This window comes from Chelon labrosus (genome assembly GCF_963514085.1).
Source record: "Chelon labrosus genome assembly, chromosome: 10".
NCBI classification, from domain to species: Eukaryota; Metazoa; Chordata; class Actinopteri; order Mugiliformes; family Mugilidae; genus Chelon; species Chelon labrosus.
Window position 1 is genome coordinate 19,603,713 of NC_140360.1, and position 72,089 is coordinate 19,675,801.

At 39.6% G+C, this 72,089-nt stretch overlaps 5 protein-coding genes across 7 annotated transcripts; 3 read left to right on the forward strand and 2 right to left on the reverse strand.

The window, feature by feature from the left end:
- Window positions 1–261: 261 nt before the first annotated feature.
- Window positions 262–3,167, forward strand: lmod3 (leiomodin 3 (fetal); the record flags this gene model as incomplete). Its single annotated transcript, XM_084552766.1, has 2 exons — window positions 262–549; window positions 652–3,167. 2 exons carry the CDS (start codon window positions 262–264, stop codon window positions 2,278–2,280), a joined length of 1,917 nt encoding a protein of 638 aa, XP_084408892.1. The 3' UTR covers window positions 2,281–3,167.
- Window positions 3,168–3,534: 367 nt separating this feature from the next.
- On the reverse strand, window positions 3,535–7,721 carry LOC311494252 (PRA1 family protein 3-like). The gene is made up of 3 exons (XM_084553199.1): window positions 7,504–7,721; window positions 6,671–6,888; window positions 3,535–4,910 (listed from the first exon to the last, which is right to left on the reverse strand). Exons 1-3 carry the CDS (start codon window positions 7,683–7,685, stop codon window positions 4,735–4,737), a joined length of 576 nt encoding a protein of 191 aa, XP_084409325.1. The 5' UTR covers window positions 7,686–7,721; the 3' UTR covers window positions 3,535–4,734.
- A 639-nt stretch (window positions 7,722–8,360) lies between these two features.
- LOC311493898 (NEDD8-activating enzyme E1 catalytic subunit-like) lies at window positions 8,361–13,734 on the forward strand. Of its 3 annotated transcripts, none has more exons than XM_084552716.1 (18): window positions 8,361–8,442; window positions 8,545–8,583; window positions 9,559–9,682; window positions 9,839–9,919; window positions 10,034–10,116; window positions 10,219–10,299; window positions 10,391–10,434; window positions 10,536–10,600; window positions 11,143–11,298; window positions 11,759–11,861; window positions 11,963–12,073; window positions 12,234–12,287; window positions 12,534–12,570; window positions 12,659–12,740; window positions 12,831–12,931; window positions 13,023–13,086; window positions 13,171–13,225; window positions 13,324–13,734. In XM_084552716.1, the coding sequence occupies exons 1-18, from the start codon at window positions 8,423–8,425 to the stop codon at window positions 13,410–13,412; spliced, it is 1,389 nt and encodes a 462-aa protein (XP_084408842.1). In that variant the 5' UTR covers window positions 8,361–8,422; the 3' UTR covers window positions 13,413–13,734. The 3 variants fall into 3 exon arrangements, with proteins under 3 accessions (XP_084408842.1, XP_084408843.1, XP_084408844.1); XM_084552718.1 differs by having other exon boundaries at window positions 8,401–8,442; window positions 8,545–8,607; XM_084552717.1 differs by lacking the exon at window positions 8,545–8,583 and having other exon boundaries at window positions 8,398–8,442.
- Window positions 13,735–15,340: 1,606 nt separating this feature from the next.
- LOC311493838 (chemokine-like protein TAFA-4) lies at window positions 15,341–19,399 on the forward strand. The gene is made up of 5 exons (XM_084552625.1): window positions 15,341–15,433; window positions 16,193–16,312; window positions 17,095–17,250; window positions 17,502–17,626; window positions 18,539–19,399. Exons 1-5 carry the CDS (start codon window positions 15,388–15,390, stop codon window positions 18,548–18,550), a joined length of 459 nt encoding a protein of 152 aa, XP_084408751.1. The 5' UTR covers window positions 15,341–15,387; the 3' UTR covers window positions 18,551–19,399.
- A 9,882-nt stretch (window positions 19,400–29,281) lies between these two features.
- On the reverse strand, window positions 29,282–50,051 carry LOC311493899 (chemokine-like protein TAFA-1; the record flags this gene model as incomplete). The annotated part of the gene is made up of 4 exons (XM_084552719.1): window positions 29,282–29,449; window positions 29,640–29,764; window positions 30,894–31,034; window positions 49,910–50,051. 4 exons carry the CDS (start codon window positions 50,049–50,051, stop codon window positions 29,417–29,419), a joined length of 441 nt encoding a protein of 146 aa, XP_084408845.1. The 3' UTR covers window positions 29,282–29,416.
- Window positions 50,052–72,089: the final 22,038 nt, after the last annotated feature.

Sequence of the window (72,089 nt, forward strand, 5' to 3'; positions counted from 1 at the left end):
CATCCGAAAGGATCCTGACGGCCAGGCCAGCTGGGAGAAGGGGCTGAAAAAAGAATGTTAGCATGTCTTTCGTCTGCTTGTACCGTAAATATCTTCCATGCAATTCACAGGGTTTAATTTTAGACCCACATGAGGCAGGAGCAAAGCGTTTCTATCTGAAGTCAAAGTCAGAGGCTTCCCAGTTTGCTCGGTCCCGAGTCACAGACCGGACAGTTATTATCCTTTCTCCTAATATCAGCAGAAGTGAGAAGTTGTGGCAATATGTCTGACACCAGAGACCTTGAGGATCTCAATGAAGAGGATATTGACGAGGATGAAATCCTTGCAATGCTTTCACCTGAGGAGCTTAAGGAGCTCCAGAGTGAGATGGATGTCATAATTGCCCCAGATGAGACTGTCCCGGTCGGACAGAGACAGAAGGACCAGACAGAGAAACCTCCGACAGGGACATTTGACCACAGATCCTTGGTCGATTACCTCTATTGGGAGAAAGAGTCTAAACGTATGCTTGACGAAGAAAGAGTACCGGCTACTCTGCTGCCCAGTGAGGTAAGAGCTCAAACCTTCAAAGGTTAATATTTGGATAATATTAAAATATCTGCAGTAATATATTTAGAATAATTTTAATTCCCCGATTTGTTGTTTATTCAGAAAACGTTGAGGGAGGAAGCTGAAAAGAAAGAAGAAGAAGAAGAAGAAAACACGGAAGATGTGAAGTATGAGGTGTATGAAGTGATAGAGGAGGTGATCGAGGAAGAAGCTGTAGACTGTGCAAATGGAGTGGAAATAATTGAGGAGATTATCGAGGAAATAGTCGAAGAAGTTGATGAAAGGGATGAAAAGGACGAAGGGATTGGTGTGAAAAATGAGAGAGAAGAGAAGCTACCTGTGGAAGAAAAACCTGAAAATACAGATAAACATGAAGAGCCTCCACACGATGTAGAAGAAGTACCAGATCAAAAAGCAGCTGATATTCAGCCGTTGTCAGACACGAAGGAGAAGACTGAGAACTTCGCACCCAAACACAACACTGAAGATAAAGAGGAAAATACAAATGCAGACAGTTTGCTTCCTCCTGAAGAGCCAGGGACAAAAGAAACCAATGATATACTCCCACAAAGAGAGGAGAAAAAAATCAACAAACTAAAAATTCCCAAGCTGGCGCTGAACAACATAAAAATTACATCAAGACCTTCAGGAAATGAGACAAACTTGGAGTCGACACTTGACAAGGTCCGTAACAACAACCCCTCTGTCACCGAGGTAAACCTAAACAATATAGAAAACATTCCCAAGGAGATGTTGCTGGACTACGTCAATGCCTTGAAGAAGAACAAGCATGTGAAAACATTCAGCATAGCCAACACCGGTGTCGATGAAAACATCGCTTTCAACCTGGCCAACATGTTACGAGAGAATCGCAGCATCACGACCTTGAACATCGAGTCCAACTTCATCACTGGAAAGGGAATTGTCGCCATCATTCGATGCCTCCAGTTCAATGAGACTCTCACAGAGCTGCGTTTTCACAACCAGAGGCACATGCTGGGTCACCATGCTGAAATGGAGATCTCTCGCCTGCTCAAGGCCAACAATACCCTCCTGAAAATGGGCTACCACTTTGAGCAGGCAGGGCCCAGGATGGTGGTGACCAACATTTTAACCAGAAATCTCGACCGCCAGAGGCAGCTGAGGAAGGAGGAGCAGAAGCAGCAGCAACTAAAGGAGCAGAAGGAGCTCTTGCAGATGTATGAGAACAGTCTAAATCTGCCTCCTGGTTTACTTGAGATGCTTGGATACATACCCCCACTAGAACTCCTACAGGAGCATGGACTTGTCCCACCATCATCTGAGCTGAGCACTGTACCTCAAACGCACCACAAGACAGAGCAGCCACAAGCGCCAGAGCAACAGAAGCAACTCAAACACAACACCATTCCCAAACAACCCAGTGATGAATCAACAAATCCATTGAGGGACGTTCAGCTGAAGAGGACTCCTAAGAAACGTGATCCATTTCTGGACCTGGACCCGAGGGATGACAGGAGACCAGAAAGGGCAAGCTTCCAGCTGAGGGAGGCTCCCAAAGCGAAGGATGTAGGCAGAGGAGAAATGGCAGATGAACGAGCCAACCTGACTGATGTGATAAAGACTCTGAAACCCGTCCCCCGCAGACGATTGCCTCCTAAAGTTGATCTCACACCTCGTGATCAGCTCCTCAGTGAGATCAAAAAGAGCAACGTGGCCTATCTCAAATCTGTGAGTACACAAGAATTATAGGATCAGTCAAGCTAGGTTGCAGTGTTTAGGGGATTAATCAAGTCAAACATGTTGTTGTGGATGCGTCAGATATTAATCTTAACTGCCTGAAAACTATTGAAGGATGATCTAACCTGATTTACTGTTCCAGAAATCTAAGTGGACTTTTTGTTCTTTTCCTTTGTTTGCTTGCAGGTGCCGCTCCCTAAAGTCCTGGAATCAAGCGAAACGAGTCTCTTCTGAGACTTCAACTGTTTCTTCACCATACTGTATGTTTGCTTTACACATACTTTGCATTAGTCACTCCACGTGAACATTAGCAATGGGTGAACTATATTATTATATAAGAAAAACAATGCTTTGTGCCACTCCTGTGTTTTGTCCCTACATGATTCGGTCTTTAGAAAGTCCTAAAAACAGTACAGTGTTTTTAATACATCTACTGTTATGGTGAGGAAGCACCATATATTTAAACAACTATTAAACTGCTACTTAAATTCATTTGCTATCTCTAAATGCACAGCATGGTAAAAATGCATTGTTTTGTTTATTCACAAAGGATTATTTCATGTGTGTCCAACTGTACCACAATTTCTCTAATTTTGTGCTTAACATGATTAGTAGAGTAAGTCTCTTGGGTTAAATGTTAGGTTGGTAAATTTGCACAAAGCTGTTTAACACATTTTACTATAAACAACCTTGACTCTGTGCCTAGGGATTGTTTCTTTATTAAAATGTGAGATCACTCAATTAGAATGGCATTAGTGAAAATACAGTTGTATCTTGAGGGAATCATTTCAGTTACTTCCTGTAGTTTTTTTTTTTTTTTACTTATTCCAACAGTTTTTTCACCTTTAGACGAGTGCCAGTTAGTGATAAATAAAAAAGACTCTCACCCAATGACAGCTGTGATAGGCTCCAGCCCCCCCATGATCCTCCAGAGGACAAGCGGTTACAGAAAATTAATGAATGAAAACACTTAAAAACATATATAAATACCTGTATTATTTATAAGAAGGGAGACAAGACAAATTCTTGAATATCTAATGCTGGTTGGTAGGATTATATTTCTTCCAAATGAATCAAGTCGGTGTTGCATTCTTCATCAGCTCACCATTACGTATCATTAATACTACTACAATTAACTAAAATACCTAAATTTACTTTGTTGAAGAGAAGGTTTAATACAACAGGGACAACTATGTTCTTATTACAAACGCATCTACACATGCAGGCCTACTGGTTAAAAAAATAAATTTCAAAAAGACTGCAAAATAAATAGATTTATTTTTATTTTAATATAGGATAGCCATGTTCTCTTCAATCGCATTTCAAGAATGAAAAAGTCACATAAAAACATAATATATAATATAGCATCCATAAAACAAAAAAAATCTCTCTCTTCAGTTGTCATATGCAAAATTAGCATGCGCAAACCTCAATCAATGTGCATGGGTGGAAAGCAACAGACAACTATGAATACATATTGGGAGTATAAAATGAACACTTGACAATACAGATGACACTTAGTTTTACAAGGAGGGGTGATTTAATGGAACAGTAATGGGTGTCTGTATCATTATTTACTAATGAAGAGAGAACTGCCTTAAATTTAATCACCACTTTTGCCTCAATACCAAAATTAAGCACTTTGTATCCTGCAGCCATTTTACACATTTCTGCATGCTATAATATGAGGATGACACAACACAAATAACAACACGTATCGTGACATTATATTTAAACAATAAAGCTGCACTTGCCAGTCTAATTTTTCATTATTGCATAGCTGTAATCAGAGGGGGATACACTCAGGCCAGCCTGTTCGGTCAGGAAGTGTATGCACAAATCTTTTAACAATAGAAATATCCACACTCCAGTATTATTACTCAAGCCATATAATCATGTCTACAGTAGAAGCAAACTGGTCTCAGATCAGTATTCATACAGCTCCTGTAGTGACAAGACTGGAGTTATTGCAGTTCATTAAGCAGTTCACAGAGTGTTGGGTATCTAACATAAACATGCTTGTTTTGAGGTAGCAAACTGAAAGGTTTCTTCATTTATTATTATTATTTTTTTAAATCAAATGCATCTGTTATCTACCGATATCGGATATTCTGTTCAGATATTTCACTTTATTTTTAGTGAATTAAATACAGTTACCATGTAGAACAAAGTGCACTGTTAACAGGGGAAATGGCTTACTTTTGGACATAGGAATGCTCAGACCTTTGGTAACCTTTAGCGCACATTACCTTCCCAACTTCCAGTCTACAAAATGATGTGCAATAATGGTTTCATCCATCTATACGAGATCAAACCCAAACATACAATAACATAAAGCAAAAATGGGAATGCAGTAACTTTACACGTATAAGAGGACTATGAGTGACAAATGGAAAGAAGCTACAAAAATGTAACAATCCCTACTGTATGACACTGGCTCCTCTTGGCACACTCTTGACTGGAGCCTTACTTTTTCAGTTTACTTTCAATAAAATCCTGAATCTTGTTCATTTTCTCCTCCTGTTGATCCAGGAGATCCATGATGACACCCATGGGGGTCTTCTTCAGCCCCACACCTTCAATGTTGTTCTCCAGCCTGTTCTTCATGTTGCGCAGTCTCAGGGAGGCATGGATCAGGATTACTGCAGGAAAATGTACAAATGTATTTATAGTTTTTCAACTGCAGATATAAATATAGTTTGATGTCTCAAGTGTAAAGGTTTTGATTGGAAATAAAACAAAACAAAATGTGATACAGCTGTAACTCAGGCTTTAAAAGCATGTGTAAGGATAGGGCAGATACTGGATGCATGACATCAGCCAGTAAATGTGGTTCTGTTCAAATCAACAACCCATAGCAACCCGTCAACACAGGCAGCAGTGGGCAGGCCTCCTGGGATGTGATCAAACTGCCTCGTCTATCTGCCACAGTGTTAGAGCTGCTACATTTGTTCTAACGATCCACCCACCAATTATCTAAACCACTGTGCTGACAGACCAACTCTAAATGTGTTCAGAGAGCTGCAGCGAACGCTAAAAATCCACAATATAGCTGATAATATCAGCAATAATTTAACTGATGACTTTATTTTACAATTTTAATAAATCCATGTCAGTAACATTGTGCTTGAGCTGTTCAAATCCTACAGTGAGTCAGGAGGAAAGACTGTTTGGAAAAACCTAGCTCACCCACAGAAAAACCTCCATTATGCATCCCTGTGTGACTCACAGGGCCTCTCAGCAGATTTGAGAGTATAACGTTAGCCATTAGCCAAATGTTGGCAACAGACTATTAGGAACAGTTTGTACACCGTAGCAGCTGTGACGCTCCAAAGTGTAATAAAAAGTTAGCAAATAATTTCCTTTGAAATGTCAACACCAGCCTAGGATAAGATGCTGAAAGAAAGAAAAGAATATCCGTGTGATTTCTCTTTACTAAAACTATTTGTACATCTCAACTAAGATTATCATATAATACACCTACTCGCCAGTTAATCAGGTACACAAGAGAAAAAATGCATTCTAATATATCACTCCTCAACTAAATCCCCTTTCATGACTGTTATAATGTTCAGATTATGTTGAAACAGAAGCGTAACAACTGTGGTAACTGAACTGAGAAAATAGTTTGTGGTGCTGTTAAACTAGATTAAACCAGAAAGAGTTTCTGTTATTTAGGCTAACCCACTGACTAATATGGGTTTGTCAAAATGATAGAAACATGTGTCAGTACAACACAATACATCTCAACAGGACTACAAACCACACCCTCCAAAATGAAAACAGAACTCTCTCAGTTATATTCAACAAATGCTGATTACCGTAACCTTCACAAGGATAGGATTTAGTGCAGGACTGTTATGTCACGATGTGTTCGTTTTCATTAGTGTACCTAAGAAAACGGACAGGTATTACAATTTTTATTGAGTAACTCTGAACAACTTTGTAATCTGAGTTGGGAAACAGCTCTTTAAAAAAAGAGAGTTGTTACAGTTATAATGATGTATCATTCAAAATGACACAACTCAATTATGTTCATGTTACATTATCTGATGTGCTGTTCTGCATATAGTCACAGAAATGACATGGGCCTGCTATGTAAGAGAGGATGATGGAAATATTACACTATTTTGTACGGTGACCTTGCGTGTCCTGAAAAGCGCCTACAAATAAAACCTATTATTATTATTATTACTAAAACCCTTCAATATTTTAAACATACGATTTTAATACCTCTAAATGATGCTGTGCCATGCTGCAGCTAAATGAAAACACTAAATGTTTTGTGAACGCCTTATAAACTGTGATGAGGAATTATCCAGCATGGAAAGAAACGAACTCTTTTTCTATTCCATTGACGAAAGCAAACATGGAAAGCTCGTGTCACATACTGCATACTTACACAGTAATGGGAAAGTGATTCCAAAGATGAAAACCAAGACACCGCCACACAGCGACAGCACAAAATAACTTGTGACCATGACGCCGATGACGAACAGTGTGGGATTCTTCCTCTTGAAGTTCTTGATGAAGGCCTTATTCTCTCCGGCCCACACTGAACCCATGAAGACCAGACTCACCACGCCTCCTCCCAGAAACATGCCAAGTGGATTCAGGAACCTGAATATGGGAAACAGGAAAAGGTTGTGCATGTATTACTTCTTTTGCTAATTACAAAAAAAAACAAAAAAAAAACAGCACAACCTGCTGGTGGTGGTATAACCATCATGGCCAGTCTAGAGTGAAAGGGCAGAAGCCTGCAGCAAGGCCTACGCTTATAATTTCCACTACATCATCCTCTATTCAAAGACTATCAAATCTATTGGCATGCACATTCGTATGCAGCAATCTTCAGTGATATTAGGCACTTCTAGGACAAATATAGCATCACTGGTTTTCATAAACACTCCCCATGTTTAATACTTCGTTTAATTACTTAATTATTCCAAGTAATCTGTGGTGGATTCTTGGAAACTATGAAGCACTTGCACACAATTTAAGCTAGCTGTGAATCTTAGTGGTAGAGCTTCTGAACACATAAATGTTTGATAAGAAAATGCTGGTAGGTCAAACAGGGTTTATTTGACTTTATGGAAGAGAATATAAAAGGTTTACAGTGTTTAAACATCGGCGCAACAATGCCAGGATATATAAAAATAGCCTGTGTGGTCATGATGGGTGTGGGTACAAAGGTATGCAGGCTAATGAAACACACTGATGCTAGCCAGGACTTACCCTACGATGAGAAACACCACCACCACCACGGCGAAATAATTCGTCTGGTAGTACAGCAAATTACTGATGACCCTGTTGTTCCACTTTGCCAAATCTCCGAACTCCGGTTTTGCAAATCGGTCCGTCCCAGGGAAGAAATCGTCCCACGGTCTGAGAGGCGCAAGCTCCATCTTGGCTGCCATGTCTTCAGAGTGTAGTCAAACGACGGACAAACGAAAACATACCAGCACGCGCTGCGTAATATTTTGACAGGTCAGCTGACGCGGAGGAGGGCTTTGGGACGAGAACTCGACTTCTCGCGAGAAATCGAACGAGAGTCATCCAGTGGGAGTTTGGACGGAGAGGTTTCGTCTTGCGTTTCGAATGCGCCACCGCAGCGCATTATTTATTTCGTCTATTTATATGAGTAATTAACTACAGTGTTTGGCATAAAAATACAACATATAAAAGGAACAAAAGCCTCATGACAGTTACCGTAACATGATTAAAAGAAGGTAAAAAAAAATCTACTTCAAGATAAAATGAGAAAATCTCAAATAATAGAATAAGTAAAATTAAATTAAGAAAACTGAGGAGAGAGAACTGAACTCAGAAATTAATATAGTGCATTCCATTATTATTAATACATATAACAACATATTAGCAAATATAAATGTTATACAGTTTGTAACAGCTGCTATATATAATATCCTATGCTGCTTAACTGTAATATTTTGAATACTATTGAATAATAATGTTTCAATTACTGTTTGATTTGTATTACTTTCATAATACCTCCCACAGGATGCTACAATGTCACGAAGATAACGTTGTAGCATCTGCTTATTTGTGAAGCAGGAGAACCAGAGACTTGCTCTCAGCGCAGCTTTGACACTCGTCAACACAGCAGTCAGAATCGAGGACATGGGACCGTGAAAGTATGGCGGATGCCGAGGAGCCGTAAGTCGCAATGGACGGAAAACATCATTTTATCGTAGTTAAACCTCCGCCTTTCGTCGTTAACCCGACCTGATTAAACCCCTCTTTACTTTCTCCTTCCAGGGAGAAGAAAAGAAGGAGAATAGAGGACCTGACTGAGAAGTTAGTGACGAATGCTAAATAAAGGTCTCTGACTGGCAGCAGGTTTGCGTTGCACAGAGAGCAGCGACTGCTGGCCCAGGAGACATAAAAAAATAAATACACATTTTTAGCAAAGGCTGGCTTTAATTACTGATTTAGCGGTTTGCATAGGTTATCCAGTTATACAGTGAAAGCAGACAGACCAGCTGCATTGTACCAGTCAAATCTGGACTGACTAATAAATCCATGTTAAAACTGCGCGTCAGTTTCATACTAAACACTGTATTAATTTCCCCATGTAGTGTTCAAACGGAAAAAAAGGTGACAAATAAAATATTATATTAGTTTGCCTGCAGAACAATTTGAGATGTGCAGTTGAATGCCTGATTGGGAAAATGATTTCTCTTAAAACATAACTGTAAATTGCATGGATTTCTTGTATTATAGCTACAAAAACGGTTCCATATAGACGAGTGTATATACAATATATAAATTACGTACTACATAGTACAATTATGCATGCTTATGAAGATCACAGCCGTCTTGGCCGTGTTATAAGTCTCTTTCTGATAAACTAACTGGACTGCTGTCACTTCTGTTTGCAGTACAAGTATTATATATTATATTTTTAGTATGTCACTTAAAAATTATCTTGTAAACATTACCCCACACCACTAATAAGACTACACAGCAAACACAAGTGCTGTGACTTTATGGCGAACACTGAATGGTACTGGAAGTTTCATATATCAGTGCCTAATAACAGTTTAATCAGCTATTTAATATGCCCTCTAGCCTTTATAGTAGATTGAGAGCAATTATTTTCTCATCGAGCTCCTTACCCTTTATGTACTGCTTGATCCCATTGACTCCCATTTATTTTAAATGCATGTGTAATGAGGGATAAGTTAGGGCGATTAGAGGGTTTAGAAGGAAACACGTACTAATCAGAGTTATAGTACAAGTTCAGTGTATATTGGTGGGTTGTGTGTCCAGAATGGCTGTAGATGGTGGACACAGTGTTGGGAGTTGCGACTGGGAAGGACGGTGGAATCATGTGAGGAAGTTTCTGGAGAGACCCGGCCCATTCACCCATCCTGACTTTGAGCCAAGCACTGAGGTGACGCAAGAATACTTTTATGAAACAATGCACATGGAAAATATTTAAAAATAATCAGTGTGATTTGATCAGCTGTAGCTTTAAGATTTCTAAAGTTATATTATTCTTATCTGAAAGGCAGCTCTTTGAACATTGTGATGTTTTCTTTCATATCAGTCTTTACAGTTCTTGTTGGAGACGTGCAAGATTCTGGTCATTGGTGCAGGAGGACTTGGATGTGAGCTCCTTAAAAATCTGGTATGGAATAGATTTAATCTGTGTTGTATTAATGTGCTTGAAGTGTAAACTGAACAAACACAAACTGTCTCTATGGGTTTAGACACGTTCTCATACAATATTGTGTCATTTTAGGCATTGTCTGGGTTTCGCCTTATTCATGTCGTTGACATGGATACTATTGATGTTTCCAACCTCAACAGGCAGTTTCTTTTCAGGTAGGTTTCACTACTATTTTAAATCCCCCCCACCAACCCACCCCACCACCTACCCCCACCCCCTATTCTTGCATATGTTATATGATTTATGCATTCTTTTAGGCCCAAAGATGTTGGACGACCAAAAGCAGAAGTGGCTGCTGACTTTATCAACAGTCGCATACCAGGATGTAAAGTCATCCCGTATCCTTTTCTTCAACAGTTCTCCTCAAAAATATTTAGTTTGTATAAAGTAATTTTACTGCTTCTTCAATTCCTTATCAATAACCTGCAGTCACTTTAAAAAGATCCAAGACTTTGATGAGTCTTTCTACAGACGTAAGTGTGTTTTTCCTACAAGTCCTGAGCTTCTCAGCAGAACATACCAAATACAACACACAGGTCATATTAATTTTAAAATGCTCATCTTCTCCTTGCAGAGTTCCACATCATTGTCTGCGGACTGGACTCCATCATTGCCAGACGCTGGATGAATGGGATGCTGGTAGGAAGAAGAAATTGCCTCATTTTTTTTAGTGCTGTAGTTAGTACATTTAATGTCCCATTTAAGTATATAAATAGACGTATCTTATTGCAATATACAGTGGTGCTTAACAATATTTGCACACATGTCTGCATAAAAATGACTCAAAACATCAGGGGATTTTCACACGCCCTGACAGTAGACAGAGAACTCAGTCGAACAAATGATAGTTAATCTCAAGTTCAAACTGGAGTCCGTCTGTTCAGTTGTGTTTCTAATCAGCGTGATGAGACTCGGATGTCATTCAGTATTGTTTAAAAAAAAAAATCAGGGATCCTTACAACACATATTTGTAGAGATTTTTAATGACATGGACAAAGGAGCTTTCTGAGATCAGAAAAAGAGTTGTTGTTGCTCATCGGACTGGAAAGGTTGGTTATCTCTAATAATGTTTGATGTTAAAAATGTTTTTGCTGATGTTTTGAGTCATTTTTATTTAGAAATGTGCAAACACTTTTAAGCAGCATCGTATCTTGCACTCTAATTGATTTTGTCTTCTCTAGATATCACTCCTGAGCTATGAAGACGGAGTCCTGGATCCCAGCTCGATCATCCCTCTCATTGACGGAGGGACAGAGGGCTTCAAAGGAAATGCTCGCGTCATTCTGCCTGGCATGACTGCATGTATTGACTGCACACTGGAGTTGTACCCGCCACAGGTAACACACCTTTCACCAGTAATGTATTATCAAGGTGAGCATGAAGATTTGTAAATATGAATGTAATTTTTTTCAATTATTAGTGTATCTTGTGTACACAGAGAAAACAGCTGTTGTGTGCAGGTGATGAATTTCCACTTTTCCATCTGCAGCAGCAACAGCTGTTTATCTGTACACAAAAAGTATATAATATAGAACACTGTGATGGCTACCAGTCTGAAAAGAAAAAGAAAAGAGTGTCAGAAAATTAAAGAAAAAGGTGTCGCATAGAGACAGACAGTCAGGTGAAGTGAAAATCAGTACAGCAGGGACTATTTTGTATCAGAGATCTTGCCAAAGCAACAACTGAAGTATAATAGTTATTATGGTTTACATTTTTAATCAATAGCTTGAAGCAGTTATTGTCTACTGATACTGATGTTGCATCCATAATTAGGTTGCTCAAATTTACGATCCACAGATTAATTTCCCCATGTGCACCATTGCGTCAATGCCGAGGCTACCAGAACACTGCATTGAATATGCCAGAATCTTACAGTGGCCCAAAGATAAGCCATTTGGAGGTACCTTAACATATTCCCAACTTTGTTGTAAGTGAAGCACATCAAATTGTGTCACATTCCTGTGTTAGAATCAAAACTAATAACCTTTTCTTTTCAACCAGAGACGAGCTTAGATGGTGACAATCCGGAGCACATCCAGTGGGTGTTTGAAAGATCCCAAGAAAGAGCTACAGAGTTTAACATAACAGGAGTGACATACAGACTCACGCAAGGTGATCTCGTGAATTACAAGAAAATAATTTATGCAGCGCTAATGTGGTACATCGGTTTGTCTTTTTTTGTTGATCATTTCCATAGTCGACAGCTGTCTCATTCACACGTTGTTAAGGGACTGTGTAGGAATTAAACTCACAAGTGATACTTGTGTCATAGGAGTTGTGAAGAGGATCATTCCTGCTGTGGCGTCAACTAATGCTGTTATTGCTGGTAGGTAACCCAGTTTTTTGAGGCAGTAATTATTGCTTGTTGAACTAAATAAATAGGTGTCACATTTTTGAGGTGAACTATAATAAGAAACTGAAACATTTGCTTAACGTCCCATGCTGGTCATGTTAAGCTAGTAGTTCTTGCAAGGCACATACATATTTTGAATTCTGTAAGGTCCTGTGAGCTCAGTTATGCTTTATTGTATAAATCACGCAATTCACTATATTTTACATTTGTTCTCCACAGCTGCCTGTGCAACAGAAGTTTTTAAAATTGCTACAAGGTTGGTGGACCCACATTCTGGACGCCTCATTCCTGTTATCTGTTACTTTGTCAGATTAGTATTACATATTTCCTTTTATTTTTTCCAGTGCATATATCCCCTTAAACAATTACCTGGTCTTTAATGATGTGGATGGGCTCTATACCTACACCTTTGAAGCTGAGCGAAAGGTTTGTTTTGCTCTCTCTGGACACGGTACCCATTTTGTCAGCAGCGTAATGTACATAATCACTGAAACCTGATGTATCCTTAATTGACAGGAAAATTGTTCAGCATGCAGCCAGGTGCCTCAGGATCTCCAGTTCCCCCCTTCTGCCAAATTACAGGATGTTTTAGAGTACCTGACAGAGAACGCCTCTCTGTGAGTACTCAGAACAGATGAAAGTGACTTGAAGTGACACATAAAAATAACAATGATCACGTCAAGGTTGAATATCCTTTTTTCTCTCCAGACAAATGAAATCTCCAGCTATCACCACAACTCTGGAAGGAAAGAATAAGACCCTTTATTTGCAGGTAATATAAGAGTGATGCACACTGTTTTGTGACCTGTATTTTATTATGATGTACAATTAAATTATGATTACAATTTGATTCCAGTCTGTTAAATCCATTGAGGAACGAACCAGGCCGAACCTCTGCAAAACCTTAAAAGGTAAAAAGGAACTGTTATTCAGACATTACCAATGTGCTCAAAGTGACTTGTGTGTTAAGAACACGTCTAACACGGTTTGCTTTTCTCCCTTGATTCAGAGCTGGGCTTGTCAGATGGACAGGAACTAGCTGTAGCCGACGTCACTACGCCACAGACAGTTCTCTTCAAGCTCAATTTCACAGCTTGAACCTCCGTTACAACAAAACAGCACTGACGCATCTGAATGCGAACTAGATGTTTCATCACAAGGTTACTGTGATGTTGCAGTAGCACATTTGATATGAAAATGTAAATAAGATGAGTAAGTTGTCTCACACGTGGGATAGTTTGGTTGTTGTATGAACTTGGAATCATTTAATAACACTGTTTTTTCTATTAGTAATGTTGTTGGCTTCTTTGTGTATGTCTTGTGTTTACCTAAATTGTCGCTATTCACCTGTCAGTCACGGAAGAATCATGATGTGTTATTATACCCCAATAAAGTTTTATTATTATTAGGAAGTCTCTTACTCCTGATTTAGTTTTCTGTTGTAATCTTAATTCATTTATAAGCAACGGGCAGATTCATAGTTTATTTCATGAATTTTTAGGTGTTTCAATAGCAACTGGATTACACTAAAAACATATAAGATGTGAACAAAAGCCAGTGTAACACGAACTAGCCAAAGAAGTTTCAATGTAACAGTTTTAACTTATTAATATACAAATTTATGCAGCAAGATATACACTCCACCAGATTAGATCATACACTCAATATGAAGCTCCTGTGGTGTTAATATGAAGTTTCAACTGTTGTTCATGAGTCATGCTACTCAAAGGGAAAAGCTTTTTCCTCAGTGTAGCTATTTAGCTCATTTTCATTATAATATTTTCCATACCAGCATGTTTGCATACTACATCAAGTATCATGCAAATGTGTTAGTTTGGTGGGATATGGAGCTGCAGCAATTTCTGGGAAGCCAGTGGTTTTTTACTTAGTTTTTAAGTTATTTTGTTTACTCTGTATTGACAACAGCCTATGTAAAACAGGCTTAGATTTGCCCATGCTCACTGCAAATACTATTCAGTATAATGCTAAAACCCTAATGCTAAATCTAAATGTGTCTAAATCTCCATATATCAGAATGTCAGTGCTAGCTAAGAGCTAGTAGCTAGCTATTTAGCTACCACCACTATCAATGTAGTAGCCTTGTACAAAACCACTAAATGTTGTTCAACACCTTTCTTGTTTCTGTATGAGTTAAATTAATTATATAATAGTGTTAGTTTTAGATGTGCTTTGCAACTTGTTACTGCTTGACAAATCAAAGGCTAGCCGTTTATGTACGTTTCTAGTCTTTATGCTAAGCTAAGCTAAATGGCTAAATAGCTCATCTGGTTCTAACGAATAGCCAAAATCTTGCTCGAAAAATATTACTGTGCAATTAAAAGTGCTTTTTTTTAATATCTAGCTTTGTATAGTAATTTTCTGAAAATAATTTATTCTCAGTTTTACAGCCTCAATTGAAATACAGCATAGGCCTATACAGCATGTTAACTGATCCTTTAAAAACAAGTGAAGCAGAGTGTTAAACGTGTGTTAAATCTCACATTACTGACTGTCAAGGGAAACGTTTTTAATGTTTTTTCTTTTACACAGAAAACTAAAAAAATAAAAGGTGGCAACAAAAAATAAATAAAAAATCTGACAGAACTTGGCCTTATTCAGATGCAGTTTATCCCTCCGGTCCACTGTGCGACAGGATGTCGATACCCACTTTAAGCTTCTTAAGGCTCTAATGAAAGTGGCCACATATTGTCCGGGAGACAGATGGTCTGTGTCTTGATTAAGTTTTAATTTTCCTGACGGGAAAAGCTGTCAGACTCGTCCCGCTGTGTTCACTGAGCAAACACATCTCTCACATCGCATCCTTCCTGAAAGGTACAGTATAACTCCAGGGAGAGGAGCTGATGTGTGAAAGTGCAGGTTTTCACTGCGCTGATGTGTTGATCTCCATCAGCCGCGGCGGTATTTGGTAACAGGCGGGCGGTCTCGCGTTTTCTGTTTTCTTTCACTGAAACCTTCAGAAAGTGGAGATAAAAGCTTTTTTTTTTTTTTTTTTCGTCAAACTTTTGTATCCTTGCTGAAAACGACATGGTGTGCATGAGGTTAACACAGAAGGATGCTTCAGCAGCGGATCATCATGTACACCAATAACCTGAGCACAAGTAAGTCATTGGATATTAAAAAAATAAATAAATGCAATCACTGTCAATATTTATTTTAATTACTTTTATGACATTGTCTATTACTTTAGATAATTCAGTACAATATTTAACATATAATGTTTATGCGACATACTGTTAACCAGCGTTTTTTTTTTTTTTTGCTCTGGGAAGTTGTTATGGTACTCTTAAAATGACAAACAAAAAACTTTAATATACTAAACAACTGAGACAGGAATCGGAGCACAGACTGATAAAGAAAACTGTAGTTGCAGCCTTAAACTTAATAAAAAGTTAGAGTTAAATGATGAATGAAAATGCCTCGAGCAGATTAATCAGTGACATTTCACTTCATGTCGTCCTTGCTCTGCATTATTTATTGCTGTAATCTGACTTAAAAGTCCATGTCCCAGTTCTTCTGTGACTCATCCTGAATACAGCTTGTTTTGGAGGGAAAGTTTAGCTTTGCACATGGAGAGATGTTCACAGCTGAAGGGATAGTATGACTCAAAAATGATTGCAAGGACCCTCCTCCCATTTGCCTCTGATCAGGCTCTCATTGGCATCTCTTTGATTCGGCCTGGCTTGGTGATGTGAGAGTCATAATTGTGTAAATTAATGCAGCAATCCTCTTAACCACATATCAGAATTAGGAGCGTTTAATGAAGCGTTTTATTTTACATCATGGTCACACAGTTGGAGGAAACCGTTGGCCTAATTTTCTTAAACTTTGCTGAATCTTCTTTTTTTTTTATGGTGCAGACAAGAGCAAGATGAACATACTGACACAACCAATTCACTGGGGCATCCTGCTTCTCTGTACAGTAAGCATCTGCATCCAGCTAGTGTCCAGTGGCAACCAAAGCTCCAGAGGACAGACAGGTGGGTGTCAGACCCAACCAGACCAGTTACACCCCCCAGAGGGACTCATTATGGCTCCTGGTCACTGGCCTGTTGGCCTGGTAGAGACCTCAGTTAAAGCAACAAGATCCCGAGATGTATTAGAAACAGATGTAAATATAGAGGAGTTTGTCAGATATTCTCAATCTGCAAAATATCAAAATAGTTCAGATTTTTTTTATTCCTGTGACTAATATATGAATATGAATTACATCATTAGATTGTTTAATCAGCAGCATGTAACTGTTTTACACTAAGACTCCTATGGATAAATTAATTCAGTGGTTCTCAACTCCAAGAGGAGTTGACAAATCTGGAGTTTTGTGACTTACATACTTACATAGTAATCTTTTAAATAGCTAGAATAAGCTAACAATAATTGAATTTTTGTTTACCTATTTCAGCCTCTCACAGATATACTGCATGAATGAAACCATATAAGATTTCTTGGTTTCTAATATGGGTTGTGAATTAACCCTGCCAGTGTTGTTGGTCATGCAGAAGTTTGGTTCTAGTATTGATGCTTTTCAGCCACTTGGTGGTGCTGTAGCTTTACAAAAATGAGATATTAGGCGTAAGTAGTTCAGAACTGCTTTGTTACTGTATGAAATTACTCTTTCTTTCGGTTTAGCATCTAATAAAATAAATGCAATTTGAGTGTAACCTTGTCGTCTTTGAGGGGTCATATCAGCCAAGCTGAATCTACTTTCATGTAAAGCTCAGTGCAAAAATGGTCATCTCTCCCTTCAACATTTCTTTCCCAGGTTCATCACAGGAGAGGACAGGGACTTGTGAAGTGGTTGCTGCTCATCGTTGCTGCAATAAGAACAAGATTGAAGAACGCTCTCAAACAGTCAAGTGCTCCTGCTTCCCAGGACAGGTGGCAGGGACAACAAGGGCTCTGCCCTCTTGTGTTGAAGGTAATATTACTGGGACCCTCTTCCAACCCTCCTAAACTGAAATATTCTGACATGATATGAATATATTATGTGCTGAAGTAGAGTCAGTTTCACCAGAGTCCACTGATACTGAGGCTTTTAAGGACTAAGGACTGTAGAGTGTGACATCTGATTGGAATGATTTTTTCCAAACAACCCTTTTTTTTAAGTCATTCGGTCTAAAAAGTGACCTTCTTTCGTGGTGTTTCTTTTTTTTTTTTGCTTCCCTCCAGCGTCCATTGTGCGTCAGAAGTGGTGGTGTAAAATGGAGCCATGTCTGGAGGGGGAGGAGTGCCGAGTTCTCCCTGACCTTACTGGCTGGTCGTGCATCTCTGGGAACAAAGTGAAGACTACGAAGGTGAGGAGAGGGCCTGCGTTAGTCTGACTCACAGTGGCACCGGCCTTACAAAAGACATAATGACTTCAGTTCAACACTTGGTATTTATAGATGCTCAAATGCAGTCATAAGTTAAATCGCCTTTTTTACTGTGTCGCTCCTTTGCAAACAGGGTCCGACAGGCTTGTGAATGCTCATCATAAAGCTTTATTTTAGTAAGCTCTCCTTTGATGCTGAAAGATTCTGCAATCACACATAATCACTGCTCCCATTGGACATATCAACCCTCTTGCTCTCACCAGGCACAGTGGGCTCAGAAAACCTAATTCTATAATCTGGTGAATGATGGGGCCAAGAGGACAAACATGAAATAAGCTGCAAACTAATACTGAACACTAAAACCCATGTAATTAAATCTGACGGCCAAAGGAAACCCCACGGCATTTTCAAGTACACTTTCTCAGAAGTCGCCTTTATGTTGAACTGTTCTGTATGTATGGTTCTTTTACAAAGAATCAGGGGCATGTAGGCACAGCCAGCGTGCAGCCAGTGATCACGGGCTACGCTGCATGTCTTGTAGCCATCAGATTACGCTCTTGAACAATGGAATTAAAGCAAGGTTAAGCCTTTTGTTCACACATGACGCATGCACAGTTTAAATTTAAAGTCATTTTTGGAGCGGGGTGCCTCTTTCATTTCACATAGAAGTAAACAAAAACAGGCTTGGTCGTGGATTTTGTCTGCTAAAATGTCGCAAGCAGATTTAATCAGCTGTGGCTTCTAACAGTAATGCTCAACCTCTATGAATTTCTTAGTTTAGTCATTTGCTACTCTGTTTGTAATGGATCCTTAATAGATTACTCAAGCGTGAGCAGTGAATTGAGATTTTACACATTTAGTTCAATTGTTCACGTTGTTCTTGTTGTTTTTTAGGTGGCGCGGTAACAGGACAGAAGCTCCGTCTAATCAGTGCACACCTACCCTGGCTTGCTGCAGTCAACTTAACTAATGATGGACTCTGAGGACGATGAATCAGATGGAGAAAGGAACAATATAGATCTAATTAGGTGTCTCTTGGCTGAGCTTTAAACTGCAAGAATTCATTATTTAATTTTCTCTTAGAACTATTTCGGTTTGTGTAAATCCCTTGCGGTAGACAATCTATTAGCAATTGACTTTAGATAAAATGATGCAGCCCCTTTTCCAATCCACACAGGCAGCTTCTGCACAAGCCCGTATCATTGTTTTTGTGCTTGATATGCTGGGCACATTGTGACGCTCTCCATCAGAGTTTGGATGGGCCTGCTGGCAGACACTTAAAAAGAGATTTTGCGGATTTTCAAGAGTCAAAATGTGAATCCAGTCGATGGCTTGTGACTCTTCCTCAAAGCAGGAGCCCGCAAATACTGAGAAATTTATGATTATGTAGCACTTGTAGATGAAGCTGTCCCTTAACTTCACTCTGAGTTTCGTAAAGAGGTCAGATCCCCTCGGACTAGTCCCTACAACGAAGAGGCACTCTCACAAACACGCCTTGCACACGCACATAGGCATACATACACAGAGGCTGCTTTTCAACTCCACTGGTTGGACAGGCCACCACCTGCAATGCTGCGATGGCATGCACACAAGCATGAAGCTGTGATGCAAAACAAGGACCGTTTGAAATGCAAATCATTGGGAGAAAGGGGAGAGAAAAAGAGGAGAGGAGCTTCTCCACTGCTTAGAGTCTTTACATGCTTTTTTTTTTTTGTTTGTCTCTCTAAACTGAGTGGTCCTGCGGTGGGGACTGCTTATAGTAATGATGAGAAACAATGGCGATTCTCTTCCCTTGAAGCAAATCTTAGCAACTAACTGAACATAATGTTTGCCTTTATTACCACTTCATCAGTTATCCTCTTTATATGAATAATATTCCTTCAGGACCCACACTGATTGCCTCACTTTTATCTCTCAAGTTCAGCCACACACTTTGCATTCTACCTTTGCAGAGAAGGGACATTTTTATAATGGCACAAATACAGCAGCTGCAAATCATTCCATCTGAGGCAGCTGCTTGTATGAATGCCACACGCTGTGATGGCTTAAAGGAGCTGAATCCTAAGCAGTTTGCTCAACACAATTATGCATTATTATTGTTCTGGTAGTGACAAGATTCTTCAGTGAGCTGTCATGCGGTTCAAGTATTTATACATGGATTTGCTTTGTAAACACTCGAGTTTTAATTGTTACAACAATCATGTGTTTTTATGATTCATATAATGACTCTTCTATAAAACCATAGGAAGGTGTGATGCAGCTGATAACAGTGTTACAAAACTGATGTGACACCAGCAGAATAACATTGGATGATGGTGCTTCCACGAGTATTACATTATGACATGTGTTTTTTTTTAAACATGTAATACATGCATATAAAGTGTAGGCACTATATTCCTCAGAATATAACACAATAAACTCTAGCTATAGCGCAAACTACTGTAAGGCAGGACATTTTACAGCTGTTGCAATGAATTATATTACACCGTAGAGGTGATCGTGGGATTGGGTGAACCGCTTCCAAGATGTTTGGCTGAGATGAAGTTCTCAACTTTTAACCCCAAATTCAGATTCTAAACTGGTTCCACCAGATCAGTTGTGAGGATTTGCAGCATTTTTTTTTCTTACGGAATAACATACCCAATATCTTTCGTGTTTGTGAGTGTCAGTCAAACTGCATATGCAATCTGAAGCCATCACTCCAGGCTTTAGAATGAAAATGATCATGGCAGTCGCAGTTTTTAATAATTTGTCACTCTTGATTTTGTTCAGTTTTGACAACTGAAGCTTCTCTTGAATTCAAGCGGAGCAGAACTGTGTTAATGAATCAACTCTGGGAATAAACCAAGACATATTTAGTCTATTCTTAACTTCTCATGATAATGCTGTCTTATTAAATATGCTTCGCTGTGACTGCTTTAGCTTCCCAATCTTGAACTGAAAGTGAAATTTACACACGGAGGAGTTAGCTATATAATGTCTCTTTGCAAGTAAAACTCTTGAGCTGGTTGAGCTTGCCTAGAAGTCTAACAGCATGTCTTCCTCCCTTGTACTTGCTCATTGAACCATTCCCAATCTTGTACTTTTGAGTTCATATTATACAGAAATGCAAAGCTTATGGAAGTTAAAGGTCCCAAGATGCCCTGACTGTTCTTAAAGCCCGAATAGACCTGGACAAGAAAGCTGTGGAAAGATCAGGAACTCATGAAACCACATTTTCTCACCTACTCTACAGAAGCAGCAAAAAAAGACGACTCCACTGGGAATTAACAGAATAAGATGAAGTGTGACTTCCATATTATTACCATCTTTACACTCTACTGTATTCACTTTTTGACAGACATGCTAAGACTTTTTTTTTTTTTTTTTTTTTACTCCTGTATACATACTAAAACAATTTTACATCCCACTGGGGTTTATTTCAGTGACGACAGCACACATCCCCGGATTTGTGCCTATAATGCTAAAAACATCTGCATTCATAGCTTTCTTTTCCTGCTTCACTTTCAAAGGAGCTGGTGTGACATTCATTAGCTGACTTTTAGATGTGTCACAGATAAACTCTGTGACTCATATGCACTCACACATGCTCTTAAAAGAATTTAAGAACCTTGTGCAGCGCTGCTTGATCACCTTTTTATCTGTAAAATAGCCTTAAAGTCAGGAAAAGGAGCTTTATCGCTGCACCTCTTCACGAATTAGGAAGAAGTCCTCTCAGCACCTGTCATAATACATTTAAAAACACATCATATCACACAAATATCACATCCAAAAATCAAAATCAAATCAGCCAAAATAAAGTAACAAATGTGGGCGTTAAAGGATCTAGACTCTTAGCTCAAACAGGCAATTATTCCGATGAAGAGATGATTAAATATCCACAAAACCAGACAGAAATAACCTCAGCTTTGAGACATTATTCCAAGGGAATAAAGAACATTTCAACGATTCTCTAAACTGGATTTCTCCAGACTCACAAATAACACATTTCTGGCAGCTTATTTGATATTATGTTCTGGCTGATATGTGGCGGCGGACCCTCCCTCTCTTGTGGCCGACTATTGGGGACACTAGTTCATGTTCACTAATAGAAAATAAACTGTCGTGGGGCACATGAAAAACATAATGGAAACGCAGTTCTTTTCCTCTTTAACAACTTTTCCCTCATCTAGAGGTGACACAATAAAACATGTAAACACAATTCTGCTTCTCTTTCAATATGTACTGTGTGCGTTACTGTGTGTGAAAGAATATTTTACGGCGGAGAATTATATAGGCGACTCGCTGCAATAGACTGGATGTAGTTCGGTCATGGCTCAGAGGTTTCATCTATTTGCTTTGTCATTATGCATACAAGCTAACTGGAATAGAGATTGCATTTTTTTTTTTTTGCTTAATTAAAAAGAAGAACAATTACACTTTAATGAACTAACGTTAATTTGACACAATTAATGTTATCAGCTGTGTGTGATGTGTTCATATATATTCAAGGCTCTTGGCCGCATGCTGCAGTAATGAAACAGACACTGTTATACATCCACAGTGGGAGAAGAGAATTACACTGCCAATACTGATGCACTGAGAATCACTCTATAGCTTGACGGTCATATAAATTTTAAAGGTTTCTCTCTCTCTCTCTGTTTCTCTCTCTTTTTTTGTTTTGTTTCTCAGACAAGGTGGAAAAAGTCTATAGGATTTTATGCTTTCTTCACTCAGGTAATCATAATGTTCCATTGCTTTCCAAACAGGTGACGTCTTTGTGATTAGGATTTATTAGAAATTTTTTGTTAATGACTTTTAGGAGTAATTAAAACATCTTAAGAGTGAAAGGAACATTTTGACATTTGGGCAATTGCATTTTATGACTTGACCGTTTCTGCTCCGACAGTTTCTGCATTAAGGAAATGTTTCTAGTCTTTAAGTTACACTATGCTTGTCTAAAACAGTGGGCGGTATATAAAGATGTACAAGCCTTCTGTGACGTCACCCATATTTTTTTCCATATACTTTACTTTAAGGCTAATTAAAAGATGTGGGTGGGTGCATAGGAAGACCATGCATAGGATGGACCCATCACGGCAACCAACCGTCACTCAGAGTAGCTTCGGCCTTGATGTCATTTAAATAATTGAATCGTATAAAAATCCATCCCTGATCCTCATGTTTCAAGAAATTGGTCCTAGAGACCAAATCTGTTTTATGTAAACATATTTGTGTCTGCTGTGACGTTGGACATTTTAAGATGGAGGTCTATGGAAAGCCTCAAGTGGTCTTATTTAGCAATTCAGCGTAAGCTTCATTTTCCAGCCCGGAGGTTGCCGCTTGTCTAAAATCCATCTTCTTATCTTACTCTCAGCAAGAGTTCTTCCAAAATGTCAAACTACACTTTCAAAGATTTGGAGTCAATTAGGGTAAGGAGGCGTCACTAAAACCGTCATTTTACTTTGTAAATGTGTGACCAAAACGCCTCATGCATCTGTGCAAAGCACTGCATGGCACATGACTATGTGTTCAAAAGTGCAACTTTCACGTCGGGGCAGCCTAATTTCCTAAACTATTTTTAATGTGTCTTGTATGGGCGATTGTGATTTACTGTCAGTTTCCATTAAAGTCAAGCGTAAGAGTGAAGTGGAGAAGAAAATAACCTACAGCAAGACACCTCAGTCAGGAAGAAGGATTGGACACGAGTCTGTTGCTGCTCATTTTGCGTCCTTCGCCTCGACAGATGACTCTCACATTATGTCACTGTCTGCCTTGAAACACACAAATAAAAAATCTTGAAACATTTTCAAGGCGAAAAGTGCAAAATGATCCCAACATAAAATATTTTTAAGAACAGACACTGTAAATAGGTGGGTCTTAACTCCTTTGTCAGTCCCTTCCACGAGCAGAACTAATTTTATTTAAACAGACGCTGGAAACCAAACTACCAGCTTAAATCCAACAAAAATAATGAGAACACACACCCATCTCACTCAGCCTTGAGGCACTTCCATGTCATGGTAAGTCTGTTCAGCGTCTCCACAAAGCCGAATCATTATACCGAACCTATTTTTGCATATACCTGTAGTTACTGTGTACTATACGCCGTGTTGTTCACAATAGCCTGACAAAAAGCAAGGGGAGCTCATCTTTAATTCAAGGCAGGCTTTCTCACACAGAGATAAATCCTCTTCCCACTTATAAGGAAGAAAAAAGCCTCCAAGTAGTCATCTCTCTATTCAGCAATTATTTAGCCTACCTGTATGCTCTGCAATTTCAGAGGTGGATTCAATTTTATATTTCCGTCAGGCATTTAGCTGATGCTTTTACCCAGAGTGACACCAAGTTCCTTGAACTGATCCTCTACGACAATGCCAGCACTTCAGCCTGTAACATATGGCCGACGCTCTCTTGTCACATTCACTTCCAAACAATTGCATCAGGTTCACAGCAGGTTACGTCCTATTCAAATTACCACACCTGGAAACTAAACATTTTGTTGTATTCTGTCTTCATCATGCAGCGTGATTTCATTAGAAAACCATTTTTAGCCCTCTGATTTGATTTACTCTCTCACATTTGCCAGCGTGACTGTTTGTAAAAAAAAAAATAAAAAAAAAAACATCCCAGCGAAAACACAAAACATCAACTGAGTGATTCTGCATTGGTTTGACACAAGTTGATATAAACAGGTGCAACAGATACTGTGCCGGTGTCATTGTAAATCTGTCTATGTTTGCTTTGTGTGATCAAGTTGTTATTCCTTTGTGAGGACCTAACGGCATGAAAGACCTGGTATTCTCTGCATGAATCATTTAGATGAAAGCCTGAGGAGGAGGGGGAAAGGAGCACGAGGCACCTGATGTCAACTTTAATTAGAATCCAGTTTGGTCCATGTTACCTTGACTTTAAAATCCCAGAGTCCTGCAGGGGAAGAGACAGTTCTCGGTTACAGGATGTGATTAGACTGGGTAATCTCTGCGATTGCTCAGTGCCACAGAAAGCAACCGCAAAGAGTAGTTAATAATTTTTACTTTGCTTCATGGTTTTTGCTCACTAAACATTAAATCTTGTAGCTTCTCTCTCTCTCTCTCTTTCTCTCTCTCTCTCTCTCTCTCACACACACACACACACATATACGTGCATTTGCAGCAGTCATGCAGTTTTGGTTGCACTGTTAATAAAGAGGCATCCCAAACGCTGATCTTCCCTCAAGCAGATAATTATTGGTGCGAGGGGATTTTGTCTAGGAGTTATTTCTCACTTAACACCTTATCGTCATATCCCGTCGCTCTAAGTTGCACCTTGATATTCATGAAAACAGACGAGCGACTTCTAAGTGCAGATAGTGGAGCATGACTAGACTGTCGGAGTGTTTTGAATGAAATGTGTCTTTAGAACAAACCCATGGGACTCTCAAATCCCAGGACGTCCCCTGGTGCGTCATAAAAAGAAGTCAGGGCACATCACCATCACTTGTGTCTTATTTCTCACTGTTCTGCAGCGTGATGTGAGACATCAGAGCCTGCAGCCCAGAGAGCCACTCTGAAGACAGACAGAAAAAGGAATGCTGCTTGCTACCATCTTGCACACATTATGCCCATTTAGCAATCCCATGTTGGACAGGAAACATGATTTCAAATGCTAGCTGAATGTGTGATTGCCTGGGGGAAATAAAGCAAGAGCTAAATAACATAAATTTAAACAGCCCTGTATTGCAATCGCTGCTGCCTCTGTTGAATGTTGTAATTTCACTACAATGGATGATGGACGTTGTGCTGTAATTTGGCATCTGTGTTCATGATTCATGATTCTCGGTGCAGATGGAGCAAACAAACAAACACGTGCAAGGGCAGAAAAACAGCAGGGAAATAATGAATATATTCATTTACATGTCTGTTGTTCATTATTGATCACTATTACAAGCACATCTGCATTTACAGTAAAATGTCCTCCTTCTACAAAGCTGAATATTGTTATCTGTGCACAGTAATGGCCTTAACTCGTGTTATGATTCCAGTTCACACAATCTATGGTAACAAAGTGAGGGCTAGTGTCACAAGGCTGTTTTACTTACAGCCATTTACCTATTAGCTTCTGTTATTTGTATTCTGACTATATTGTTGAATAGTGGGTTTCTTGAAGTCTTTTAAAAAAGCTAAAATACATTTGAGTTAAGATTTTTGGTTGGGTCACATACAGTGATGTGTCCTACAGTACACAAAATTTAGGGAGAAAATTCTAATTATTTTTTGACCTGCAGTAGCAGGTTGCATCTTTAAGAATATTTTATAGTCGGCCTGGGGCAAAACCAATATTTAAATCCAGCACTTCCATGGACTGCACTAGTCACTGCTCTGGCCCGCACCTGCAATTTTTGTGTATTTTTTTTAGTCCGGGGAAAACTTTTAAGCTTTCTTGATGTAAAGAAGGGACACTAGAATGAATGCCTTGAATCTATGCATTTATGCCCATGTTCAGACTGTATATGAAGATAAACACACACCAGGTCACCCGTAGTTTCCTTGAAGCTGGTGTGCAGTGGCTCCACCTGTTCCTCCATCTTAGCCTTGCCTGACTCCACCTAACCCCCGGCTAATCGAGAAATAGGCAAATAGGTGGAGCATAAGTTGAACAGAGGTGGGAAGGTGAGGCCAAGGCAGACAAGTTAACAACCCACCAGTCACTCAAAGTAGCTACTCTTCTGATTCCACGTAACTTTAAGCCTTTTAACGTGGACGTCTATGGGGATTGACTTACTTTTGGAATCAGCGTCAAGTTACCATTTAAAGAACTGTATTTTTTTGGCTCTTTATTTTTCAACCCCAGTGGTCCCCTTGCTTTCAGCCATTGCTGATTAATATATGAATGGCCAAAGTCATAAATGCGGACAGAGACCCAGGGGAGTTTTTGTTTAGTGCTGCAAAAATAAGTATGTTTTATCTTAGTCAAAATGGAAATGTGCTCACACTTTAGAAGAAATGCTAGATGCCAAGTAACACACCAGAGAAAGAAGCCTGCTTTATGCAGAAACTGCAAGAGGCTTCTGGAACAAGAGCTATTTTTGTTAATAAGAATAAAATAAATCTGTTCGAAATGTTTAGCAATTACACTTTATATCTTGTAATTGGGAGATTCTATTTCAATGAGTAAATAAAAATAAAACATACACATGGGCAGTGGAAAATCATGAAACAGGTGGATACACTTCCCAAAAAAACACTTGTATTTTTCCAGAAGATGGATGATGCTGCACCCTGCACCAGAAGCCACAAGTTAGAGTAATTCCTGAGGGGCTGAGGCTGTGAAAGCAACGGCCAGCATCCCACTGTGTGCTGCATCAAAATCTTGTAAATACAGGAGCAAGTCTTGTTACCCATTCATCTATGTGCGTAATTGTGTGTGCACAGAGAGCCTCCAATTAATGACCTGTGTGTCGCGCTTAAAGATGCAAGTGTGAAGGGGTGAATGAGATGTTTTCAGCTGAGATAATTGTGATTAAAGAAACAGTTTGACATTGTGGGAAATATTTACTTTCTTGTCTGAGTTAGCCGGGAGGACGTGACACTCTCAAGTCTGTCTTTTATCTGTGAAGAGCGAGGAAAATGCGACAACAAAACCGACCATCAGTCACTCAGAAACGGTTCTGATGCCATGTCTCTGTGCCACTAGCTGTCGTGACTCTGAAAAGTAAAAATATACACGTTTACCTAATGCTTTTATTATCCAGACAGTCGAGATCCAGGCAATCCAGACAATTAGTCCACCATATGTTTTTCTTTTAACAAAGAAAAATATCCGATCTTTTACTGCCATACAAAAACTACAGCTATTTAGCATCTGTGCTACTATTTATCTAGAAAATGCAGAATTACTCATGAAATTTAATGTTGCCATGGAGTTATTTAGACTTAAGCCCACAACCTGAGCTGAAATAGCTATTAGCTGTTCCCGTTTGCAGTGAACACATCAATGTATGTACAGACAGCAATGACTAGATGTGTTTACATAAAGGTCCTGCACTATAGACACAAACTAATGTCTGGATTCATCAGCACTGCGTTCGGTAAGTCCTTGAATGTAACAGTCAGCGCCAGGTCAATCTTTCTCATTTTACTGTAGTTTCAAATCTGGTGTCTATGGCAACATTCTCATGCTGGATCACTGGTAGTCATGTATTTTAAGTTAGCCAGCAGTCATTATTTGCCAGAACAAACTCAGATTAGCAACAGCAGGTAGGGGTGTGGAAAAGTCAGCAGAAAGAGTTTTTCAAAGGTAACTATGGCTCTGTGAATTTGCCGTCTCTGTGGGTCAGGAAGAATAAAACGGAGCCTTTCCAGAAATAAATCTGGAACAAAGGACAAACATGGATTACTGTTGGTGTGACGTTTCCTCACCGGGGAGAGCTAAAATAAGAGGGGGGACATAGGGAGCGTAAACTGTAGGCTCATGCTACGTCCTATTCACACATCCACAGGGTTTGTGTTGTTACTCTCACTGCAAAAGTCAAAAGGCTTCCACAATGTAGCTTTAAGAAAAGTGAAAACGGCGATGATTCACCTGCAAGTTGCGGGATTATATGAGGATTTCTAAGCGGGCTTATGGATGTTTGTTCCCAGTGGACATAGCGGAGTGGAGATAATCATGTCCTCAGGAAGTATAAGGTGCACTGAATTTAAATGTTACACGTCTGGGCTTCACTTGTTACCGAGTGGCAAAGATGCACTCACGTAAATAACAGGAACAATGACTTTAATGTTATTTCAGCACATATCAATAGATGGCTTCATATGTACAATGTCATCATTTGAATGACTTAACACAAATAAGGCATTTCAAGTATTGAAAATAACCCACTGGTATCACATTTTTGGTGACTCAATCAGTTTCAGGATAGCATGGACATGTAACCAAATTTGATTGATAAACCCATGTTAGAGATGATTAAAGGCATACACGTACCATACAAACAAATGGTAGAATGTATCAAGACACACAAGCTGTATTTGTAAAACATTTCCCTCATGATGCAACTGTTTCATGTTAACTTCACGTACTCAGCAAACTTTGGCTGTGTTGGATTTCGTGGGACGAAGAGGGAAGATTCACCACCACCATAAATAGAGTTCATGTACACAAGAAGGGACAAACAATTTATGTACAACATTTTACCTCTGACAATATTAAAAAGAGAAAAGAAAATCCTGAGGGCTGTCGACTTCTGTATGGGCTCATCTCGTCCGGTCCTTTGATATATTCCTCTCCTGTTTGGTGCTCCGCAGTAGACATCTGTCTCACTGATGTCTGACGAGGGACGTCAGATTCTCTCCAGATACTAATCCAAACGCACAGACAGTCACGTTCCGTTTCAAAGTTGGAAAAGAAATGATGAAAATGTATTCATTACAAGGTTATGATGAAGTTCCCCGCAGGCAGCTTGGAGCGTCAGTATTTTCAGGAGCCTTGAGCAGGATGTGCTTTATGTATTCTACATCTTTTTTACACTCTAATTTGAGAAGAGTTCACATTTCTTAAAGCAACAATAGGTTCATTGTCTCTGGTGATAACTGTTCTTATGACAGTGCTGAAATGAGAAGGGAAATTTGATTTAGAATGACGTAAATATCACAGAGATTAATATAACTAGTGGGGTTTTTCTCTTCACAAAGCTCAGCATTTAAAACAGTTGAGAGAAATTAATTACTGTACCGGTGTTCCAGTACAAATGAAGAGGCTGACCAAATTTACCTCTGCACCAGAGGTGTTCCCGTGCATCCTTTCCGCAAAATGTTAATATGTTGATGTTGTGTATGGCTGAGTGTTCTGAAAAGAAGACGAGGTAAGACAATGAGGGGTTAGGCTGTGTTGCTAACAAGTCAATTTGCAGTGAAATACAATTCCCATAAAGGTGCCGTTTTGCTGATGACACAGCGAGCGTCACAGCGCTGTACATTTCTCTACCACCGTTCTGCTGTAATATCTCGCTTCCTGTGGTCAAGAGAGGTTATCTTACCCTCGTGGTTTTGATCTTGTTCCCGGCATAGCACATCCAGCCCGAGTTGTCAGGGAGCGTCTTGCATTCCTCCCCCTCCAGGCAAGGCTCCATCTCGCACCACCACTTCCCAATTACTATGGATGCTACAGGCAACAAAGACAAGAGAAATGGCATTGCAGGTAGATTTCACCCCAAAAAGAGTCCAAAGCCAGATAGCACAGCCTTGACAGTTCAGGAATAGATGGCCTTGAGATGGAGATGTCTAATTCTAATTATTAAATGAGTCTCGTCTGCAGTGTCAACGAGTAACTTGGCTGTATCTGTCACATGTATATGCTTTAGACAACGTGTCTTAGTGCAAAACAGCTGCCTTTTATTTCAATTACAATGCACCTTCTTTATTAGATGCAGCTCCACATGAATACAGAAGGTGGAACTGAGGCTTTTCATCAAGTGAGAGGACTGGTAGGTGTGACTGGGACTTGACGTTAATGCACACCACATTCCTGCTATCAGGGGAGAAAATTGCCTTAAATACAGGGTAAGTAGACAGTAAATGGTTTGTAATGTGTGACAGAGGAAAAGAATCTGTCATAGTCGAGACCGAGAGACCTCAAAGTCCCCCGGTCCGCTCAGAGATTGCAGTAATATTTGCAAAAGGATTTAAGATAAAAGCTGCAGGTGAGAGGTTTCCAGAAACCAATGTGTGTTTTAGGTCTGTCAGACCCGAAATACGTTTCTTATGAGGGATTGTGCGCGTGTAGCAGATATTTGTCAAAGCAAGTTTAAAACCGTCATACGATATCTACAAGGTACATACACATACGTAATCAACACCTATTTTGTGTGCATCTTTTTGCCTTTTGCTTTTTTTCCTCCCCCTGCTCCTTTACTCTTCCCCGAGGTGCGCTACATTCAGCAGCTGTGTTTGACTGCTTCGTGTTAGAGTAAAGCTTCCCCCTGCAGATACCCTCTGCTGTCTGTCAGCAACAGAATTTGGATGTGACATTATCCCAGGTAATGTTAATCTTACTGGGGACAAGGTATTGCATGGGTGACTAAGGCTTTTTGAGAGATTTGAACAAATCTCTGTATCTTTACAAAACATAGCAGTTTTGTCTGGCAGGGTTTTATATTTAGCTTAATGCAGAACATATTAGCTGGAGTGAAATATAGAAAATGGAAAACATGAATTTACTGCAGTGCAACCATAGAACAGGAATGTACTGAAACTAGATGTTTTATTGCTTCTTCAGTTCCTAAAATACTCACCGTCGACACATGAGGGCCTGTTTCTGGTGGTTCCAGCCACCTTCCCCGGCAGACAGGAACACTTGACTGTCTGTGACCGCTCCTCAATACGATTCTTATTACAGCATCTGTGAGCGGCAATTACTTCACACGTTCCTCCCTCTGATAAGGAGAAACACAAACAAACAACAGACTGCGTTAAGTGAGCATCTCAGGGGCAATCAAAGAGAGCAACTTTTGCTTTCTGAGCACCTTTGTGGATTAACAGACAGTAACTAATTTAGTCTAGCGCTGTCCTTAACTAACAGCATGTACCCTGCTTGAGTATTTCTAGATTCTAGAATTTGCTCTATTTTAAAAACAGATGTTGCACTTTCTGATCCACTTAATTAGAACCATAAGGCTTATTTGATTTACCGATTAGTGGATGTTAGATATCGCAACAGCAACTCCCATTTTTGAGGACAGAAAGCTCCATGCTGCCAGTGTCTCCGATGCAACGTTTTTCTGTTTTCTCATTACCCTTGTATACTGATTGATCCGACAAAACAAGACTTCTGAAGACGTCATTCTGGTTTAGAAAAACAGTGACAGATTGTTTTAAATTTGTCATACCTCAAATCACTTTTCAGATGTTGCATGGAAATATCCACCTCTTATTCTGGCTCGCTGGGAGCCCTGGCCGTGTTTCAGATGTGTTTGTCATTTGCCCTCACTAACTTCTCATGTGTTCATTGAAATGCCTTTTTAAATTATCATTATTATTATTATTCTCCCATTAATCATCTCATGGCCTGTCAGATTTAAGTTTGGACTTAAATCTGTACAGCACCTATAGCTAGAGATGGCTTGAACCAGTACCCCAGTGAATAGCTGCTTACTCGTTGATGGTTCAGTATTAACAGTCTAATAATATTATAAACACAAGTATCAGCCATATGTGTTATTTTACTGCAAAATACTCCAGTGTCTAAAGCATAATTACTCACAATACATAACACTCTTGTTTAAGTAGTGAATAAAGTACGTGATTTATGCATTTTAGTATTGTTTATTTAATTTGTATTTTCTGTTCTTAATTCTGAAAGTGTATTACAAGGTACATGAACATAATGTGTCTTCTGATTAAGTTGCAAGGTCCATGTTCATGAATTGTTTGTGTCACACAGCAAAATAATTGTAAAACCTCTAACAAGTTTGCCGTAAACCAGAATAATTATTCCTGTGCTTGTACTCTTTGAACAAGCGAGGCCCCTGCAGCTTGTTGAATGTAAAATGATGATGAAGAGATGTGTGAGAGCGGACAGAAAAAAGACATCTATTAGCAGGAGGAGAGGCCTGCTCCAGGGTTATCATGCATATGAACACTGGATCCACCGTGCAATTATCACCAAACTACTGTCTGCGCCCTGAAGGACGAGAGGACTGGACCGAACGGACTCGACCCACCTCAACCGCTGGCCTCTCTCCCACCCACTGCACTCACACTCTCCACATATGAGAGTTGTGCAGAAAAGGACCATCTGACAATTACACCCATCAGCATGACAGAAGATCAAGGAGGTTGTGGACAGAAGGAGCGGTGAGAGGGGAAAAATATCTGGTATAGTGCCAGCGACGTGATTTGAAGAAATGTTTGACAATGAGCTGTGGGTGTGTGAAATGTATCATGGCTAGATTTGCATATATTACTATACTGCGTTTGAATATTTTAGATTGTGAGGTCCTCTTGGATTTGTTGATTTTGTTTCTTAGATGCAAAAAATGCAGCTTGCTCACTGTCTTAAGAGAAGCCGGCTGTAATCAGAGCAGCAGTCAAGAAGGAATCACTACAGCTGAGGTAAAGCTAAAGTAAAAACGGCGACAAATGAACATGTTTAAGTAGAATACAAACTAATTATTCCACTAGTTGATATGCAAAATGCAAATCTGCAATAATGATCCATTAGCTAAAGTCAAAATGCCAAATATTCCCTTGCTCCATGATCTCTGAGATCATTTTTTGTTTTAATTTTATTGTGTTTTATGTAATGTGTTTGTTTAAATTGAATATACTGTCGGTTAGACAAAACAATTAAGGATTTCGCCTGGGACTCTTAGAACTTGTGACAGGAGTTTTTCTTTTATTTTGCCTCAGGATCTAACTCTCTTTCTCATTAAGCAATACAACAAAAAACAACACAACTGTTAAGACGTGCAATCACAACATCCGTATTTTGGCTCCTGGCTGAGTGGACCCATGTTGCATGTCATTCATATTCCCCCATCCCTCAAGGCAACTATCAAATGAAGGCCAGAAAATAAAAAATGAAATACAATTTAAAAAAATCCATAGAAATATGTATAAAAAATCATTACCTGCAATGTGTCCATGAATTTTAAACACATTTAGATTAGACATATCTTTAAGCAATAAATAATTGTGTATGATTCGGTTCTTTTTTCTTTATTTTTTAACGTGTATATCATCAAATATGTTTACAGACATTGTATGAAACTTGTGCTTCCTGCTTCCTTCAGTTGCAAATAAATTTATTTTTGTTATTGATACAGTGACACATTCTTAATTTTATCAACTGTTCAAAAGAAAAGCAAAAACCTGACGTGAAAGTACAATATTTGCTAAAGTGGAATGTACACATTCTGTGCTTTTGTATTTGTAATATGCTGAAATGATCGTCTCATTAGTACTAATTTCCCCACTGATTGATTAATCAGCCTGCTAATGGTGGCGAGAGTGGGACTGCAACTGAAAAAGGTCACAGGTTTGAGTCCACAGGCTGACGAGAAGATTCGTGAAAGGTGTTTGCCTCCCCATGGCTGAAATGCTCCTGAGCTCCTGGGGCACTAAACTTGGCAGCTCACTGCTCCAATCTGCACTGGTTTGAAAATGTTAGACTAATATCTTTCTTACTGTTAACTACATTATAGTGAATCATAGGCTGTTACAGTTAATGCGCTGCCTACATGAAGTTCATTTGATATAAATGTTAAATGGGGCTGATGGCAGGGTGTTCACAATGTTGTGTAATTTAACCTTGAATCCCAAGTCTCAGTTTTCTAATCACAACATCATGGATGCAGCACTTTATGTGTTGATTTGCAAGAGAAACAGTTTGCCACAGTGGAGATCACAGCTTTTCAATGTGTTCAAAAGATCATTTCAAAGCCAAGTCATCATGTGATCCCCACTCGGGATTAATCAGCGCCGTGACCTGCTGGATGGAGGGGCTTATCTCACTTTGACTCTCTCATTTTTACATCATTGTATGAAAAGTGATCTATAGCTCCTCTTTCATACGAGACCCTGAAAGAAGCCAGAGTGATAAACTTTCTTCTGTGTGGATATTAGATACACATATGTGGATAAACTGCGGCACCTGGTTGTAAATCTGCTTAAATCTGCTGAAAAAACTGATGAGAATTGATAACGCAGAACTCAGCTTAAAATGGAGTTGTGGATCGGATGAGCAAGCGTTAAGGAACAAACTTAACAGCCAAATTTCATGCGGAAGGAAAAACTTGTCTTTTTTCTCCTTTTTTCGCGGCCTGTCGAGTTGTGTTTCTTGGGGTTATCATGACTCCTGGCTCTGTATTTCAGAAAACATCAACAGCCTTTGGTTTTCACTGAAAAATATCCAGATCTTGTAGTCGGTCTGGGAGAATGTTGCTTGCTGTCTGATGCACTCAACAAAAGGGCATGTCTGCACAACGTTAATCGTGATGTACCAGTGGAAGCAGTGGGGCATCATTTGAAAACAACAGCCCACAGGGGTTTGTTCTTCTTAATGCATCTCCTTAATTGCATAAGACAGCCCCAGATTTCCTCTTTGATCTATTAAAAACACACTACTCAACAGAATTAACTTGCATTGCTTGTTGCTAACAAACAGAGCAAAGAATTGGGATACTCTATATTTGGAAAATCATCACCTCCGAAGAATACATTAAAATCGAATAAAAATGCAAATCGGCATGGTATTTCCAGCTGCCAGATACACTGGGTACCTTTAAACATAAGCTATGCAACAGTGACAAGCACTCTGAAGTTCACCGATGGTTTCAGCCAGCGAGTACAACACGCTGCATGCTCCGAGACCCCATCCTTGCATGATAAATATTTCAGAGAGAGACGGAGGATAACATGGCTGGATATGAATGCTCTCCTCAGGTGGGGGCTGGAACCACGCAAGGGTTTAATTGTTTTCTGTATTTCCATTTCTCCCATTATCAGGGACGATGAACAAAGTCAGGTTCCCAGATGACAGACAGCTTCAGGGTCTTTGAGTTGTGCGTGTGCTTGTGTTCCTTTTCCAGCAACGTTTTGATTGACAGGGAACAAGGGTCACGCAGAAATTGTCATTCATCAAGTCAGAGGTCATGCAGAAGCAGAGGGCCTCAACTACAACTGCCCTGTTTTTGTTGCCATGCTCCCCGCTTTTGCTTCTTCATTACTCTGAGCTGGGAACCAGAGGCTGTCAGGAAACGAGGTGACCACCTATACAACCTGCACCCAACAGGGCACAGCTCATTTTTAGGTCTAGGGAAGCTGGAAAAAATCATAACTTCGTTCTATATGTGGTGGGAGTTCTGTCATGCTTACCGTTGATGATTTGTTCCTGGTGTTGTTCGGTTTCTTATGGTGATTTATTTCTTGTGCTGAGATTTCTTTTGTTGGTCTTTTATGAAAAAAATAAATAAAAATAACCCAGAGAACAATGAACATCTGCTGTATTTAGCGATGCGGTTTATGGTCCCAGTTTCTCTGCTCTCTGTCTTTGTCTTCTAGGGTTACAGATGCCATGCCCCATGTGTATAAATCACTATGAATTTCACATTCATGCCACCTCAATATTTAACCAAATTAAGCATAGAAGGTGGAAAGAGGTTGGGAGAGGTTACGAAGAACATACAAAATGACTTGCCTAATTTGCTTTCTGCATATGTAGTGAAATATTTACTGTGAGAGAGTGCTTTGAAGGAACTCAAACAAGTGTAATTAATCAAGTTCTGTACTTAACGTGGTGCTGCAGTGATTTCAGCACAGCGCTACAGTGGTTGGCGCTGTTGCATCACAGCATTCTTGCAGGGTTCTGGGTTTGAAGCTGTCAGCGGGCTGGCTGGGCCCTTTCTGTGTGAAATTTGCATGTTCTCCCTGTCCCTGCGTGGGCACTTCAGCTTCCTTCCGCATTCCAAAGACATGCTTGGGGTGAAGGGTTGACCCTCTAAGGATAAGCGGCACTCGATAATGGATGGATGGTTGGATGCAGTGATTTAATATTGGACTCATACCATAGGATGGAACTTAAAACGTTGAGATATCGCGACTTTGGGTTCCAGTATGGCACCATAAAAACCCTGGAACATAAGTTTCCCGCAATGCATCTTTCGTTAGATGCCGGGTATCTCAGACATTAGATTGCTGCAGAGCTGTAGACGACATAATGGAGCTTCAGACTAAGCAGTACTGATTCTTCTAATAAGAATATGTAAATATTAAAGGGCATTTTACTAAACCTCATGCATTAGTTAATGATCATTTGACAGATTAGGTTTTTGAATTCTAAATCCATGTTATTTTAATTTCACTGCAACTTATAACCTCTACTTACTTATAATGCAAATTATTCAATTTTCACAATCCTATCGCAGCCTTGTACTTTCCTGTTCCAAGATACTGACAGTTTGTAACACAGATGATTTTAATTAAGTCTGACATACTGAAATCTTACCGTAGAAAAGATTAATTCACTAGAAATTTTTATTTATTTTTTTAGCCAGAATTGTCTTTGTAGGATTGGGACTTCTGGGAACATTAGAGACTGACTAGAGTTAAACAAAGCTTCAGCTGCAACAGAAATGAATGTGCCATTCTACACATCTACATCTGAATAAGTTTTGCTAAAATACTTTTAATTAGTATGACTTTTATTGCAGGAATTTATATATTTGTTGCTGTATTTTTACCTTTAAGGTTCCCAAGTAAAGAATTCCACCACTGAATATTCAAAGCACTTACGTGCTAAAGCAGAATACATCTACATACATACATACAGCTTCTTGTCTATGCTGACTTCCTACACTTATTCGTTCATGATCCACAAAATAAGCCTAGTGGTGAGATTCTTACCTCTACTGTTGTGCATCGCTGCTGTTTTACTGTTTTGCTGTTTTAGAAAACAAGAAATTGAATTGTAAATGAAAGGATGGAAACCATGAGCAGAAGCAGAAGTATCTCAGACAGACTTTATGTTGAGGCTGTTATTGTCAGCTGCTGTTTCCAAGGTCAGGCATGAGTAACATGCCTCGATGGCATTATATACAACTAGGCCAGGCTCATGATTTCTCAATGATCTTCTCATCTGAGGCAGCAGTGTAGCACACCATCAGACTGCACAACTTTCACAGTGTCAGAAAAACCATCTGCAGCTTCACATCATTCCACATATTTCTTTCCAAACTACACTATTACACACAATGAAAAGAAGAAAAGCTGAATTCAGATTATTTCTGGACTCATTTCAATTCCATGATTTGTTTTATTCCATCCATTTTTCCACCCATCTAACTGTCAAATAAATTTGACAATGGACCCAAACACAATTTCTCACGGAGAAATCTACGTAGTTCAAGTTTGCCACATGGACATTTTTCACAGCACTTTACTGTAATGCTGTTATCTACACAAATGACAACACCTGGCAGTGTCTCAGCTGCTGGATGGAGAGTGAGTGTCGATCACTCTACAGTCCCCGGCACAATGAGTCATGCGGGAAGCCAACAACACTGCATCGAAATCCAATGAGTTATGGACAGCAAGCCTGGATGAAGGCAAATGCTGTCAAATCATGCATGACATGAACGCGTAGCACCATTTCTGAATTTCTGTGGATCTGCGGTTCTGCCTGCCTAATGAATGTGAACAGGGTTCATGTGGGACCAGTAAATGGTTCTTCAGACGTGATGAAACAGCCATTGCGCAGAGGAAAATGGTCAGTCTATCTCAATAGAAATGTCACTACGCAATAAGTATGCAATGACTCGCTGTCTACTGTAATGAGCCCAGACTGTGTGGTTGTCTCTCGGGACGTTGATAGCAAGTATACCCTCTGAATGGCAACACTCCTCGACCATCTGTTCCCAGCTTTCAAAAAACAGTGTGTACATGAAAATATACTATGTGTGGAATTTACAGAGTGACACTGAATACCATTTATATTCTGGGTAAAATCTAATAATAATGCATGTAAAATGTGTGAATTTAATGAACAGAATATATGACTGAAAGGTTTGCACTGAGAGTAGTCACTGTCACACCCCATATACAAACCAAATGGAAAGCCTAAGGGACTCAATTTAGCAGATAACCAGCGTCTCTCCTGGGGCTTTGGATTCCAGTGACAGGCGATCAGTGACACTACAGCACCCTATACTGAATGTTTATGCTCACGCACAAGTGCCATGCGACAATACATCTTTACAACAGTGTGGGATTTGAATAACTTGAAAAAAAAAGCTCAGTCCAAGTCACAAGAACGGCCCTGCAAGCCCACAGTTCCTGCAGTTAATTATTTTGTATCTTAATAGTGATTTGCCAGAGACAGCAGGCCCCGATCTCCAAACCACAGCAGTCCATGTTTTCGAGCGCCATGCCTGTCACCTTTTAATGAGAAATGCATCAAGGTGACCCATAATAGGACACTTTCCCTGTGCATGCTCTCCACAGACATCCAAGCCAGCAGGGTACAGCAGTTCTGTTGCTGACAGGAAATGGGAGTGCCAGATTAGAGAATGTCAAATTAATGCAGATGGAAGACAGTGAGAGACACAAAACATGTGACTGCATGGTGTCAAACGGAGAGACTATTTTTTCCCCTACCTTCTGCAAAAACATCTGAAGTCCCTGTAGTACTGTTGTTATTCTAGACATAGATGGTGGGGTGAACGTGAGTGACATATTGTTTGATAAACTGCAAGACAAATTTGTTTTAAGGCTGGAGAAGAGGACGAGGAATTTGAAATGTTTTCGGAATTAACAGTGTTGGGGAAAGGATTCAGATATTAAAAGTGTGAACACATGAGGGTATTTTTTTTTTTAACTAAGCAGTTTGTTTTTTTCCTTAACGCGTGTGCATGTTTGCATGAGCTTGACAGAAAGGAAATCAAAACAACTTACAAGTATAGGAAACTACCATTTGCTGCTCTAAAAAAAGGCACTGTCCGTGACAAATAAAAGCACAGAAATTCATGAAATATGGCTGGTGGTTTTGACAGCATGTCAGGCTGGGAGGCTGGAAGATTGGTCCTGTGCAGTGGGCCAAAGATGGGTGATACTTTATTGAAATGCAAAATGACTACTCACAGAGCAGAGCTGGTGTTGTTTTAAGATGCATGAGAACTGCATGCAACAGAGGAAGCTGCGAGTAGCAGGGAATGGGTTTTTGCACGTGAGCCTCAAAGCCTGTCGTCTTATGTTGTCACACACAGGCCTGGGACACTGCAAGACTGGTCCTGATCAAGGGCATTAAATGCTATTCTGACTCTCAACGAGTGCAACCTGCACATGAAAAAGGCCTCTAGTTATTTGGTTGTTATGCTGGAGATGGGTGGCTTGTTGAGCGTGACAGCAAAGTACAGCAATCACACGGCAGCTTTCATGTCCATTAAACACACATAAACAAAGGCGCTCCGTCTGCATTATCCTCTTGTAGCGCACGTTTACTCCCGAGTCCTTTTAGAATGGGCAAATAGAAAAACTGCAATGTAAAAATATGTCTCCTGTCAGTGTGATGTCATTCATTTTTAAATGTCAAGCTGTTCCTGTCCTTCTTCTATCTAACCCTTTTCCCTGACTGGCAAATGTCCAGAACTGGTATTTCATATTTTTAGATCGACTGCGCTGATGAAAGGACTTACATTCACTGAGAAGAAAAGGAAAGGAGAGATAGAGCCAAGCCGGAGAGCCTTTAGAGAACGGCTGCTCGCCTCTGATGTGACTGCTGGCCCTTTCGCTGCCAACCAGACAATCTACGCAGGGTGCCAAATGTGCCTGCAACATGTAAACTGCGTAATATGCATAGTACAAAGACTAAATGACCTTTCATGCTGTATGGCATGTACTCTGAGGAGACGCTGGCGATTATTATGCAGATAAGTCAGCAGATAATGGGAGAGATACAGCAGATATTATCTTTACACTATCGAGCAGTCCTGCTGCAGTTAAGGAAGACATAAAACATGTGTTAATGTATGGTATAGACTGATCAGATACAGATCATAATGGAAACCTATGAAAAAGTCTTATTCTTGTAATGAAATGTCTCCCAGTGATGCACAACTTAAAATGCTTCAGTCAGGCTTTCCGTCATATTGTTCATATTTGACGAAATGTAATACTCTCACTTTTGTCCCCCCATTTTCACATGTGCATACTCCAGTCTCTGCAGGAAAGGTAATTGGATCTGTAGAGTAAATATGCCGGAAGACTTATGGCACACCAAGGAGATATTAGAGCAGGATGCGAAAAAAACTGAAATATGCAATAGAGCCTGATAAACCCAATATTAATTCCTTTGCTTATTTCTAATACAACCCTCCCCCTTGGAACCAATTAGTAAGTTGAGATGCTTCTTTTCAGTTTAATGAGGTCTAAGTAATGATAATGAATTTCATATTCCTGCCAAGCATTTAAAATAGGCTACCACAAAGGCACCACCACACGAAATGATTTCTCAAGAATAATTCCCATTCTGCAAGAGGTATTGCTTTCATTGAGAAAATCAAAAATGGGGAAATGAGGTCTCGTATAAGTACAGAGGATGAATTAATAAAAGTAATTTTTCTTTACGCTGATGCTGTTTGGGGACGACAGGGGCCTCAGTCAAATGAAATAACTCTACAGACCTAGTTTTAACTAGATTCTAATAAACGACGTGTCTAACAACTGGGTCGGAAAATCCTTAAAGTCACATCTAAATTTCCCCACGCTTGGCCAACAGTGAAGTGACAAAACCGTCTAAGGAGCAAGGAGAGCCGGAGGGTTGTCACATCTTGTAAATCCTTCACAAGCAAAAAAAAAATTTTTTAAAAAGCCATAAAGGGAGAAGTCCCAGTGCCAAACCTGTTACATCTCAACATCTCTACTCTTCCATTTAATGTGGGTTAACAGGAAAACTAGGCACTGGGGTAGCCTTCTACCTTGGCAGGGAGCATATTTGCTGGGACAATCCTCATCATAAGACAAGAAGGTCTGAACTTTCTGATATAATATTTACAAACGGTGGGGACACAAGGTTATCATTAATTCAGCAGTAGTTTTTGTTTCAGAAATGTTGAATTAACAACGAAGAGTGCTCACACATGAACCCACGCAGGCTTGTGCAACCACTGACATCAGCAATTAGAGTGAAGAGCGGTGATGGTAGGATCCTTTCTGTGTGAGGGCTTGTTCTGATTCTCTGGCATGGGAACAAAAGATGAGAAGGTCGTACTGAGTTTTTTTCATGTTATTAATCAAGAGAAATTTGAAGTGGTGTCACGGAGTCTGGCATAACATTTACTGTAGTCTGTAGTTAGCTTTGTAGCTGTGAAATGCTTCAGATTAGTGGTTCTCACTTTTCTGACATTGTCTAATCAAACGGTGGGACCTAGACCAGAACACCAAAAATGCCATGGGGAAATGAGTCACACAACGACCGCAAAGACACACAAAGTGATGCAAAATGAAACAATGAAATTATAGTAATTTTGTGTCTCCTTCAGTCTGGGTGACATGAACACAAAGGTATGTAAAACACAAAATGACCAGAAAAGCAACACGAAACATCAAGACACACAAAATGAGACACACGACGAAACAGAAAAGCAAAACGGGATACACAAATGACCGCGAAGAAACACAGAGTGACACACAAAATGAAAAAACAAAATAATTTTTTTCATTTTGCCCCTTTCTGTTTCTTTTGGTGTCTTGGTCTTGCGTGAAAATGGTGGTAAAGCCATTTACATGTGTGTATCCAGGAGCCTTACAATCTGTCTATGAAAACAGCAGCTATTACTGATATTATTTTATGTAAAAATACTCTTTCATTCATTCATCTTCTGTAACTGCTTGTCCTGTGAAGGGTCGCAGGGGGGCTGGAGCCTATCCCAGCTGCCATCAGGCGAGAGGCGAGGTACAGCCTGGACAGGTCACCAGTCTATTGCAGTGCTAACACAGAGCATGTCTTTGGACAGAGTACTTGGAGAGAACCCACGCAGACACAGGGAGAACATGCAAACTCCACACAGAAAGGCCCATGGATTCGAACCCGGAACCTTTATATAAAAATATACATTTATATTTGTCATTAATTTATTATTCAGTATAAACCAAGTGCTCCTTTACCTCCTTGACATATTCCCCATCCAGACCCTGGTCTAATGCCTATGCACAATTCACAGTAATGAAAGTTTAATTCTAATTACACTCAGCACCATCATTATGTATTAATTACTATGAAACATTCATGTTAGCCATAAACTCTGTTAAGAAGCCACTAATTCGCTTTCAGCCACAGATAACTGTTGCTACAGATAAGCTGGTTCAGTAACTTTCCGGAGCATTAATATTAGCACACACACTCATTTGGTTTGCTGTTTGCACACATCAGTAAGACTGGTGTCTGTAATAGCTCGGCTTTGTTTTGGACTATTTCTGGATTAAAGCAAACTGAACACTTTTATCAGGATACAGGGTTTCAGAGTCAACTATCCTTGAGCTATGGCAGCTGTCACAGCAACATATTTAGAAAACTGCTGCTAACTACAAACACAACAAGGCTCTAAAAATCTGTCTAATGACCCCAAGAGGATGCACTGTTTCTCATACCTAAGAGAGAGGAAGTGGTGTGAAACAATCAACTAATAATGTCATTCTGGGGCAAAATGTGTTACTACTATTCTTAGCAGCATTTAAACAGTAGGCCTCGTGTATGCACAGTCCTAATTATGTCTTAGAGAAATTCTTGGCCTGAGGCCACAGTCCGTGGTTGTAAATAAACTTTAACATCAATGTACCATGTTTGGGCCTCACAGTACCTAGTGTATATTCCTAAGGAGCTGTCTTTGTGCACACATTGTTTTACTTGCTGTATGTAAAGCTTCATATTTCTACATTTGACATTTTTATGTTCTAATGATTGATTTGTCTGTGTTTTAAGCCCATAGAGGACCAAGCAAGTTTTGACAATATTTTCCAATGTATCTGCATGTAAATAATTGATAGGGATGACAACATCTTTGCAAGCAGTCTACTATTTAGCAAGGATGGTATACCTGACAACTGCAAAACAGCTGCAATGTAATCCTGTGGGGCAGCTAGCTATCTCTGTCAAATTACCTCCAATAAAACTGCTTGGTTTTACCACAGATTGGGTGCAGACAATCAATTGTGAGTTCTGCTCCAGACGTTTTCTCAGCCTTGTCTGTCCCTTGTCGATTAAGGCTGGCACGTTGGTTTACATCATTTTTTTCCAAAAGGCAGAGTGACCAGGGCATATAAATGAACGTTGCTCAGTTCAACTTAAAATTTGCAGGTATTTTTAAGTGGATCACTGGCCTGACATTTTAAAATCTGCAAAGTTGCACAGCTAATTCATTCAGCATTCCACTGGGCTGCCTGCATTATGCAGAAAAAAAGCTGTGCACACACCCTTCACATCTGGCTGCTGTTTGCCAGGTTTTAGGCTGAAATTGTATGTGTTGTTTGTATTGCAACAAACTGGTAACTTAGATAACTTATGGATCTGTGTATGAACATTCTTCATAATAAAGTAAGAGAGTTTCCCGGGAAAAACAACATACCAAAAACCAGGAAGACACAGAGAAAAATTCAAGCCTTGGCAAGTATGCCTGCTACATTTATGGAGGAAGGAAAGAAGAGAAAAATCTAAAAAGAATAAAAGAGGGTGATTGAGGAAGAAGCATGACAAGAGTATATCGCCGCTTTCAGCTGTTGATGAGAGCTTTGAGAAATAAAAGGCTGCAAGTTACACGCCGAGCGGGCCATCTTGCTGTTGCGCTGGTGGGAAATGTCGCTCGCTATGTCTTGTGCTGCTGAACTTGCTTGATGTTTGGCTCCCTTAGCAAAGTTTTTGGTTTGCTAGTTTCTGATCATAAGCCAAGTCGGCTCATATTAACAGAGGCGAAGCCACTAGCAAGGCATCAGAGTGCTGTAACAGTCAACTGCACTCTGAAACTGCAGGGTTGGCCAGTCGCAAAAAATATATAAATCCTTTCATAACTGTGTTTAAACAGAAGGAAAAAAAAAAATGTAAATTTAAAACTCTGAAGTCTGAGAAGTCTTGGTCGCCGGTCGTCATGGTAACAAAACATGCTTTCTGACTTGGGAGCTTTTCAGGAGCTTAGCAGGCAAGCAACGGAAGGGTTTGATTGAATAAACAGAGCTCTGAAAAATGCTGACACATCTCCGCCCTCATCTCAGGGTACTTCCCATGACCTTATTTTCGTGTCTCGTCGCTCAAATGACCACTAATTTGTTGTGGTCTGCCATCATTGCATCCTAGTTACTTTTGTACTCTACTGAGGAGCATCAAAAAGCAAGGAGGCTGCCTGGAGGAGCCAAGATCAAGGGTGCACAATACCATCCCTTGAGAAAGGCTGGCACACTATACATGAGATAGCCAATATGTCATCCACATAGGCTCTCATCACCTCTTTCCTTTTGGGTTGAATACAATCCCGTGGACTGCATGGACGACCAAGAAACCAGTTTAAATCAATTACATATTGCAGAAAAGTTGATGTGCAGATAGTTGCGCCAAAAATTAATCCAAAACCTTTGAACAGTTGAGATAGAAATACTAAGAAGGAGGCAGAGAGGAGCACACTAATGGGTGTGTTGGCAGCTGGATCACTCAAAACAACTCACCTGTGTTACTGGACACTATACAAGCTTAACTTATCTTATAGTGGCATGAGACAAACGATTTTACCTTCCATTAAATCACTATAAACACCTGCAGAATAATGCCAGGAGCCAAATTACTTCCGGTTTTAGCATTCTTTACAGAATCCACATAGCTAAGAGTTGTACAAAAATTCACAGCCTTTTGTAAACTTATTTAAATAATATGTTGCAGTAGCGATGGGATAACTGTGAGCTCTTAACTGTTACAGGTTTGGCCTCAGACCATAATGACCGTGCTAATGTACAGGCCGTGTCGTAGCTAGGTCAGTTGTCAGAGCACAGTGCTAGTGCTCGTCAGGATATTATTTGTAGAGCAGGACTGAAAAGTAAAATATTTCACTGGTAATTTGTTCACCCGGTGACTGTACAAGATAAAAATAGATGTCTGTATAGGACACCTCTTGACACTGAGTGGAGTTATTGCACCAGGCTGATGCTGGAAAAGTGAAGGGAGAAGACTGAAGATGGATCAAATTAGGTTGTTTTTTTTTTTTTTATGAATATTGCTCCCTCTACGGAGGGCACAGTATACATGTGATATAGTAGTGTCTCTGGGTCATTTATAACTAACTGATTTAATTCTGGTGGTTTTGTTTTGTTCCGCTATCGAGGTTCATGTCGAGTGTCATCCCTCAGAGTTTTAAGCCTGGATTCGCCGGTAGATTAAAGTCAAGTAGAAATTATCAAAGATTTTGATTTAATTTGTTTTCTGATTTAGGTCAAACAAATTCCACAGTAAGATTTTCTACTTTACTGTCCACTATTTTCCAGTTTTATCTTGTAACATTAATAATCTTAAAGTTAAAAAACATAAAATATAATAGGATGATTTCAGCCTGCATTTCAGACATTTTTTTTTTTTTTTATCTAATTCTCACAGTCTTTAATCTCAAGCAATGAAGGAATGTAGTTTTATTTTTTTAAGGTGTTTTCAAGGTTGATTACGAGTCACTGATACCATGAATAAATGCAGGCACAAAGTTCAATAAGACTGCTTATGTTGGTTTTCTGTCACATGAAATCCGAGGTGATGAATCAAACACTGTTTTGGTACTAGAGGCCTTTAAATGACAGCAAATCTCAAAATGAAGACACAGCCTAAACGACTGATGATAAGGATTATATTTCAGTGGCTGATGATCAGCCAGATATGACTTTAACCGTGCTACCTCGGAGATAATGAGCTTCACAGCAGAACAGAGGACTGTTGCCAGTGGCATGTTTCAGTGACCTCAAGATGTGACTGATTCGCGATTACCCTTTTGACTGATGAGTAAGTGCCATTGAGCAGTTACAGTAGTCTATGACTAATAATACTGTACATATTTTATTATGATTAACATAATGTTCTGGGCAGTTATTTTTATTTCTAGTTCAATCCGTTACACAAGAAACAGTCAAAAGACCCACCATATGTACGGTTAAAACGTATGACAAGAGTCATTTCGTGACCTGCCACATTGAAACCTTCATGGAGCTGATGAACTTTGAGTGCCATTAACACCTCTGCTATTATTACCTAGGGATCGTGGCTTAAGTTAGAAACAGCTGGTGTAGTCGGAAAGCTTTCTAATTAATTAAGCTGTGTGCCACAGAAATTCATTTTGCATATAAGCGTTGTGACCACAAACCATAGCCCCAGCACAGAATTGGCTGAAAGACTTCAATTAAACATGCTGTTTAAACAAATATCCACAAGCTTAGAGGGGCTCTCTCTTATGAATAATTCATAACCTGAAAGGGAAAATAAATGGGAAATACTAGAATATGTAAAAACCTATTTGTAGCTGTGAGCATACAGTAATAATTAGGCCACTGATTGTCCCTAGATTCATTTACTTAAGAATATATTTTTCTTTCGAGGCTAACCAGGGAAATTGCATGAATACTTTATTGCCGCTAAAATGTGATCCAACACGACTGAGCACACTTTGTCTCTTGTTTCAGCAGAACCATTAAGGAAGGAATTTATTTTTAAAGCCTATAGAAGATGTTTCGGGTGTTATACACCGAGGCTAGGGCTCCTTTGACGTCACGGTAACATGTGTAACAACATCAGGACAGAGTGTGTTTGCTGAGCTCCAGATGTGCAGAGGCCTCAGGCTCGGGCTGCACGCCACTTCCCATTGGCGCTGCAGCAGAGCAGCGATGACACAAGCGAAAGCATGGATGAGAAGAGGTCTTAGGGAGGGGTGGAAGAAGATGTATGTCAAAATAATGTGCCTCTGGGATGCATTATATAAGGCTATTAAATTGTCAGTGTCTAAAACAGTGCATAGTGGATTCAGTCCTTTGTTTGTGACAGCTGAAAATCCATTTTTCATGTTTGTTTCATTGTGAGCTTTACCAGCGAGTGGCTTCTTTTGTTGGCGCACAAAGAAAAAAAAAAGGACTGATCCCCTAGTCCTCACTAAAGCTCCTGAAGGGGAAACATGAGGGATTTGTGTGTCATTCACTCTACAAAATAATAATAATAATAATAATCTATAATTGCAATCAATATATTCAGAGAAAGGTAATATTAATATATACTGGAATTTCATCCACGTTGAAAAGGTGCTTCATTACGAGGAACTGAGGGAGCCGGATTTGCAACAGAAGACCAGTGAAATGGATATAACACAGAGTAAAGTATTTATGGCATCAGTCTGAATAAATTATAGCATACAGTGGATACTTGCAGTTACTTCTGCTTGTTCTGCATATCTTATCTTGTTGCACACATGCACTAGCAGCTTCACATTTTAGCAGCGACCACGAGGTAGGAGATTATCTGCCGAGTGCTGAGAATCAGTGACCTTTCAGTTATGAACAGTTTGACCCCACAAAGCCAACAGTTGGTGGGAGTGAGTTCACGAGGGACCAAGGCCACCTCAGGCAGCCGCTGTCTACCGTTTGTCGTACTTTCTGCTCGTTCACACCTCCACATGGTGCACTACTTCACCAACAGCACCGTTTCTTTCTCTGGAAACAGACTGCCGCTCAACACCTTTGTTCTTTCTGCAGCACACACATATATATATATATCAGTCTCAAATCATACAGGATCTGAGGTGTTACTCCTGAAGTGTCATTTGTCATACCTCCACAGCATATTTTTATATTTTTAGTATCTGGATGAAGTTTTAAAAATCGCTGCACGCAGGAGATGCTTTCTTTTTTGTGTCGCAAGTCAGTGTTTTAGACATGAAAAATTGTCCATCTGTGGTTTCCTTTGGACATCTTCAGGGGTCGAGAAACACGCGACCCCAAAAGCACCATCTCTGCCCGGCACTTTACGGATGCACGACAAACACAATCTGTTCCCTTTTGTGCAGTGTTCACGCTCTTTGCACCAAATAAATACAGCACCTTATGAATCATACCGCAGAGAGCAACACTGCCTGTACCGGGAAGGCAGAGAACAGCCCTGAGCATATCTGAGAGAGTGGCAGGCAGCAGTCTGTAAGTAGAGCTGTAGGGTTGAATGCAGGCCACCCTTCCCGAATCACTGAGCAAACACAAGCACCTTCTCAAGGGTCATACAGCTAATGGACTTCTGGACACACATTCTTTGCAATAAGGTTGCCTATATGTCAGTGCACGGGTAGAACAGCTGCTTTCGCTATGTCAAAGAAATTATGAGTGGGAACACATTGGGAGAGAGAAACACAAAGCTGCCTGTAAATCTGTTATCTTGCTGTCTCAGATGGCTTTCCACTCTTCAGGTGTTTCTATTTACAAATAATTGTTTATCCAGAGTCGGTGTGCGTTTTAAAGGATATGAAAATCGGGTCACAATTTAGTTGTTCCTCGAAATCCAAACAGATGAATGACTCGATACATCTCCCCGTAAACCTCAATTTCTATTGGCAAGGACACAACTGATCTCTTGCCCTCTGTAATCTCGATTTCCTCTGGTAATGCCGGTCACCGTGAACTTGTGGCATTTCTGCTGCCTTTAATGATTGGCCCAATGGTCTGCAGCCAATGGCCTTCTTGCCACCAATTCATGACCCGTCAACCCCAATCCTCCCACCAATCCAACAGGCACACAACACACAGCACAGAACAAATGTCCTCGTGTCAGAATCAATCCAGACAGGCATCCCATCTTCCTCTCATAAAACTGGCATCTCATTTATCCAGGAGTGAGGACTATGGTAAATGGAATGACAGGGCATTTACACTTTCAGTGGCAGAGGGTCCTGAAGGATTCGAATTGTTCGCTCTGAACTCATTTTCTCCAAAGAGGAACCTGAATGCACATTTGAAATATTAATTCCATTTCCCTTTGTTGACACGAGACCACTTTGTAGAAGATATCCTATTTGCAAGTATCTTTTTTCCTTTTCTTCTACATTTCCTTTCTCCTCCAATACACAGGCACAGACCTGGGTAATGAAACGAAGGTGTCGAAACAGGAAGTCTTCTGACTTACAATATTGAGAGCATTGAAAAGACCTCTCGCTGATATGCTTGAGGTGCACCAGCGCAGAGAGGAAATAACAGACACCAAGGACCTGCACACTCATGCAGCTACTTCTCCCTTTGAAGTTCTGACAGCATTCAGCCTCCACTCCTCTGTTGAATTCTGAGATCATAATTATTTACCATAACCAGGGCTCACATCCGCCTGACGAAAACAGAGGTTCGACCGCTATGTTTTGGTCATATTCTATTCAGTGCAATTTCACTGGGATCATAATCGCGCAGATCAAATTGAGGGGGAGCAGCGTAGCATGAATATCAACTGTAATAGCTCAAGAAGAAACACGCAAATGCATTCAGAGTCGGCCTGTGTGATTTTCAGTGCAGGAACTCTCGAGCTATGTGGTGCAAATCTTAATGAAAATCAGTCACGCCGCAATGTGCCAGCAAAAATAATAGTTAATCGCTAATATGTTAATGAAAGTAATGGCTTAATAAAATCAAGAGTGTTTCTTTCTTTGAACTTGCAACAATCTAATTAAACACTTAAGCAACCAACCAAGCCAGACTGCAACGGTACTCAAAAGGTAGCAGCAGCAACTGAAGAGATGGAATGAAAACCGGAGATGAACTCATCTCCGATTTTCTGTGGGCTCACCAATCATGTGGATTGTGGTTCGACCAGGCCTCGTCCCGTGATGCTGTTGGATGGTGTCGTAGAAAGTGGCCTGACACAGCTGGATGGCAGTCACACTGACCCAGAGGCACAGGCAAAGCAGCCAGGACATGACAGGACACATCTGCTAAGGACCGGCAGAGGTGGAATCAACTCACAATACATCATGTTCTCAACCCCTGACCCCGCCCCCCACCCCTCAAAAGCACACTTCAGGCGACATGAGCAGAAATAACCACATAAATCTAAATGAAACATTTTGTCCAAGCACATCTGCCCATAATTGACCATAACATCCCTCGCTGGAGTTTTTTAGTCATTGGAATTTATCATTAGTGTGAGTATACAAGAATGAGTTCTTCACTGTTTTGTCTTCCCAGTTTGCCCCATCGTGTCCCTGAGCCACAACACTGCAAATGTGGAGTGATCCCTGGGGAGTTTTTCCCATGCAGCAGATATTTCCCCTGACAGCCTGACTCCCTTCAACTCCTGAGCTGTGCTCCTGCCTCAAAACCAAAATCAAACTTAAAGAAAGATAAGATTCCGCAAGCAGCTGCCTGCCGAGGCTTTTCTGTATCTGTCAGAATAATGTGACAGTGACATGGCGGTAATAGGAATCAAAAGGCTTGTAATGTTTCACCATGTTGTTTCGATAAGAAAATAATAAATAAAATAGAACAGCGAAGAATGCTCCTGGTCATACGGGTGGAAATCTATCAAGGAGAAAATTGAAAGCTGAAATGATTTCACAGCAACAATCTGAATTGTAAATCATCTTTTAAAATAAATCCGTGTATACAGGAGTCATTTTAATGCTTTAATGATTTAATTTCTGTTATTACATTGCATTTTTGAGTAAAAACTTTTTTTTTTAATTTATGAAGGAAAATATGTTCTGCATCAATTAATATTGTTCATCTTCTATATCTTTTCTGTCTTCACACGTTTCTTGGGAATCAAATGGAAATGTACAGTAAAATCAATATTAAGGCACATTATGGAATAAATACAATGACAGAAAAAAAAATCTATGCAACAGAGTGCAGTTATTCTTTGATTTATAGCTTGCATGTTTATGTTTTGCCAGATCGATACAAAAATTCAAACCCAGGATTTAGTTTTTCTCCCCAGACTATAAGAAAGAAGAGTCTCTTACCTGAGCAACCAAGCAACAAAGAGAGTACAAATATCTCAACAGAATGACATAAATCCATCCATAATGCTGCTCATGTTGATCCCATCCAATAACTCTGAATTTGGCACAAGGAGGGAACTCCACTGACTCTGCCTCCCTGCCCCACACTTTGATAGCAACAGTCCAGTGATTCAGAAATGACCGTGAAGCCGGAGTCAGGAAATAGATTTACAGCCCTTTCAATTCCACCTTTGAAATATCACTGCTTCCCCTTGAGGAGTTGCTCCCACTGACACTGAATTCATTTGCCCCTTCGCATTTATAGCCACGTGCAGAGTGCTCCTTAATTAACTGTAGTGGAATCTCTTCTTTCACCGTCTGCATCCTTCCAGTGAGAGGCAGCCTCTGAGCAGCGGCTCTCGCTGAGTCCCTCCTCAGCGAGCACTAAGAGACAAATGTTCCCGTACAGCTTGGCTGAGTGTAAAGACTGTATCACATGTCTTAAAGCCAGACTGCCTCTGGATTAGATGCCATAGTGGGACCGCATCTGATCATATGCTTCTGACAAATGCAAATCAGGGAAACTGGCACCACTCGTGTCGCTACGACCACATGGTTAACAATTATTTACATTTAGAATGGATTTATTTTCCTCACGAGGCAGCATTTCCTTTTCCTTTTTTCCTTTTTTTTTTTGTTGTCACTTTCTACTCTGCCCTATATTCATCCTTAATGTGTTAAGTGATTAAAAGTTAATCCATGAATTTTAGGCGGAAAGTCAGGATGTTATATTACCAGAATGTGAGGAAGGATAGAAGTAAACCTTAGCTTACCTTTCTGTTGTTACAGTAAGGCACATAAAAGAAGATTAGGAAAGAACGTGTTTTCACATGCTGAGCAGAAAGGAAAATTGAAAGCGGATTGTGTTGAGAAATAATAATGTCCTTACAGCTGAAGGTAATCTTCACCTACAGTGGGGGAGTTCTCCAGCCTCGGATGGAGACATAATGACGATCACAGGAACGACATGGAGGTGAGTGCTATTGTTTGGAGTGAATCAGCGCCCATGTATGACTGGGAAACAGATCGAACCTCCTCGAGTTGTGTCTGGATTTTTATTTTTTATTTTTTTATCACTGGCATGCAGAACATGCCCAAGGCCTGCAGCTCACACTGCCATCACTACAGCATAAAGACTTCACATTTTGTTTTGATGCTTGCTCAGGGAAGACAGGGTGCATTCCCAGTTCAGGAAGGAGTGAAGAAAACTCAGAGTGAGAGGAACGGCAGGAAACTGCTCGAGATGTAGGCACACTACAACACAGCATTAATGTCTGAGGCTTTGGCAGAGTCAACTGTGCGCACAGGGGGTTTGGGACACATAGGAGGGAGCCAATAGCATAAATTGCTGAGTTGTTCTGAGCAGAACAATAGTTTCCAGAGCTGGGGCGGTCATTAATTGTTTATAGCGATGTTCCCACGTCGACACTGTGTTTGGACATATGAGGACTGAACTTTATTCAAGCCATCTGTTTCAGTTGGTTGTTCAGAAATATGTTGAATTCTCTGAGCTCCTGCGGTGACCATGAGTCTCAAACACAAAAACCCTGAAATCAATAATGTAATTGATCTTTATTCCTGTGATTCGCTCAGACAAAGTTAAATATTTGCAATAGGTGTCAGTGATTTGATTTTATATCAAGAGACACAGCAGCCAGAACCACCAGCTAAAACTGATTTTAATTCTAATTCATGCAGATGCTTACTGTGTTAATTCTCTGATTTCACAGGCAGTCACTCGCCTCAACAACAGCACGGAAGCAGTACGTGCAGTAAGGACACTGTTGTGTCGATAGCATATTCAAACGTGAAGCACTTTTTGGCATCGATCCTACTAAAGCAAATACACCTCTAATGCGCAGCAACCGTTTGTGAATGGCTAAATCTAAATGTCTAAACTCATGCTAAAATATGCAATCGAGTTGGACAGAAAAAGAAATCACACTGACAATAAATGCAAAGTGGTTGGAGCCCAGTCAAGTGCAGTCAAGAGCCCTTTTAAAAAGTAAATACATATTAATTTCTTGGATATCTGGAATGCTGTGGAATTACTGTGGCCAAATTATGCACAGAATCGCAAAATGTAAAATTAAAATTAGTGTAGTCCCAGATGGAAATTTAGAAATGCTCCAAATCATTTCCCTTCAGTGGTGGTGTTATTCTGTGTTTTCTTGTTGCCACAAAATAATAAAATAAAAAGAACACTGTTTCCACGTCTCTCAGTACATTCCCTAGCTTGTCTGTAGCGCTCAGCCTCAAGCCGTCATACTGCATAACTCCTAAAATCTTTAAAAAACAGCTCACAAGTATATAGTTTAATTTTTGAAAGACGGCTCCATAATTCCCTGAAACACGCTGGCACTGCAGCTTTCAGTAAAGGTCACTCAAATATTGTAGCAGTAAAAAGTGAATGTGCCAGGTACTATTTTCAGTTGGGGATCAATTAACATTTGCTCTAGTGAGTATTTATTGTAGCGGGATGTCGTGTATATATGGAATCGACTCAAAATAGACTACAGTGCTTTTCGCGGATGCATTGAATTGAACTGTGCTGCTCACTGATGTGTTCTTCAAAGATTTTGGACAACAGTGAAGCTACGTAGCATCACGGAAATAAGTCATGTCAGATGTGGGCTACATCTGAGAGATGTGGGCGACGCTTGTTTGCAGGATTCTTCTGTTATTTTCAGATGTGCTGACAATAAGAAAAAAATTATATATGAATGTTAAAATGATCATGTAGCTAAATACAGTGCTTATCAATCACTGCTTCCGTTGCTTCTTTCTTCTTTTTTTTTTTTTTACATATGCTGAAATGCTTGTGAGTCCCTGTGATAAAAAGTTGACAACACTGGTCTTTTTTTTTTTTTAAACTGATTTAAGTTGACTCGCAGCTTAGCTCATAACAACCCTTTGTCGGGATATTTAAAAAAAAAAAAAAGAAGAAGAAAGAAAAGCAAGAACGCAAACTTCCCCTGAATCTATATCTATCATCTTTGCTGTGCCTCAGACCAATCAAATATTTTTTTTCCTGACCGCAGACCACCAGTTTCTGTCTGAAGAAGGTTCATGCACTGCTGAGTCAATGGACTCCTCCATGAATGGTTCTGACGGCTTGTCTCTGAAAAGTAACCCTGGAAAAGAAAAAAAAAAAAAAAAAATGTTGTAAGAGTTGTTTCCTAAATCTAAAAATGGCCAGTACAGATATGGCCAGGAAGCAGACAGCCCATAATCTGCCACGGGCTTTTGGCGAAAAGGTTAAATACCTACAGTGATTCTCAGGGACACATTTGCAACTTTTGCAGAAAGACGTGCATAGAGCAGTGTGTTTCACAAATAACGGCAGCAATATAGATTCTCTTAACGCCTGTCTGATTCCATGTCAAAACTGCTTTCCAAATGGCATGCCTACAAGATAAGGTGTTGGTTGCTACTTTGTCCGGAGGGTGGCTAAGCAGAGTAAAAATGTCAATAAATCGTTGTGTTTTCCTCCGGGTGGGAGAGCTGGAGAAGTCTCAGGAAGAACTATGGAGCAGTTTTTTATTTAGCTTCCCCCTCAGCTGTGCCTACTCTTGTCATAACAGGAACCGCTAAAGGTTTAGCTGCGTTGAAAAAATAGTGACATTTTAAGATGATATTACCACTGATTATAATGACACCATGCCCAGAAGGACGATTTCTATCAGACGTGGAGTCATGTTGTACTGTAGATCATGTCATGCATCAGCACACAATGTCTTTTGAAAAATAAACGGAGAGGGGAGGGGTATCTTGTGGATAAAAGTCATATATTTCTACAGGCATCCCTGTTATAATACCACAAAAATCCTTGCATGCAGCTTCCACGCACGATCTCTTTGGCTGCACAGCTCTGACACAAGAAAGACAAGTGGTGTGCAAACAGTTTCAAAGATTCAATAATGGAAGGAGATATTATCTTGCCGTTGGTTTAACAACTCAAATTTCTTTTCTCTGAGATCAATAAATCTCTGCCAGTAAACAGCTTACAGTGAAAGAGTGAGAATGCTTTTCAACTGATTCATTTGCATTTTCATTGAGTGTTTTTGTTTTCTGAAGCATTCTCTGCTCCTTTCTGGAAAGGTCAATGGGAAACGGTTGGTGTCTGTTTTATCTGCCAGAGCCAACTCTCAAGTTCAGCCAAGTAAGAAATAAGATTATCTTTATAGAAGGCAATGTGAGAATCTGGCCTTTGGATCTTATTCAGTGGAGTATTAATGTCTTAGTGGGTAGAATCAGCCCAAACTGCTATTAAAATGACTGAAGTCTTGAGCGGGATGTTTTTCAATTTGCAGAGCCCCCTCATGTTTAATGGAAATTGAGTGTCTCACCTTTTACATCAGTTGATCTTAACATTTAATAGATTCTTTTAAGGATATTAATCTTTTCCATTATATCTTTGTCGTGGATAAGACTGAGGCATATTTCTCTCAAGCAAAACAACTCATTAACTTCCCAGACACAAACCTTTCTACACCTGAGGTGTGATATGAGAAAACTCAGGTGAAAAGCAGAATAAAAAGCTCACAGTTTTCAGAGTAATGGACGCCTCGCTCTGTTATTTTTTTATTTTTTATTTTTTTAGCTTTAATTTAAAACTGAAAATGCAAATGGCTTCTTTTGCCTCCATTATTTCCTGAGTTCGACTGACATTTACTGAGAGCTACACTATTTGATCCCATCATTAAATAAAATGTCATCGCATGCACATTAGGACATTTTCAAATTAACAAAAGGAACTACATAGGATTGCAGTGTCGGGTAAGAAAAAAAAAATAGAGCTAGCACATAGACATTTCAACACAAGTAGCCATTCTTTAAGCCCAAACTGCTGGTGACAGTCTCTAGAGAGAGCAGATGCTGTTGCCTTCTGGCTCTGGGCTTCACCGTTCCATTTCAGTAACCAGCTCTGTGCCTCCTGAGATTTCCTACTGTAAAAACCACTCTCTCTCGTGGCACCCAGGTGAAGAAAAAACACTAATACAATAGATGGCTTTTATTCCATCCTATAAAAATGTCATCAAGTGCCAGCAATTACCTGGGTTAAGTGCATGAGGCTGTGAGATTACACGTACAGTATGTGCCAGTTGTGATGTGCGTTTCTTGCCTTTTCAGTCCTTCAGATTGTGGACTCAGATATGGCAACATTAAACTGGGAGATTACAGTTTCTTTAAGGGATTCTGAAAAGGGAAAATAACCTCATGAGATTTTTCTCCCCAAAGTCACAATCAATCACTTTCATTGCCTTTTTTTCTGTCCGACTCAGTTCACACACATGGTTGACATGGCACATTGAAGTCATGTTGGCTTTGCCATGTCACACAACGACCTCAGACGTGCGTTTTTTCATGTAATTGAACTTGCCAGTCCTGTTCTGATGCCTGTATTCATCTCCTGAGATAAAACCACATTTGCCCTTCAAATGCTAACATCAGCAGTTGTATGGCAGGAACATAATCGTTCAGTGATGTTCCTGTAGCAGACATATGTTACATACCAGGGATGCACCCAGCGGATAATACTTGTATGGGAGCTGATGCTGGAAGATGCTGCATATTTTTCTCGTCTGGTGCTAAATCCCAAACACTTCCTAGACGTTCTGTATAAAACAGAGTTATCCATCCGATAAAAACTAACACAAGAAAATTGTTAAACATACATAATTCAGGAAGAAATCTTTGATATATACTGTATGTCACATCTCTCTTGGTCTCCTCTGAAGTCTGAAAGGGATACAGCCAAATCTCAGTCTAACCCTCCCCGACAAGGTCAGAGTGTCTCATGGAAAGCACTCAGCGCAACAAATGGACCCTAAACTGTTTGATACCTGCTGTTTGCACTCTAAAGGCAACTCACTGAAGTTGATTATGGATTCCCACCCCGGTACTCTCTACCCTAGCGTATTTGTTCTGGGCCACTGCTGACTGAATATGACTTGAACAGCTGGCGGCATCGGTCAGCTAAAAAACCTTTCTGTGAAGACAATATGACGCTTTCTTGCCCAAGAAAATCAAAGAGCAACCTTTATTCATGAGTGAAAATTCAATTCTGTTTCAGTGCTTCTGAGAAAATTCATGTATTCATCACCACCGTCTGTTCTGACTCCTGTGCTTATTTGGTCAAAATTCCAACTACCACAAAAAAAAAGATATTTATATATAAATCTGTACCTACAGTAATAGCACCTAACATGTATAATGTCAGTATGAATGTTTTTCAAGAGACTGACCTTGACTGACAGAGAGGCAAAATTATTATAATACCTATGAGCCACGGCTGCTGTTGCCATAGAGAAAAGGCTGGAATCAGATCTGTATTAACCTAAAATGACCAATACAGAACACAAAAGTCAGTTCATTTACAATGTAGATTGTGTAAAACCAACTCATGAGCATCCACTGGCAGGCATGATACAAGTTTTAAGCTCCATGATGCGATATTTCTCTCCTTGATGCACCTTGAGACGCATAGTTAGCATGCAGTGTTAGCAAGCTAGGCCAAGCAGGATGTTGTGGTATATAAACTGTACAGCGTGACGAGCTATCCAAAATACTGAATGTAGCACAGGGATTTGTCCTTAATTTGAAATATTTTGACATTTTGGGTAGCTAAATGAAATAAACTGATACCAACTTTAAATTTAATTATGAACAAAGAGTAGTACAGTGTTCTTGGCTATAGTCTCCAGCTTCAATTAGCAGAGATGAGACTGACAAAAATTTTCTAATTTTTCAAAAGATTGTGAACTAAACCCACGTATAAAAGGATTTGCTTGAAACTCAAGTGGACGTTCCAGGTTCTGGCTGCTTATGTAGCCCTCTGCTATCAGCATGGTGATAGGAACCAAGGTTGTGGACGGTGTTTCCTTGCGGTACATGTTTGGAGACCTCTGTGTTACATGTCAGTCAACTGTATCACTGGATGCCATCTGCCTCAAAGTTGAGATTAGGTCAACTTGGTACTTCGCCAAAAGCTTTTTTGCCGACTTTCTCTGTTACAACTCATTGTCACCACACTGCTGCTCATCTCTCCCTGTGTTTACACCCCTTCAAGAATATTTCCTAAAGTGTTTTTATCCAAGAAAACCTAATATTATAACAAAAGACAGGTAAAGGAAATAAAATGATGAAACAACAAGCTTGTGCACCAAGATTAGGAGACGGTAAAAGAGTTAGCAGAAATCATTTTTGAATACTTTCCCAAGCTGTTCAAGTGAACTTCATTTCACCATTACTGTGCTCACTATTTCTTCCCACCTCCACAGGCATAATAGGAAAATAGCTAATATAAAATCTGAAATTGTATTCTTTCCTCTGTAAAGAGAGATGATTGCATATCAAGTTGGCTGGTTGAAGTACCTCCTGTGTATGACTCCTGTGTGGTGGGAGAGGAAGCATTTTTCTTCCACCCAATGGAAGAGTGAGTCAGGTTTATGACTATGGGGAGCAGAGGGTGGCCTTTATTTCCCTGAGAAGAGTCATTATTATTGCCCTGCAAATTTATGGCTTGCTTCTGGAGAGAACCTACCAGCAGAGTGCCTGTCATTTCTCTTACTATCTTATGCATTATTGATAAGTCTATGGTCCCATCATCCATTGTGTGCTATTGCCATTACTCAAAAGCACAAAACAACATATACAGTATACTGTAGATTTGTAGAGCGAGCCCTCCTTTTCTTCCCTGTACTGTATTTTACACCAGTATTTTATGGGGACTTTCACCTGTTAAACAGAAGTTATGAGAATCACAACAATGTCAACACATCAACAATTCTAGCCAATCTTAAAGAAATAAATATTCTCTCTTAATACAACATTTTGTCTCGTGTTTTACACAGACTGTTTAAAGACTGACTCCCCTGCTGTAATGCATTTTGCGAAAATAAGGACAAATAAACAGGCCAATAAAAAAAAATCTAAATCTGCGTCATGAAACGGTTTACACGATGCTCGGGTTCACGTGGAGGTTGATTAGGCACAAACGGTGACTTACGACACAATGGATGTAGGCTGTAATGGCCGCGCTAATTCAGCCACAAGAGACAAGAGTGGTTTCTAGCTTCTATAATGAAAACCTGACCAATAAAATGAAGATATAGAGATATAATCATTGAAACGCTCTTTTAAATGACAGAAATTGCATATTTAAATTCGATAACCACTGGCTGCCATGGGGTTACAAATGATTAGGAAGAAAACAGCTGCTTTATTGGGCTGTACAAGAGTAATGTGTCACATAAAAATAGCCAGTGATTAATTGTGGGAGTCTTCTTCTGTTAATATGTCCTGATAAAGGGTTTCCATTAGCTATATGGTCAGCACTTACATGGGGAGATAATCAGATCATCATGTTGTTAAAGGATAATAAGAATCAGCCTCTCGCAACAAAGGATGCCCTGCCTTGACTCTGTCCTTCACCTGGCTGTGAATGCTCCTGCTGCTGTTCCAAGGGAGGGCAAGATAAAAAGCATCGGTGCTCAGGCACTTTTCCTTTGGATTTGACAACGGTGCAAGTAAATCTGCCGTGTTTGGACATGCACATGCAAGAGAATTGTAGCTGTGTGCATAGGTTATGAGTGCGACTATGCACACATCTCACGCACCGCACTAAACAAGTTAATCAGTGATGTTTTATTTGCCACCTCCCACATATGCTACCTCTTTCTCTGTTGCTTTCCTCCAGAGCTCCTCTCAGTGAAGGACCCTTCAGACCAGCAGCAATCATCCTATTTAGACAGCAGAGAGGGCTGCTTTTTCAAACATGGTATTGTGTAATGCTGCCTGCGCTTGCAATCATGCTCTTCACTCTGTGATGATGAGGTTAATTTTGGGTCTTTTGTGTCCATGTCGCTTATTTGGTTGTTGACAGAATTCAACTGTTTAATTCATCAACAAAACCTAAACTATCAGCTTTCAACATGTTTTCCCTTATTTCTGAAAATTGTGAATTGATTGAGACGGCCTCGTTTCATGCCCTTTCCTTGCAAAAGTAGTATGTCGTAAGAACTGACCTTTAAAGCATTTTTCACACACCCAGCGTTAGATTCAGTTGTAAAAATATCACAGAGCCGTACATGTGGCGATGCATCCCGAGCTGCAACAGCAAAGGAAGATAAAGACTTAACAAATTTGTTTATTAGCCCCCCACTTTCTGAGGCTCACTCGATCCATCACCACCAAACGACCTTATGAATACATTACAATACATTAAAGCTGACTGGCTGAACAGGAGTCGGTTTGTGAGTTATGTTGTTTGTCATCCTGTTGCATGAGCTCCCTCAGGTGTTGATGCATGCTCTTCTCCAAACTACTCCAAATAATTCTTATAGACATAATTTTCCAGATGAGAGACTTTGGGAATATATGACGACAGAATACATTTTAAGATAACTGATTTGTCTTGTATGTAATGACCAGGACCAGACTGTATTTGTACCTCATTTGAAGATACTAGCGGATTAATATGTTACCAAAACAAGGAGCATGGAGATTTAAAGTGAAACAATCACATATCATTACAATGATAAAAATCTTTAGAGACTCCATCAGTGGCTGTAGTTGAGCCGTCACTGGATGCAGACAAGTACAAGTGCTTCATGTAATACTGTTACAGTTGCACAATTCAAAATATGCCAAAACGAACTAAACTAAATCATGAGGACATACTTCAACTGTGTATTGTTAAAAATGGAAAATGCAAATGTAAACCAGCGGTTTATACTTAGTTGGCAGTATGTCAGATATTTTACTTTAAGCACAGTTCTGGAGGGGAAAAAGTGTCAATGACCAACTGCATTGAAAGCCTTTAATTTTCTGTTTTTAGTTTTGGTGAAAAAAAGAAGCAGATATTGTTTTTAAGTGAAGCATTAATGGGCAGTTACTTTAAAGGCAGGCTTTATTAATTACATATTTGCATAAGAAAGTGCCTCACTGGAGTGCTGGATTCCTGTCAGATGTTAAAATGCTTATTTTTGCTCTCCAGTAGAAGTACAGCATGATTACAGTCATTTTTCAGTTCAGAAATACCAGAGTGAAGAGTACAACCTATAGGGAAAGAGTGACAACTGACGTCATCAACACAACTGTTATAGCCTCAGTGTTAAATCACAAAGCTTACAGCAGCTTTACACAATTTACCTGAACAAATATTCCTAATTGCCCGTTTGTTATAACTGATGTTTGAAGGGGAGCTAGGACTTCATACAAGATTTAGTTACGTCAGAATGTAAACTCTAAATCCCATACTTGATGGTTGTTTTAAGGCTGCTTCATGGATTTAGAAAAAAACGTTTTACTGCTTTAAATTGACATGTTCCTGACTTCTTGGTTAGGTTTTCTGTTTTAGTTTAATAGGAGTTACCAGGATGAATAAAGCTCAGAAGTGAAACATGTTTGGAAATCTGCCCTTTGTAAGACTTACAAACTGGTGTTCTTTACTTTTCCTATTCTCCTTCAGGAAACGACCGAATAACATCAATCATTTTTACTAAAGCCCTCAAACAACAAATCTCCAAGTGACAAATCCCTCTAGCAGCCATGGGTGGGACTTTACATCTGGTGGTTGCTTTTCTCTTCACATTTTATTTCATAACCGGGTTGTTTTTCTTTCTCTGACCAACACTTCTACCATATATTTGACTTTCAGAACACATTGACAGTCATCTTGCAGACAAAGCCTTCAGATAAGAAAACACTTCTGCGTGTCATTGTGGAGGCCTTATGTTAGAATTTAATTTGGAGGCAACAAAATCCAGATGTTGCAGCTTCCCTACCTTGTTGTTATCCATTGGTTCCCACTGAAAAAAAAACAAAAAAAAAAAACAGCTGGGAACTGCAGTGTTGCATCTTTCTGAACCACCACTGACCTTGCAATGGCAATGCAAGAATATTTGGGCGGTGCGTGGTCTTGCACGCCAGAGAGCTGTCACTGTGCTGTCATGTTTTACATAATTAATAAAAACCAAACCTTTATTTTTGTCCTGTCATTTTCTGTTGTGGGTCACACACTGGGTCAAAACACATGATTCTTAGCAAACAGTGCTCAGACAGGAGTATTTACAGGAGCAGCTTGATGTATAGGGAACTGACTCAAAATAAACTACAGTAGTGATGAGTGAGTCCCGAATGATTTGTAAACTTCATTTTACTGACTCGTGAGTCATGATTCCTCGTCTCTATTAAAGTTCACTGACTCGTCCCTGCAACCGCAAGCTAACTAACTGCAAATAAGAGACCAGACAACATGCCACTATTGTGCGACTGCTATTCTAACTGCATTTGTACCAATTTATCAAGTTAACCGCTGCATTAGCCATGTGGGAAAAGCAACAGCTCTTGCTTCTTGTTTCAACTCCCCCTTTCCCTCCCTGCTGTGAACGAACGAATCACTCAGTTGCTCACAGTAGCCTGGCCCCACTCACAAAATGAACAAATCACTCACTTGCTCACTCCCAGCCCGGCAGCAGCAAACTCTCACTCTCTTACCACCGGGAGACCTGAGCTGAAAGTCTGCCGCTCTGCTCCGGTAGTCTCTATATTATACTATATTATGTTTGTCTCGCAAAGGTAATCAGTAGGCTAAATAAAAAAATGTTGGGCCAGTTCCACTGTCTATTCTGAAGAGAAGCTACAACTCTAGTGTGTGACTCACTACTGTTTGTGTGCTGCCGTGCCCTCGCTATTGAGTTCTGCCCTTTCAGCATCACGTTATTGACATTATAAATGTTTGAAAAACAACTCAAAAATTCCTTTGTGAATTATTTTTTTGCCCATACTCTTTGAGTCCTGGGAATTTATGTTTGAAATGTATGTTTAATGGACAGGATGAAATAGTGTTACACCACTATTTGCAGCTAGTACATGTTCCAAACCAGTGGTTTTAGCAGTATGAAGCAGTGGGGGCGGGGAGCGTGTGCATACGGATTTCTGCACACTGCAAATGACTCAAAAACCTGATTCTCTTTGGCAAGTGGCTCATATGAACTCAAGTCAGTAAAAAGAAGCACATTTCCCATCACTAATCTACAGTACAAGTAAAATATGTCCATCACTTCATTGCCTATGTTTACATGGACAATATTTGATGTTCTTATTAGAGGACGCTAAATAAAATCATCCGATATGACATATAGGTTTTACATGACATCGATTAGAATAAAACATTTTTGACACATGCAAAGTGGTCCTGTCTGCTGTAGAGCGTAGAAGCTGCCAGAAATTTGACATGAATTCAAAAGAAAAGGATGGCCAAGACAGACCCAAGTTTTTAATGCCACTGCTCACATCAGTTACGGAAAACTCGCTTCGCTACCTCCATGTTTCTGTCCTGCTGGGAACTCGCCTCATGATGTGTACCCCACATGGGGAAAACTTGTGCATAAAGATTGTATTTATTCCAGAAAAAATGATCTGTTCAAGCTTTTATATGGCTGTAAGGTGCTAATATTTTGCCTATTCAAGGGACCATCCAAAGTTTATACCACCTCCAAATTCCTTCAGTTCGGGCCAGTCTGTTCTGATTGAAGTAGTTACATGAGGCATTTCTGTTTTGTTTATACTATTATTCAGATTATTAGCATGATACTTACTGCGTAATCGTAGCTATTGACTTGTTGGATTTAGTCTTTTCATTGGGCATGTTGACAGGGAAAAGATATATGAAACATCGTAAGCTTCATACTTACAGGGGATTTAATTTTAAAGGTTTTGTTTTGTTCTACAAACATACTTAAAAGAAAACACCTGAAACCTGCACACCAGAAAATTAAGTTGACTTCCCACCTGCCTAGCTGCTGACAACTCATTTAAAACTGTGGCTAAGTACATGAAATCCAGGGAGAAAAAAAGTGTGTCCAGCACACAAAGGCATCCTGTTTCTATTGTAATTTCCTTCAGAGAGAACCTATAAGGTCTACTTTAAAGGCATTTTATTGACTTGTCCATATGGTTTATAGGTTTCTAAATGGCTCCACTTCTCTTTAGAAAAAGAATGGGAATTTAATCACACACCTTTGGCGGGTTTAGCGAGGCAGCTGTGGCAGTCAACAACCTCATCATGTCAGCCTGAGACTCAGGAGAGACTGTCCTTGAAGCACAAAGAACCTCAGAGGACAATGATTCACTTCAGCCACTGTAGCGCTCATTCACAGTTACAAAGGCCAGTGTCCTCAAAACCTTTTCAGCGCAGACAAACAACAATAAAACGACATAAAGCACTCTGGGTATCAAAATAAGTCATTAATGCCTCCCACGTTTCCAGAAAACACCATCGTTACCACTGGTCCCTGCTCATCGACAATTTCAATTCAGGGTAATGATACACTTAATTATTCTGGGTCCTGGCCAAAAATGTGCAAATGACACAATTTGGTAACCGAATCCCAGTATTACAAGGTTCCTGGTGTGTAATTACACAGATGTTATGGGTGAATCAGGTACTGTATATGGGCTTGCAGTTGATTTGTGCCATCATGTTTCATCCTGCTTTTCATTTTGAGGCAAGGACAAGCCGATACGCCTCAGTTGCTCTTATAATTATTTTCGCTCCTCTCCCTTTTCCATGCCCAGTCTGTCATGCTCTCAGTCGCAGCCCAGGCCTGGGTGTCGATCCCCGAGGACATGACGGTGGAATGCCTATCACAGGCGTCTACAGATGGGGATTGGGAACTATCTAAGATTCAATACAATTTTCCAAATCAAGAGTGAGGAATTAAATGAAATCTTACAATGTTATCTCTCAGGTCGAATTGGGCAGTCGAGTGTGCTGCCCTGATAGACTGATAACACAGCCTACTTACGTTTTATCATCCACACGCCATAGATTACATCTGAGTGCTTATGTGCACAATGGGTAAATGCTACAGCGCTCGCTCGCGGGTAGTTTATTTCATCCGTCCATTCTTTTGTTTCTCAATCAAATGTATTTATATAGCAGTGTAATTCAACGTGGTATTCAAAGGATAGATTATAATCCACAGGACAATTCTTGTATTCTGTCTGTAATATGCACACAACTGGAGCACCGTCCTCAGACGTGCAAGCTTTAGTGGTTGTCTGTGTTCAACAGATAAAGAGAAACAATGGTTCTAATAGGCAGCAGAGAGTCTCCACAACCAGTGTTTCAGTAATGCACATTTGTTCTCACAAAGGCTAAATGTATTTTGAGTGGCAGATTAAGGGTATTGGTCAGAGGCTCTGCATTGTCAACTCAGAAAAGTGGGGTAAATGTGCGTTTGGATGATAATTCACACATTCTTAGGCCTGACGGCGGACAAAAAAGCGCCTCTGTTTTCGGTTTTGGAAATGTGTTTCACAGATTGTTAATTATGCGCAACGTAATCTCATTAAATCCTTTTGCTTTGCGACTCAATTTCTTTTACAAGCATTAGCCATGATTGAGTAGTTTAGAGGTTTAAGTTCCTCTTTTGTCCAAGTTCAAAAAATGTTCGTATTCATAAGAGCTGTGTTTTGTAGCATTTGTATTCCACAAGGAAACCTGATGTCCAGCAGCAACAATAGCACAGTTTGCCTGGTTGAGCGTCTGTAATAACAAACTGTCTTGGCCTGGAAAACACATAAACATCCAACAATAGTATTCATTCATCTCAAACTGAGATTAACTTTTACATGATTTTAGTATGTGTATTCATCTTTCTCTTTCAGTCAGTCAGCCCTTCGGCCTCTGTATGTCAGTGGTGTTTACTTGGTCTAGTAACAAATTACACTGGGAAAACAATGTGACAATGTGAAAGAGGTCACTTGTAGTGACAAACCTGCAGAGAATTATCCTCTGGATCTGCAGCTCTCACTTGGCTTTACAGAGCTTTATTGTCTCAGCTCATGGCTTAAAGCAACTGCTTCATCATGCATCACTTTTGGCCACAGCAGGCAGCTGTTTTTAATGAGGAAGAAAGCACTACCTGATTAGTGCTAAACATCAGACAGACACGGTTAATGATCAGCTGATCGACATAATGGATCACTTAATGGGTAAAGAGATAGATATTTATCCCAGGAGATGCTATGTACCAACAGGAGAGGAAAAAGTCTCCTGTCCCACTTCTTTGGTGTTCCACAGGGCTCTATATTAGAACCATGTATCTTGTCATTATATAAAATGCACCAACTGGATTTTTTCCACATAGACATTTGATACATTATTAGTATATTGCCACCTTAGAGTCTCACATGATGGTGCTGATGGTAAAAGAAAAATCTGCTTTAGTGCTGTTCTGACACAGTGAAGCATGTAAAGTGCAGTACATGATTATCTCTGGCTCAGCCCTGCAATAGTTCACCTCCTACCTATTTTTTAGTTGCTGCTGGTAACCATACAGTACCTCCTCATCTGTACCTCAGTTGAGGGTTTTGCCAAAAGATTTTAGTCTGGGTCTTATCCAGTTTGCCTTGTAAATTCTTCCTCATTGATACAAACTAAGAGGTTTTAAAGTATGGCTCATTACTTTTATTCAGTTGATACTCCATTACACATCTCCTTTTACCCCTCAAAAATGACAACCGTCTATATAAGTTCAATCAAAAACTGGATGGTAGTTTTCAACATTCTGAAAATACAAAGGTCCTTATTTGTGCCCCGGATAGACTCTCTTGGTTCCTTCTCTTTATCTGTTAAATCAGTAATCTTGCTATCACTATTGACCAGGCACTGACTCTGGACCAGCATATGAAGTGTTTCATTTGTTCTAGTTGTTTCCAGCTGAGGAATTTCGCAAAGTTCAAGCCTGCTGTGCTTCATTGTTGTGGAGATGGAAATTATTAACCATGCTTTTATTTCATCTTTTCTAGACAATTGTGATTCCTTCTTCACTTGTCTATTATCTTTGCAAGATCCAGTCAAGTTCAAGATTCAAGTTTCACATAAGCACCTGCTTACATTGAACATCCTTGTGTCAGCATTAGATCTGTCTTTAAGATGAAGGTTTGTTGATTTCTTGTTACTTCAGACTGAAAAAAGAGACAGCGGCTTTGAAAGACTCACTCCTAGATTGTGAAACACTCTCCTGAGAACAGTGTACATACATTTTTCAACCTATTTTTATCTCCATTGTGTTTATTATTTTTATATTGCGTCTCTGTTTGCTTTTTCTCTTTTCCCCCTTGTAGTGAATCATTGTGATATAGGATCTAGATAAGAGAAGATATACAGTATATATATATCTATATATAGATATATACATATATATAGATATATGCATACACTGTATAAACTTTACGTACTGATGCAAAATATTAGGTAAGGCAGTTTTGGCACAATTGTAAACTGAATATCATTTTCTTTGCACAATGATAGGACACTCGAATATGACATGGGAAACTGGGACAGATATTTTGACTGTTTTCTATGATTTTGTAGTGATGAAATAAATGTGTTTTATTCTTAATAATGGGTTGATTTTTATGTCTTATCTCATATAAACTGGCAAAATAACCCAATACAAAAACACAAAGGAATAAGGCCTAAAAAACACAAGACAACAATACACAGAACAAGAGAATGTCCCTCCACACAGACGGTGTTAAGAGCACAACCGCTGCCCATTGGAAAATGGTTCCGTTTCCTCTCTGCCTTTATGTTCTCCTACCTTTACGAGCAAGTGGCATCAGGTGCACTGTCACCTGCAGCAGCAATGGTGGAAGGACAGCACCTGAAAGCACTCAAGAGACAAAGGACGTGCAAAAGAAACCTGCATTAATACTTAGCATTTAAATACATTTAAAAGAAAACTATATTTGGGAACTACAAATAAACAGCAAATAAGAAAAACTCAAATAAAGCATAAGCACTTTATTTTTTACCTATAAGCAAAAGTGCTTTTCCACTTACGCAAAAAACAACAACTGCTTACTGTATGTATGCCTGTTTACTGTCCCTTCAGGATGAGCTGTATAATCAGCTATCTGAGTGTTTTGTAGAACAGACACTTTCATCTGATTCACAATGCCCTCTAGGGATTTTGGAAGAAGCAGCACAATCTAGACTTTCAAATGTCGACTGCTTAGGCTAGAAAAATATCTCATTTTCAAATTTTCAGTGAAATATAGGTGGTTTTGCTGCACAGTGGCACCAGTCTGTTATTGTATGTGTTTGCAGAGATATTGATTTTTGAAAGTAGGATACTTGGAGCTCTGGTTTTCACCAGAGGATCTCAGTAAGCACACGAGGGGGTGTAGTGTTTTTAGAAGGGACGACTGAGTCCCGGAGGCACTTTGGATAGACTGACTCCTTGCTCCTTTGTCTGCTAGAACATGTCAACATGCCCTGTGTATCCATGCTAGCTGTCCTGGCAACGGATGTTTATTTTAGACCAGCGATGTGTCATTAATTGCTCCATCCACAGGGCTGATGAATAAACTCTTAAGTCTCTGGTATTCACATGATGTTGCCCTCCCTCCGAGTGTAAACATTGTGAAGACAGATTAGTTATGCAGCTGTGGGTAAAGAAGATTAGCAGAGATTATTAACAAACATGTTGACTTAGACAGTAGCAGCTCCTTTCTGTGCAAATATACCATCAGTGTGTTTGAAACAGAACTTGGGGTACAACTGCTTAAACCACCTGCATGGTTAAAACGTCATGCTTCTGCACGGGAGCAGTCATCACCGGGATTGAGCGCAGAGACGCCTGAATTCAATTTTCTTGGTCCCAATTAAGGTCAGATTTACTGACATCAGTCACAGTTCATCACAGTGATTATGCTCAAGCTGTTCAGTGAGGAGATGATACAGAGCTCATGGGACCCACTGCTAATTGGAGGTCCTCACTCTCTCACTTTGTGTCTACTCATCTATTCCGCTGAGACAGATACAAATTGGTCACATCTGCATAATCATATTGATGCTTTTAATTTATAAAGCAGCTTTAAATCACGTTTTCACGTTTTCCCCTGTATACTAGGGATATTGTAAGGGTTATGCTATTTACCCATGCTGAAATATGGTGAGGCTGACAGCTGCATTCGCACTAGCGTTTTTAAAACTCACATGACTGTTAATAATATGTATATCCAGTTTTGTGTGTCATATGCACAGCGGTGGAAATTACTCAAGCTTATGAACACATTTTTGCACATCTCATATTCCAGTTTTGTCATACTTTATTCTTAGACTAGTCAAGTCTAAGACAACCATATGTCTTTCTGACTAGTCTAAGAACTAGTCTAGTCTGTTTTTACTATATTTTTCTACCTTACATCTACACTTAATTGTTATTTTATAAATTCTCATTTTTCATGCACATTAAGATAATTTAACATATGATGCACTTCACAATGAAGGAAAATAAGCAACAAAACAGCATTTGAAATATAGTTATATTGTGAGTCAATTACTCAATTAGCTGATTAATATATTATCAGAAAATTTACAAGCACTTCTTCTGATAACTGATTAATCACTGATGTAATTTTTCATACATAAATGCCAAAGATGTTTTGGTTTCAGCTTCACAATCATGAAGATTTTCTTCTTTTACTCTAAATAAACAAAACTCATCTGTAGAGCTGTCAAGTCTGGACCCGACAAAACAAGAAATCTGACGATGTCACTTTGATTTCTAGTTCTTATCATTTACGAACCACGCAATGTATTGACTGCTGAAGGAAGTGATGGACAAGCAAAGACAGAACGAAAGTATATAATCATATAATATATGATGAAAAATTTAAAATTTTAAGTTTAAAAGTAGTGTTACCGCCTCACGGTTGTATGCCTCCAGGTTAGTACTGTATAGGTATATATACATATATTTATTTTTTTTTATCAGAAGATGTGATTGTTGATATCACAGTGAAGTTGAAATTTAACCCTTTAAATATGACATGTCATCAGTTCATAATTTTACTAAATTAGAGATTTCGGAGAAATATCATATTGAGCATGTGAATTATTGAGTTATGGCCAAAAAAATGTTTCATATGGTCATGTTGACCTTGACTGCCGAGCACCAAAGTCTAATCAGTTCATCAGCTGCGAGTCCCAGTGGACGTTTGTGCTAAATTTGAACAAATTCCATGACACAGTTTCCAGGACATTTTGTTCACTAGTTGAGTTATGGCCTAAAACTGGCTTTGTAAGGTTATGGTGACCTTTGACCTTTGAACAACAAATTCCATAAAATTCATCCTTGAGTCCAAGTGTACGTTTGTGCTGAATATGAAGAAATTCCATCAAAGTGCTGTTGAGATATTGCCTTCCCAATAATGGATCTGAAGCGACGCACAAATCGTACGGACAACCCGGAAAACATAATTCCTCCGAAACATCCAGTGTGGAGGTATAAGAATCAGCCTCACCTCAACCAAGAGTAAAGTTAAAATGCAATGACATTATGTAGGAGCATATACTGAATATATGCTTCTGTGTGGGCAAACACACTTTTGATAATACTTGTATTTTCACCACGCGGTGGTAAAGTATCAGAATAATTTCTCCACCACTGCATAGTGACATTGTTTTGTACAGTTAAAATGAATCAATAAATAAATGTATGACAGCTTTAATGTTGATGTAACACTGAACATAATAGTACATGTGAGTAGAGAAAGAAATATATAGAGAGAGAGCCAGTCACTGACACTGCCTAAAGTCATCCTAGTGTTGCATTGGTGCTATATTGACCAAACTGGGTCAATTCTACCCCAGTGGTGTTTAGTTGATTGAAATCAAACCAGAATGCAAAGAGAAGAGCAGCCACCCATAAGACAGGGACTTACTCTAGTTATCTGATTTTCTCATAATGTTATCTAAGGTTGTAAATAACCTATTGATTCACTCACTTACGCAATTTTCATCCATCTGAAAAAGGGAGTCAATATGCACCTTGCAGGGACATGATAAGGATGGATCATTTAAGCCACATCTGTAATAGCGGGATTGTTCTTTTCTGAATGTATCTGCCGTTGCATTTGCTTGAGAATGGGGTACAAAGAGTACTGCCATTGTGCATTGTAGGCCGATCTGTGGTGAGATGGTGTGACCTCATTTGAGATGTGAGGATAGAATCTTTGATCTTGTATTTTTAGCCTCTTCATAATCCACAATGTAGTCTATGTATAAGCGGCCCATTAAAGATAGACTACCCACTTAAGTGCATTTTAGATGAGCTACTTATCTCTAGGTGTGACCTACAGATATAGCAAATGTATTATATGCACAATACCTTTAAAGTCAGTGAGGCTAAGTGAAGCATATCACTTCTTACGCCACACATGCAAATGCAATCCTTTTTGTATGAAATGCACATAGGGTTCCCCACACTTATTTAAAACTTCATTCTAAAACATTTCCATAACTTCATACTGAATTTTTATGACTTTTACCAAAGCGGCGCTGCAGTGAAACAACTTTTACAGATCCCTGTGACACTGAAAAAGTATTTTACTGCAGACTAGAACATGAAGAATGATTTTTTTTTTCTCTCTCTCTAACAGTGAGATTCAAAATTATGGGCAGAAAGGGGGGCTCGCAGAGGGAGGCATTTTTAAGAGAGAAGCCACAGTCTTTATCGCAGACACTTAATTTTATCATTTTTTTAACGGCTGCACCCTTGGCGACCCATTCAAAATATCTGGCTTCCCATTGGAGGGGTTATGACCCAGATTATTGAAAGCGATGCTGTAAAGAACTAAGCCACCAATGTGGACGCCTGTTGTTCAATTGCAGTACAATGGAGGAGATACAGAATGCAGCATCTATCTCACATGATAGGGTTCAGTGCCATCTAGTGGTGGGATGATAATAAAACAGGGCTGCGACGGCGCTGTGCTGGGGTTTTGACTCGTTATTTTATATCAGTCTCTTAGGAAAATTATTTTTTCATTAAGCCACTGAAAAACCAAAGGAACCTTAATAGTTTATACACATTTACGATAATTGCTCTGGAAGGAACAGGAGCAATTCTGGATGATTTATGAACAAAGGCCATTAAAGTT

Coding starts and splice junctions, on each gene's coding strand:
- LOC311494252 (XM_084553199.1), bottom strand. CDS start 7,685: ATGGCAGCCAAGATGGAGCTTGCGCCTCTCAGACCGTGGGACGATTTC. Junction 6,889..7,503: donor GTGGTGTTTCTCATCGTAGG/GTAAGTCCTGGC, acceptor TCCCATATTCAG/GTTCCTGAATCCACTTGGCA. Junction 4,911..6,670: donor AATCACTTTCCCATTACTGT/GTAAGTATGCAG, acceptor ATTTTCCTGCAG/TAATCCTGATCCATGCCTCC.
- LOC311493838 (XM_084552625.1), top strand. CDS start 15,388: ATGCTTCAGCAGCGGATCATCATGTACACCAATAACCTGAGCACAA. Junction 15,434..16,192: donor CACCAATAACCTGAGCACAA/GTAAGTCATTGG, acceptor TTTATGGTGCAG/ACAAGAGCAAGATGAACATA. Junction 17,251..17,501: donor TCTGCCCTCTTGTGTTGAAG/GTAATATTACTG, acceptor GCTTCCCTCCAG/CGTCCATTGTGCGTCAGAAG.
- LOC311493898 (XM_084552716.1), top strand. CDS start 8,423: ATGGCGGATGCCGAGGAGCC. Junction 12,288..12,533: donor AACTAATGCTGTTATTGCTG/GTAGGTAACCCA, acceptor TGTTCTCCACAG/CTGCCTGTGCAACAGAAGTT. Junction 12,932..13,022: donor CTGACAGAGAACGCCTCTCT/GTGAGTACTCAG, acceptor TTTTCTCTCCAG/ACAAATGAAATCTCCAGCTA.